Source organism: Phocoena phocoena, chromosome 8, assembly GCF_963924675.1.
Source record: "Phocoena phocoena chromosome 8, mPhoPho1.1, whole genome shotgun sequence".
Lineage (NCBI taxonomy): Eukaryota > Metazoa > Chordata > Mammalia > Artiodactyla > Phocoenidae > Phocoena > Phocoena phocoena.
The window spans coordinates 72,258,138-72,329,234 of NC_089226.1; the positions used below are offsets into that span (position 1 = coordinate 72,258,138).

A 71,097-nucleotide genomic window follows, 5' to 3' on the forward strand; every position below is an offset into this window, starting at 1 on the left:
TAAGGATATCACCAAAGACATACAAATACACGTAAAGTAAACCTACCAATTAGAGTTTAATCGGTACGATTTTAATTTTATAGTTCAATTCTTTTCAGCAGGGATACTTTCAAAAAAATCAAATTAAAAAATCAAATTAAGAGTTACAAAGAAAATCCTCACCAACCCCTCAAATATTCAAAAAAGAACCTCAATGATAAGCTTGTATTTTGTCTTCTTTACCTGAAGAAGACAAAACACTGCACAACCAATACAAAAAAGAAGCGGGGTGGGGGGAGATGATGTTTGATGGTAGTGAAACTAGATTCCAATGCCAAACAAAAATGCTGGAGGAGAAGGGCATGAGTATAATACCGAACAATTATGGTCTAATATTTCCTGTTTGTCAATTTCAACTGTCAGCAAGGAAAATAGAGTTCATTTCTTCAGCAGAGGAATTCCAATAGTTTTTAAGTCTGAACCTTCAAACTTGGGAAGCTTTCCTCCAGGTTGCCAGCAAGGGTCTTATCAACTTCACGTAGGATTTTGAGGAAGTCTTCTACCTGTGAGTCAAACAAAAGAACCAAATAAACATAAGTAGAGGAAAAGATGTTTTAAGATACTGACTATTGTCTGTAAAAATGCTCTACCTATGTTTTCTAAACAGTCCAATGGAAAAGAAATGTGGACAGCTTGTCAGATGACAATAATAGTACTTCCTGGATGGTCTCTGAAACCTCAAGGAAATGACTAGCCCTTTCCACTTGTTTTCTTTTAAACTAGTATTTATCCTCCTACTGATTCCCCTTGAGGGTCCATTACCCGAGTTGTATTATCATCCTCCTTGGTGACCCACCCCCTCACTCCCACATTCCATACTTCATTTCCCTAAGAAAAGTTATTTTGAAATTGCCTCTAATGGTAGCAAATGCAATGTAATTTGAAGGACCATAAAAACCTACTGACTATACCTACCTAAGAATCTTATTTTTGGTTAATATATATGCTATAACACAAAGGGGTACTATAAATTCAGTGTTGATTCCTTTCTCTTAAAATTTAAACTGTTACTCAGGCTAGTGCCATGAATTATCCAACAGTCATCTGACAAAAGCATTAAGTCACGCGCATTATATACACTATCTCTTTTGACAAAGCCCTCAAAGATCAAGTGCTTACTTAAAACATTTTACTCAGTAATCTCCTGAAACTCAGCCACCTATACATTTACTCATACTCACCACAGGGCTATAGAGAGGAAGAAGGTTTTCAAATGCACAGGAACACTTCTGTTTGCTTAATTGGCCCTCCTTTAGTCCCTGAGCTACAGTCTCCTAAAACAAACAAACAAAAAGATCTGATGTCAAAAAAGGAAAATTTCTAAAGCTATATCTAGTGAGTAAATACAAACCAGTATTTACAATTCCCTACTGATCCTACATGAGTTTCAAATGTCCCAAACTAAACCCACCATCATTCCTCCTTGTGTAACTCCAACATGTGCTCCACTGCAGCCCTTATTTTGGTGAAGGCACCACCAGCCACCCAGCCTGCTGCACAAACCAAAAATGTGCGGTACAGCCAAGACTTCCTCCTCTGCTGCTAGCCGCTCCCCCTAAGTGTTTAATTCTACTCTACTAAATCTCTCTCATCCCACTGCTCCCCTCCATCCACTCTTCCACTGTCTAAGCTTTCATTCTTTTTCAGATTATTCTTGAAGATTACCAGCCACAAGAGCCGGTTGGTTGGTCTCCTGACTTCTAGCCTCAACTCGCTCTAATCCTCTCTCTCCATTGATTTTGGAGTAATCTTTCTAAACAGATCACATCACTTGATGCTTAAAAAAAATCTCTAGTAGCCCCTCAGTTTCCTCAAGATTAAGTCCAAATTCCATTAAGTGGCATATCAGAATTTTCAAGACATATCTCTGGTTTATTCTCAGCCCACTTTCCACCTATATTCCTACCACATAAATATTAAGAAACATCTACATCCCTCCCTCCAAAACAACAAAAGCAACAACAAGCAATGGGAAAAATACTTGCAACGAATATGCAAAAGATATAGATATAGAATTACCCAAGGAATTCATATAAACAATCAAAATGGGTAAGTTTATAAAGCAGGAAACACAAATAATATACAAATATATGGAAATATATTCAATCTCACTAATAATAAAAATGCAAATCAAAATAAGGCACAATATGGGGCTTCCCTGGTGGCACAGTGGCTAAGAATCCACCTGCCAATGCAGGGGACACGGGTTCAAGCCCTGGTCCAGGAAGGTCCCACATGCCGTGGAGCAACCAAGGTCGTGTGCCACAACTACTAAACCTGCACTCTAGAACCCATGAGCAACTACTGAGCCAACGTGCCACAACTACTGAAGCCCACACGCCTAGAGCCTGTGCTCCGCAACAAAAAAAGCCACCGCAGTGAGAAGCCCACGCACCTCAACAAAGAGTAGCCCCCACTTGCTGAAGCTAGAGAAAGCCCACACGCAGCAACGAAGACCCAACACAGCCAAAAATAAAACATTAAAAAATTAAATAAAAAAAACAAGGCACAATTTATCACCTGCTGAATTTTACTTGATATAAAAATTATATTATACAATAATAAGGATCAAGTAAAACCAATATTTTCACATGTCAAAAGCATTTTGGCAATATGTAGCCATTTATGCCTCAGTCAGCTTCACATTTATCATGTCGAAACCAGCAATCTAACTTCTGAAAACCTATGCTAAGGTAATAATCCCAAATCAGGAGAAGGGAAGCAAGATAATTCACCAAAAATACAAATCACCAGAATAACTGAAGCTTGTTTTAAGGAATATTCTTCTTAAAAAAGTCAATGAATATGAATATATTCTTCATAGTTATATTCATAAACATATTTTTCCTAAAATATATGGATAGAAAGAATATGCTCAAAGAAAGAATACGTTAATAATCCTGCACATATTCAGGAAGAATACTCCTTATAACAAGTTTACAGTAAACTTTGAAAATCGATTTTTTGGCAAATTGGGTATTAAACAAACTGGCTCTCAGTGAAAAATCTTTCAGTGTATTGATCAGGAGTCAGGAAAAGTGCTTGTAATGTTACGTGAAAAGAGCAGCCTCCAAAAATTGTATATACTGGTGATAAGTATGTGAAAAACACAAAAATAAATATACCAAACTACATCAGCTGTTAGTTTAAGAGTATAAACTTATGATAAGTTTTTTCTTTCTCTATTTTCCCAAATTTATGTAAAATTAAAAAATAAAAACACTAATAATAAAATTTGGAGCAGTAAGCAATCCATACTTTCTTTTACTGAAGAAAGCATTAGTACTTCTTTCCTACCTTTGTTAAAACTTGGAAAATATTAGACAGAAATTCACATGAAATATCCTTCAAGATTTTCAAGTGGAAGTCATCCTGGGTTAAATCAGACTTTTTAGTTTCTTCTGTGTTAGACTCTGCTGAGTTCTCTGGTTTCTTCTGACAATGTTTCATATTTTGTAAGACACGAATCAGGCTGTCAATTAGAGGAAGATCTACTGTACAAACAAATCAAGAGGCATGGCATCAGCCAGTTAAATTTGGTTACCATTCATTCGTTCATTCATTCCTGCACATGTACTGAACACCTACTATTGCTAGATACTGTATTTTAGGTATTGCAGATATGGTGGTAAACAAGATCATCAAGGCCTCAGAATTCAAGAGGCTTACATTCTTATACTCCCAAATAAGCAAATAAATAACAGATTGAAGAAGAAACCCAAAATGATGAAAAAGAATAGATATCTGAAAATATAATTCTGGAACAGCCCCTCATCCCCCAAGACTTAAATTTGAAAGTACCAGGGAAAATTGATAAGGAATAGTCAACACTGAGATATATGTTTTAAGTTATCAGATATTAAGGATTTAAAAAATGGGGGAGGGGCAGTTATAATTATATTTTGAGCCAGTTATAAAGGTAACCACTAGACCCAAAATACAACCCTTACTAAATGCCAGAAATACCCACAAAGCAAATAAATTATATATTGAGGTATTTCAATATAAATATACATAATGAAAAGTATAATACGACAGCATTCAGATCAAACATAACTATAACTACATTTAAATGAGTTTAACTCATCTATTAAAAAGAAATCAAAACACCTAAAACAAAGTATTTAGAAAGGTTGAAAAGAGTAAGATAGACAAAGGTATTAGGGGTAAATGCAAACAAAAGGAAAACAGGGGATGTGACCTTTGTATCTGATATAAAACGATTTAAGCCAAAAAAAAAAAAAGCATTATGGGCAAACTATAATGAATGTCCATATACCAAATAACATGCCATCAACATTCATTAAGAACTACAAATGATAAAAAGAAAAGGACAAAATATTGGCAGTAAAAAATATTAGTTTTCCTCTCTTCCCACATCAAATCAAATCGATAGAAATAACTAAGGTTATGGAAGAAGTAATCAGCATAACAACTGACACCTCCAACATTAATAGTCTAGCTCAGGCCTCTCTCCTCAGCTCCAGACTGACTGTAAACTCAACAGCTCCAGCTGAACACTGAGTAGACATCTCAAACTTATCATATTTAAAACACCACTTTCCTATCTTAGTAAATGGCAACTCTCCTGGACAAAAATGCCAGACATAGCTTGACTTTTCTCACCCTCCTCATCCTATCAGTCAGCAAATCCTGTTGGCACTACTTAAAAGTGATCAGAATCTGATTATTTTTCCCCACCACCGCCCCTGTTACCACCTTAATCCAAGTTATACCATCTCTTGCCTCAAGGTCACAGCAGCCTCCTAACTAGTCTCCCTTTTGTACCCTTGCCCTCCCCCTGCATTTCTCATCAACATGTCTGCCAAAGAGAGCCTATTAAAGTTGGCTCCTGTCTGTCCATCCTCTGCTTAAAACCCTCCACAGCTCCCTAACTCATTCCAAGTAAAAGGCAAAACCAGGCCCTCTACACTCTAGCCCCTGTTGCCTCTCTGGCCCCAGGTTACATTCCTCTTACCCAGGCTGAAACCGCCCCAGCCATACAGGGCTTCACTGCTCTTCCTCAAATATACCAGGCACACTTCTAATTCAAGGCTTTTACACTCGTCGTTCTCTCTGTCTGGAATGCTTTTCTCCCCAAGTATTCACATGACTCACTCCATTACTTCCCTCAGGTTTGTACTCAATGTCACCTTCTCAGTGAGGTAACATCCATAAATGCAGAGAAGACACTTGAAAACAGTCATCATTTTTTTTGATTAAAAAACTCTTTATAAAATAGAAATAGATTAATATATCCTCAAATGGTACAACATAAATAGCTTAAGCCCAAAATAGAATCATGACTAATGATGAACCTCTAGAATCATGGCCAGTAAAGTCAGGAAAAAGGCAAGGATCACCATTATTACTTAACCCCAGAGGTCCAAGGCAACCCATTAAATAAAAGAAAGAAGAGGTAGAAAAGTGATAAGACTTACCTAAGTTAAACCCAAAGTAGTATTAGATAAAGTCCAAGATTACCACTGGAACAACCATTAAAAACAGTAAGAGAATTCAGTAAGGTTGCTAGATGCAACATTAATCTTCACATATTCCAACAAGAATAATCAATGGAAGAAAAGATACCATAGACAACAGCAATCCATAAGATAAAATATCTAGCAATAAACCTAACAAGAAATATGTAAGATCTGTATGAAGAAAACCATAAAACATTGCTGAGAGACATAAAATAAGACTTGAACAAATGGAAAAGCATATGTTCTTGGATACTCTACAAATTTAACATGATGTCAATAAAAAAAATCAGGAAGATTTTTTGGTTTTGTTTTTGGAAACTGTCAATCTAATTCAGCGTTAAAAAAAAGAATAGTAACAGTCAAAAACATTCTGAAAAAGTAGAATGCAGGAGTACTAACCCTACTAGGTATCAAAATATAAAGCTTTAATAATTAAAACACTGTGGCTACTGATACATGAATAGAGCAATGGAACTAAATAAAATATATAGGGAAATATAAAACACAGTAATGATGAAAATTCAAATCTGTGTCGGTAAACTGGTTTACTTACTCAGTAATGTTGAGACAGCTGGGTATCTGGAAAAAACTTGAAACCATACCTCACATGTAACACCAGAATAAATTCTAGATGGTTCACGCATTTAACTAGTCATATTATTAGTATTAGTCATAAAAATCATTGTGAAAGACCATTTGTTTACATAGGAAAATATTCATTTATACTTATAAATGAAAAAAGTTGCCTAAAAAACAGGCAAAAAAATACGTACGGATGTGAGTGTATAGTAGTTATCTCTGAATGATCAGATTACAAGCACTAGGCTTCCTTTTATAATTTTTTTTGTATTGGGCATGTGATGTTTTTGTATTCAAGGGGCTAAAAGCACTAAAAAAATGGGAGAAAGAAATAAAATGAACAGCAAACACATGTGATAGACTAAAATTTAATTTAGTGAACTAAAATTATACTTGCCTTTTCCTATCTTTAGATACTCCTGTTCAGCCTGTGAGGCATAGATGGCCGACAACACTGAAAAAACAGAGGCTAGCACTGTTTTCTGTTCTTGAAGTATGATGGGTGGATCATCAGACTGGCAGAATTCATGGCACACCAGGTCAAAAAGTAAATTCCAAGTGTCTTTTCCAGTATCAGGACACCGTACTTAATAAAAATGATGAAGGAAGTAGTAATTCAAAAACAGAAAACAATTAAATGAGTAACTATCATGCTTCCCCATATAACATCTTACCAATTGCTTGAATTCCATCATCCACTGTAGTCAGCAGCTGTAAGATACGCATGTAAACATCGAGCCCTTCTGGATTTTCAGAACTAAATACAAAAAGCAAAAATTCAATCAACTTTACTGTCTATGGGACTGTAATCAATCATTTATTCAACAAATATTTATCACTCTGTACCAGGCACTGCCCTATATGCTAAGGATAAAACAGGGAACAGAACAAAGTCTCTGTGTTCACCAGAGCTTACATTCTGATGGGGAAATCAGTCAAAACACAAATATTATGTAGTACAATCAACACACACAGGACAAGAAGTAAAAATTCTTTTTGGCCCTGTCCCATGAAAGCAACAATGCAGAAACCTATCAAGTGATACTTCACCATGCTGGCTTACTTGCATAATCAGGACAAAAAATGACTGAGACTTTTATAGAATGAATGTAAGGCCCACTGCACCAAGCACTGACAATAATGATGTTCTTAAAACTTCATAGCATCATCTTAGCTCCCAAGTTGAGAATACTAAAACCAGATAAGTATAATTTTTGTGATCAACAGTTCGGATTTTAGAAACTCACAATCTTAGTTCTTCAACCACACAATTAAGTGAAAAAGACAGTGAACAATTAAAAGATGGTTCAGCAAATATTTAAGTGCCTATAGTTTGCAGGCACTATGTTAGGGACTGGGAAAACAGAGATGTACAAAACGTCCATACCTTCATGAAATTTACTGTCTAAAATGAAAAACAATAATTAAAGGGGTAATAACAATAAAGTAATATGAATGTAGCACTAGCAGAAGTCCAAGGTGCTAGAGGACCACAAAGCAAGCAGATTTAACTTAGTTTGGAGAAACAGGGAATGTATCGTAAGAGAAATGGTTACACAGAAACCCAAAAGGGCAAAGAAATGCTGGAGGCAGAGACAACATGGTGTGCAATGGCTTGGTTTTGAGAGAGCTTGGTTCAGTTGAAGAAATGAAGGAAATTTCATACAGAAGACAAGGAATAAGGATGGAGAATCACAGTACAGGGCCTTATAAGCCACAAAAATCTGGACCTCATCCTAAGGAAGGCAACTGAAGGGTCTGAAGCATGAAAGTGAGATGACCAGCGTACATTCTAGAAAAACAGCTCTACAGTCTAGGCTTGGAAGCAGCTAGTCTTGAGGCTGGGAACTCAGAGAATGTTGTAGCCGTCCAGGTAAGAGACAGTGGCCTGGTGGTGGCACAGATGGAGTCCCAGAAAAAGTCAGGAAGAAGGATTGGCGGTTGACTAGCCATGGGAAAAGACTGGGATGGGGAAGTATCGGTAATGGCTTCCATGTTTCTCCCACATTATCCAAATGGAATAATGATTACATCATTCACTGAGATTGAGAATACGGAAGAAGCAGGTTTGGGGGAAAGATGATGAGTTTAATGCTCACTTGGATAAAGGACATAAAATTAAAAGGTTTTAATATGAGTTACAGGGAATTCTCTGGTGGTCCAGTGGTTAGGACTCCATGCTTCCACTGCTGAGGGCCCAGGTTCAATCCGTGGTTGGGGAACTAAGATGCCACAAGCCGCGCAGCACAGCCCCCCAAAAAAAAAAAAATGTGGATTATAAAGCACTAAGAATGCACAGTTGACCAATAAGCAGATCAATTCATAAATTAATGTTCTAGTGACTAGCAATAAACAGCTTCAATGACCTACAACACCTAGTAATCACTCTTGGGAAGACATCAGAGCCCAAAAGCCAGTCACTTATCCAAGACTGGCACATACACACAAGGAGCAAGAAAACAAGTGATGCCTGACATTAACTGAAGAAGTTGTCACATGACCAGTGGAAAATAAAGCACAAAGAAAATCTTTTCCATTTGATATAAATCATACGAAACTGCAGAAGATTTTAAAACAGTAACCATAATTAATGCTGAACAATAGCCTACTGCTAAGTAATATTAGAACAAGTATTTTGCAACCATTATGATTCTTGCAAAGAGCAAATATATTGTTACCAATATCAGTAGTGAATCAAACCTGACACAGATCAGCTATGTGCTACTCAGCCTATTGAAAGGAAACTAAAAAGACATATCTGGGCTTCCCTGGTGGCGCAGTGGTTGAGAGTCCACCTGCCGATGCAGGGGACGCGGGTTCGTGCCCCGGTCCGGGAAGATCCCACATGCCGCAGAGCGGCTAGGCCCGTGAGCCATGGCCGCTGAGCCTGCCCGTCCGGAGCTTGTGCTCCGCAATGGGAGAGGCCACAACAGTGAGAGGCCCGCGTACCGCAAAAAAAAAAAAAAAAAAAAAGACATATCTAAGGATACTTCTAGCAACTGGATTTTCCCAGAACATTTTGCACAAAAGAGCTCACCTACCGTACTTGTTTGGCAGCTTCAAGTACACAGGGCACAATTTGAAACACTGGCTGCTGTTCAGAATCTTCCTGGGGTTGGTCCAGAGGCTGAAGAGCCCCATTTCTAATCCATTCCAACATTAGCTTCTCATCCAAATCAAAGAGCTTGTCCACAACCTCCCCGACCTTCACCAGCAAGTCAACTGCAGAGAATAAAAGAGATATTGAAATAAGAAACAAAATTTTTAAAGTAGTAAGTCTAATCGAAATTCTTAAAACTATTCCAAGAAAGCCAAATCTTGCCAAAGCATTACTTATTCCAAGGGCAATTTGCTTACCTCCTTTGTTTAAATTTGCTTGGCTTCCGTCATCTTTACGTGGGGGATTTTATCAGTATCCTGAGAGTTTGAGAAACTTCATATCCTGAATTGAAATACCTTCTCACCTAACACTTAGTCTTTAATTGACCTCCAGAAATAGTTACCTGGTTTCCTAACAATTAAATATAATTTAAAAAATATTTTTTTCTACATTACATGGTGACTTACCATTTGTTGAACTTGACATGATGAAGCAAATGCTATCATAAATAGCTGGATGTTCTCGGATTCTTTCAACCCAGACAACGGCCACTTCTGTCTGGGAAAGGCAAGTAAGCAACAACCTACGTGATAAATGTGAGCTTAGTATCTACCTTTCTAAAACAGTAAAGGAAATTCAAGAGTGAAAGAGCAACTCTATTTTCCTAGTTTCCCTTAGGGGTAGGTATATAGAATCCATAAAAAGAAGAAAGCATACCTGCTTGTTTCCAGCAGAGTAGGAGGGTCTGAATCACACAAACAGTACAATAGTACTTGGCTACAAAAACAAAAAAGTTAACCCAATATGCCTCACTTCTCTCATTTCAAATATCAAAGCCAAAAAATCTGGACCTCAACCTTAACTTTTATTTATAAAAACTTAAATAAATTTTTATTTAACTTTTTAAACATTTTAATTGTGAAATATAGCATATATACATAAAAACCTGTAAGATACAAATCTATACTTAGTGAATAATTATAAAGCAAGAAAAAGAACAGAGCTGCATCTCTGTAGCCCTTGTGTGTCCCTTACAAATCACAATTCTCTTTCCCACCTAGAAATGACTACTATCCAGCAATCATTTTCTTGGCTTACTCTATAGTTCATTTTATATATCTTGGTTTTGAACTTTGTATGAAAGAAATTATATTGTATGTATTCTTTTGAGTCTGAGTTCTTTGGCCCAACACCATGTCTTTAAGATCTACCCATCTTGTTCCAGTAGCTGCAGATTCATTGCTGCAGAACATTTCATTGTATGAATATAACACCATTTATTTTTCCAGCTTACTACTGATGAACATTTGGGTTGATTCCAATTTGGGGGTTTCAAGCAATAGTCTTATAATACTTTTCATATGAGTATACTGATATATGTGTGCACGGTTTCTCTTACCATATACCTATGAGTGACATCACTGGGTCACAGCATATGTGTACCTTCTGATATGACTAGGTAATGCCCAACTGTTCCAAAGTGGTTGAGCAAATTTATATCTCATCAGCAATGTATACTGTTTCATATTAATTTTAAGATATGCATTTAATTAAGTTCATAAAATTTGTCAATATTACTTATTCACAGATTTTTAATAGGGATCACTAGAGACCAAACATAATCCTGAGTCACTTATTGCATGAATGATTGTACGTTATGGAAGAATAAATACTTTAAACTAGGATCTTAAAGTCCTTTCACACCTAGAAGAGGTAATAACCTCTATTTTGGAGCCCCAGGTACTTGAATCCTGTGTTAAACCCTACAGCCCTTGTTGAAAATAACCGCCTAGAAGAGTTTTCTTAACCTATTGTGAACACAAATTTCTTTGAGATTCTGATTAACAGCCATAAACCCTCTGCCTAGAAAATGAATATACTCATAAAATGTAGCATATAATTCCAGGGTGTTCTCAGACCTCTTAAAATAACCACCGGGGTTTCCACCTTAGAAATCCTCTGCCCAAAACTTCCTACATGTAGAAGAGAACTGGCCTCCAAGCAGAAGTATGAGAGCGTTTGAATCACAGGGGCCACGCTGTACCCTCTAGTCTCTTGGCAAGTCCCCCATCACCATCATCTAAGTCAGAACTGACTTGTTGACCAGTGTCAGGGTGACACTGGTCAACAAGTCTAGTTTTTCCAGACTCTCGCTCTGAGACTTTGGATTCCCTGAGCCTAAACTGTTTTGGACTCTGGTCAGGTGCCTCCATCTCCAAGCTCTGCCCCACTGGTTCTTATCCCATGTGGTTTACCACCTGCTGACGATTCAGGCCCCTTTGCAACCAACACAGAAAACAGGCCTAAATCCTGAATCATGTCCATAAATAGCACGCAAGTCCCCAGCCATCATCAACACAAAATGAAGCTCCTGGAGACTGCTCATCAGGAGAAAGGAAGTACTACATTTCATAATGTTTCCCTATCTGTCCTATGTATTAGGATTTCCTTAGGGATATAAAATATGAACCTATTTTTTTAAAACATAATTATTATGTAATAAAACTTACCCAAGATTTTTCTCACTGCTGATGGACACACATATCTCCTGGAAACAGGCCATATTACCTAAAATTCCCACACAGATTTCCTGCCAAATCAAATTTCACAGGTCACAGTCGCTCTGAGGTAAAAGACACATATACAAAAATAACAACTTGAAAAAAAAAAAACTTTCACTGAGCCAAGTTTGGGGAGAGAAAAGAAGGAGAGGCAGCATACAGAAGTATACTGTCTGCACCCTAATTTGACAAGTTTCCAGTAGTATTTGAGAGGAGATGAAAGACATAAGAAAAAGAAAGATCCAAGGCAGGCAGGAGTTATGGAATAAGAAATCTTACGGATGAACTGAGTCATAAATGATTGGTAGGATTTAGATATACAAACAAGAAGACAGACATTCAAACACGGGGGAAAGTATCAGCAAAGGCAGGAAGAGACTAATGTAGAGTGGACAAAGGCTAATACAGAAAGCTGCCCATATCAGTACACAGTTATTAGTAGCACACAGTGGGAGGAGAGCATGAGATAAAGACAGCAGGTAAAAAGGATCAGGATTAAAGGCCCTAAATGCCTACTTAATTTAGTAGGTTATTTGGAGACATGAAGGTCCTCAAGGAAGGGGTCAACATACTGCAATGTTATTTTAGGTAGATTATTCTGGAAGCAAAATGATAGTGAAAAAACTTTAAAAGAAGTTCATAACCTCAGTAGTAACAGCTAATGTTTATTTAGCACTTACTACACCCAGGCACTACCCTAAGCACTTTCCACATAACATTTCATACAATAATTTATGAGGTATGTACCATTATTATCCCCATTTTTCAGATGAGGAAACCAAATCACAGAGAAGTTAAACAACTTGCTGAAGATCTCCAACTAGGAAATAACACAGCTCCAGAGCCTGAGCATTTCACCGTATCACACTGCATCTCTGAAATCAAGTAAAGGAAGATGAGGGTGGTGATGGCAGGCATGGAAAGGAATGACGCTGAGAAAGACTCAAGGTGAAAGCAGAATAATTTGATGGGAGTAAACGGAGATAGCAGTTGAACATAACTCCTAGGTTTCCAGTTGTTTCATTTCTCCAGTAGGAGAGATTGGTTCCATTGACAAAAAAATTGGAAAAGAAAGCATAGGAAAGAACACAATGAGTTCAGTTAGGATAGTGTTTCCAAACTTGCTTGAACACAAATATCACTCAGGGAGTGTGTTAAAAATACCAATTTCCAAGTCCCATCTCAGAGCTACTGAATCAGAATCTCCAGGGTACAGTCCGGGAAGTTGTTTACCAAGCACATCATATGATTTATATGATTGGATAAGTGCGACAAACACTGAGTTAGGACATACGGACTTTTGGATTGGAAAATGCCACATGCAAATAAAGAATGCCTCAAGAAAGTTAGAGATATAGCACCTGAAATCAGAAAGGAGGTCGTAGCTTTGATCCCACAGGGAAGATTTACCCCCAAAGGTGTAAAGAGTGGATGAACTCACCAAGGAAGTGAATATAAAGAGGACAAGGGATCTGAGTCTACACCTTAAAAGGAGTCCACACTCAGCATAGGAAGAAAGTATCAATAAAAAGTCAAAAAAAGTAACAGAGAAGTGACTGGACAGGTTAGAGACCAGGAGAGTGAGGTGGCACCAAAGCTATAGGAGTAAAGAGTTTCAATAAAATGTGGGTGGTCAAGTGTTGGGAAAAGAGTAAAAGAGAATAGGGCCAGAAGAGATACACATACATTTCCCCTAAAAACTAAAGAGGGGATAATTGAACTTCCAATCAAAGATCAAGTTTTTCAGTCTCGGCTACTCACTGAAATAACCTGGGGGGACTTTAAAAGCTGTCTGGAGTCCCACACTTGGAGAGACTATTTTAATTGATCTGAGAATGGCCTGACTTGGGATTTATAAAAGTTCCCTAGGGCAAAGCTTCTCAAAGTTTGGGCCTTGGTGCTGGTCAAAACCTGACTAACATCACTGCAAACTTGTTAGAACTCCTCAATCCTACCCCAAAACTACCGGATCAGAAACTCTGGGGGTGGACTCAGTAATCAGTGATTCTGGGACATACTGAAGTTGGAAAGCCCACATCCTAGGTGATTCTAACTTGTGGCCACGGCTGAGAATTGCTGTCATAGACAGGCTATGGTTCACAGACATATATAATAATAGGACTAACTCCTGAAAGGAGCAATTCTTATTTTCTTAAAATTAGCTTATTTTTTTTAAGTACTAATCGTGAGTCAGTGTACCTAAGTTAGAAAACTCCAGGAGAAAATCATATAACTGTCAAATCTTTATATTAACGTAACAACTCAAGGAAAAAGTGGTTCATTGGTTCATGAGGCCCCAACTCAGGTGAAGCATTGTACTTAAATAAAATTTTAATTCAACATTCAATTTGTAAAAATATACTACAGAATTCTTCACTTTATAATTTCAAACAAAGAGAGACACTACAGTACAGTGGCTACACTGAAGTAAGGCAGGCTAGGCTCAAATCCCAGCTCCATTCTTTCCTAGTTGTATGACCCTGGACAAATTTCTTAACCTGAGACTTAGTTTGTTTACTTACAAAGTAGAGATAAATGCTTACCTCATAGAGTAGTAAAATGAAATACTAAGTAAATAGCAGTTATTCATGATTATAATTACTTAATAAGTATTTGCTAATCACTCACAATATACCTAGCAGATGTCAACCTAAATGGCACTAAAGCATAGAAGACTTAATGAGAAGTACAGAATTGTTTTGGTGCATTCACTATCATCACTGGCCACTGAGAGCTTACTTATTTGGGAAGGCTTGGAAGTAAAGTACCATCTTGGGAAAACCGATGTGAATATTGAGAGGGGATGGAAGGCATACAAAGGAAGGCACAGAGATGGCAACGATCATAGTAAGCTCCTGAGGTGAGGAGTAGACAGGCCATGCTAAATTAGAAGACTATCTGGAGGGTACATTTTATGCTAGAAAGACGAACTGGATTCAGATTGCGGAGAGTCTTGAGCAATAGGCTGAGTCTAAGCAATAGAGGATTTTATGACTTTAAAAAAAAAAAAGCAATAAACTGAGAAATGGGTGGTCCGGGCACTGTTCCCTGTTCAGCCACATATTAGTGGCATAATGATGATTAGGACTATCTAGTGTCCACAGCTGTTAAATTAAAGTATTGATCTCCCTGGTCCAGCCCAAATCTAAAATTCTATGACTGTAATAATTTTAAATAGTATATTACTCAGTACCTGGTGATGTTCAATAAACATCTGCAGACTCATTTGTAGCCATGAAGAACATTAAAGTGAGAAAAACGAAAGCCTATCCAGCACTATCTGCTGTTACTGCTCCAAAGAGGCAGCTTTAGAAATGCACTTACTTACTCTTAATCGAGGACATTTGGATTTGGCCAATATTCCCATAAATATGTCAGGAACGTTAAATTCGTGGAGAAACAAAGCCACATCCTGAAAATAGAAATGATTATTAACTTGGATGCTGAATATTCCTCCTTAAACACCATAGCTCAGGCAACCATAAAAAAAAATAATAATTCCATATATACCTCCTTTCAAGCACAAGGAAAAAAACCCCACAAGGTTAGGAATTGTGTCAATAGACAAAAGTAATGTTAGTGCTGAGGTATCTGGTCTCAAGGCAATGGAACAATCCCATAAACAAATCTGAACTAACTGTGATATTCCAAAGGACTGTCCTCCTTTTACTGCCTTGTATGTATTTATCTTAATGATCTTTCTACCCACCAGGAATTCTCTTTAACTCATTCAAGCACATTTGCTGATTACCAGGTATCATGCTAGAAGATAGGATAAGGGAAAAAAGTAAAAGTCATAATTTCTGTCTTCTAAGAGCTTAAAACTTGATAGAGAAAACAGATTAAAAACCCCTATTGGGTTATGTCCAAAACCAGAACTTTTGTTTTCAAAGTCCTCAACAGAAAAAAATTCTGATCACAATGTAACTGTGACAGCTTCACATCTTCCTAGAGAGTTTTCCCGGTCCCCAGTGCCTAAAGGGACACACCACACAGGTGAATGAACCTGGAGTGGACATGTGGCCCAATCTCGCTAGAAATGTGGGCTCCAAAGCTAAATCAATTAGCTGCGGAGATTTGCATTGTAAAATGTTTAGATAAAATTAAGTTTCTGGCTGTCTACTGCCTCGTATTTTCACCAAACTTGAGGTGTGTATTCGCAACACCTTAACTTAGAACACAGGCTATATGTCTCATGTGAAAAATGCCCTTCGAAGGGCTCTCAAAGAGAGAGGGAGCAATCCTTCAGAGCAGCTGAAATTGGGGTAACCTGCATGACTGCTGACTGGAAGAGATACACTGCACTTATTAAGAGATCATGGTCAGAGAGAATATTTCAAAGACATACTCCAAATTAAAAGTCAAAGCAGCAGGTGCTCTCCACTCTAAGTGATCAAGCTGTCTGTCATGTGGGCAACTCTTTGTAGCATGCAGCGATTTATTTATTTAATGACCGTTAATAATTCCTGGAGTAGCAGGAATAATATCAATAATTAGGTAGCCTAATAATACCAATGCCAATAATAACAATAATGGCAATTAACATTTATTGAACAAGTATTAAATGCCAGGGCCAGTGAAGTGGTTTGCAAGCTATCTCACTTAATTCTCAAACAACCCTATGAAGTAATTATTATTAACCCCATTACACTGCAGTTTTAAAAGGTTAAGCAACCTGCCCAAGACTGTACAATCAGTAGGAGAACAGAGCCAGAATTTGAACCCAGATGAGTCTGATCAAATCCACACTCTTAACCAGCACACCATAGTAACTGTCAGGTATTCATCCATTGATTACCTCTTCATAAAACATGTACTGAAAAACCTGAGTAATAAGCACTGTTGCAGGCTCTGGGGACACATCAGTGAATAAGATAGATAAAGTCTCAGTGGAGTTTTCATTCTAGAGGGATGAACAAACAAACATATAAACAACTAAACTACATAAATCCTAAGTGCTACAAAGAAGATAAACAAGATGGTGTGTGCTAGAAATGAAGACTAGGGGAGGCTACTCTAGATATATCAGAGAAAGTATCTCTGAAGACGTGACATTAAGCTTTTAAGAGGAGGAACTTAAATCCATCAGAGGACACAGGCTCAAAACAATCACTGAATAACAGGATAAGTGTTATGTAATAGAATGAACAGGTTCCATGAGAGCACAGAAAAGAGAGGAATCCTGCCTGGAGTGTCTGGGGAGGCATCACAGGGGAGGTGACATTTGAGGTGGGCCATAAAAGGTGGGAAAGATCTTGCAGGTGGAGGACATTCCATGCAGAGTGGCATGAACAGAGCATGAGTACATGAAAATGCAGGAAGCACCTGGAAGCCTCTGGTCCTGCTGAAGCACTGAGTGGCAGGTGATGTGTGAGATGTAGTCTCATTGGAGGGAATTTATGCCAGTGAATCAGTGGGCAGCTCAGTTCTCTAGAGGTGCTTCAAGAGCTACCATAAGAGGACAAAGAGGAAGCCAAGAGCATGACCCTGCCTCCACAGACAATCTCATTCAAACAGCAGCTCCAGTTTACCTATTTGATATTTGAGGATTTCACACTAAGACTTCATTTGAAAATCAGGTTGTTTCTTTTAAAAAATGTTTTAAAACCACAGCTTCTTAATAACTGTAGAAAAAGTAGAGAGAAGATGAACAATACTCTCAACCAACTTGATCAAATGGACATTTACTGGACACTCCCACCAGCAGCAGGAGCACACACGTTCTTTTTAAGTGAACACGGAACATTTACCAAGACAGACCAAGGTATATAAAATCAACTGTATACTATATACTACCTGTTTACTACCAATGTATATCTATATACTGAAATTTTTTAAAAATACTATTTACAATAGCTCCCCAAAATTTGAAATACTGACAAAAGATGTGAAAGACCTAAATACTAAAAACTACATAACTTTGCTGAAGAAATTAGAGAAGACCTAAACAAATGGAGCGACAGAACTTGTTCATGGGTCAAAAGACTCATTACTGTTAATTTATCAATTCTTTTCCTAAATGATCAATAAATTGAACTCAATCTCAGTCAAAATCCTAGAAGGCTTTTTGTAGAAATTGACAAATTGATTCTAAAATTAATTTGGAAATACAAAGGACATAGGACAACCAAAACAACTTTGAAAAAGAACAGAGTTGGAGATTAACACTACCTAATTTCAAGATTACAAAGCTACAGTAATCAAAACAATGTGGTATTGGCAAAAAGATACAAATAGATCAATAGAACAGAACAGAGTCCAGAAATAGACTCATGTGTATATGTACGGATAACTGATTTTTGACAAAGGTGCAAAGGTAATTCAGTGGAGAAAGAATAGTCTTTTAAACACACTAACTAGAACTGGTTATCCGTAGGCAAAAAAAAGTGAAATTCAGTTCATACCTTGCATCAAACACAAAAATTAAGTCAAAATGGATCACAGACCTATAAGTAAAACCTAAAATCATAAAACTTACAGGAAAAAAACACACAACGCAATTAAAAAGTGGGCAAAAGATTTAAACAGCCCCTTGCACTAAAGAAAATACACAGATTGCAAATAAGAACAGGAAAATATGGTCACTGTTATTAGTAATTAGGGAGATCTAAATCATAATTACAGTGAGAATCACAACACTCTTATTAGAATGGCTGAAATTAAAAAGACTAACCTTACCAAGTGTTGCTAAGGGTGAGAAGAAATTGGAACTGGACTGTATCTCATACACCGCTGGTGGCAACGTGATGTGTAAAAAACACTTTGGAAAATAATTTGATCTTTTCTTTATAAGTTAAACATACACCTACCATATAATCCAGCCACACTAATCTAAGTACTCACCCAAGAGAAAGGAAAACATCTATCCATACATACTTATACACAGACATTCACAGAAGCTTTATTTGTAATAAACTGTAAACAACTCAAATATCCATCAAAGAATCAATCATGGTATACACATATAATGGAATACCATTCAGCAATAAAAAATAATAAACTATAAATATACACAACAACATGGATGAATCTAATATACTGATGCTGAGTGAAAGAGCCAGACTCATCCGAAAAAAGAATGCAATCCCATTTATACAAAACTAGAAAATGCAAACTACTCTGAAGTGACAGAAAGCCCATCAGTAGTTGCCTGGAGAGGGTAGAAGCAGGGAGGGGTAAGATACTGGGATTACCCTTAAGGGGCATAAAGAAACTTTTGGGGGCTGACAGACATGCTCTGTCTTAATTATGGTGATGGTTTCATGTGCAAATACATACATTAAAATTGTTCTAATTGTACACTTTAAAGATGTGCAGTTTTTATACTTCAATTATACCTCAAAATATATGCAGGTTTTTTGTGTCAATAATATCTCATAAAGCTGCTTTAAAAAATGGTTGAAGACAATGAGTAGCCATTGACAAATTTTAAGAGAGAATTTTAATATGAGTAAATCTGTGTTTTAGGAAAAAGATACCTTGGGTAGCAATGTAGAGGACAGAGGGAGGTGAAAGAGACTAACACAAGGATTTTCATCAGAAATCTACTGCAAAAGTCCAAGTAATAAAATGAGAGATTATGTAAGTCAACCTCTTTTTTTGCCCCTTTTCTTACCTGTAAAATAAGGATACTACCTATATCACAGGGTTACTGTGAAGAGCAGGTAGAATGCTTTCAAGCTACAGAGTCCCTTTCTTCTAGTTTAATTGTGGTACCTCAGTGGTCTCCTAACTCCTAACCTGCTCTCAAATATAAGGCCAGTGTTCTTTTTAGGTAGATAAGTATCAGAACTTTCCTGGGCTACAAGCATTCCAGCATTCATAAGAACTATCTACATAGCCCAAATCTAATGACACTCAGATTTTCTGCCTTCAAAGACAAAAGTTGAGCATTTACAGCTCCTGGGACCTCATCCCTGTACCATAAATAGGAGTGACTACAGACATTAAAGTTTTTCCCCAGAGACTTAAGGACTGAACCTAAAAAAAAAAAAAAAAAATCCATTCACTACCTCCTTACCCAACAGTCTCTTCACTTCCATTTCCAACCCCATACCTCATCCATTGACATATCCCACACTCTGCAAATTTCATTCTCCATTTCTTCATCAAGCTCCATCTGCTGCTCCTCGTGATCTGAGCTGGATTTCGAGTTTTCAGGGCTAACAATCTTCAGAAACACAAAGGAAGGAGATGAATAAAGGCTGTCCACAGTTCTCCTCAAGTAATATTACCCCGTAATCATTTAGAGGTCACAACAAAAAAATGGGGGAATTCCCTGGTGGTCCAGTGGTTAGGACTCCGAGTTTCCACTGCAGCAGGCACGGGTTCATTCCCTGGTCGGGGAACTAAGACCCCGCATGCCACCCGGTGCCGCCAAAAAAAAAAAAAAAAAAAGGAAATTAGTACCTTGGGTAAACACTATCGCTAGGCACTGGGTAGAAATACAAAGATAAACAAGATTTAATCCCTTACTTCCAAGCAGTTTAGGATCCAGTGGGGAAAAGACATATAAACTGATAACCACAACAGAAAAAGCTAAGTGATCCAACTGAATTGTGGACAAAGAGCCGTGAGAACAAAAATGATGGACCCATGACCTACGTCTGGGAGAAGTTTTCCCAAACTTCTCTTAGGAGGTGATACTGAAGCTAAATCTTTGAGAAGTAATCGAAGTTTGTCATGTGAAGAAGGGAGAAGAGCATACAGAAGAAAATACAAGAGTTCAGAGTTAAGAAAGGGCCTAGCATGTGTGCGGAATGGTAAGCAGTTTAGCGTGTCATGGGCAGATGAAGCTGGAAAAGTTGCAAAGAGTCCTGGATTCCAAGCTAAGAAATACGTATTTTTCTCCTGTAGGCAAAGGTGACTCTGAGGCGTTCCCATAGACGGCTTTTTTTTTTTTTTGTTAAGATTATTCTCGCAGCTGTGTAGAAGGTGGAGTGGAGAGGACAGTGATTGGAAGTAGTAAAAAATTTAGGGAAACATAAGAACGTTCATATTTACTGAGAGGCTCCTATGAGGCAAACACTATAGTAAGCACTCTATGGTTATTATAATCTTATACAATCTACGCAATAACTCTATATACAATAATATAAATATTATCCCACTTTATAGAAACTGAGAAAGAAATCGGTTAGGCGATTTGCCCAAAGTCACGCTGGGCAAGCCGCGCTGTTGACAACAGGGCTGTTTGACTGCAAAATCACCATTTATTCTACTACAACGAAAGTCCTCGAAACAGATCAATTAGGACCTGGGCTTCAGAAACGAAAGTGGGAATGAGGGGCAGAAACTGGTCACGTATTTTTGGAAATTTTTCAAAAGTAAAACATTTTAATTAGAAGCATTCCAGCATCCCTGCCATTACACTTCCCTCTGTGTTGAGGGGCACAGGGAGCGGCGCACGGCAGTTTTAGGGTCCGGGAGACAGCAAGGACGCAAAGGGTGAGACCCGGCCGCCGGGGCCTGGGGAGGTGGTTGCCGTGGGGACGGCGGCTCCCCCGGCAGTAGAGGGCTGCCAGAGGCGGGGTGGGGGTCTGGGGGAACGTGCAGGGAGCCCACGCGAGGCGCGAGTTTCCACACCTGCATGAGCCCGGTGAGGACGCCGAAGAGCCAGTGCTTGCTGTAGACCGTGCTGCCTATGCAGTCCCCCACGGCCACCTCCTCCTCCTCCTCCTCGTCCCGACTCCGCAGCGGCGGAGAGGGATTGCGGTCCATGACTTGGCCTCCTCCGGCGCGCGAGAGCAGCTCCGGAAGCCGCCGGAGGAGGAGAGAGGCCTCCAGGCGCCAAGAGGGCAAGGCGCGGCTCCCGCCACAGCGCCCCCTGCTGCCCGGAGCCCTGCCAGTCCGAGCGCCCGAGCAATATGCCCATCAGACTAGGGAGCCCAGTTGTCTTGACTTACCCGACGCTCTACCCAGGACCGCAGCGCGGTTATATTCATAATTGTTATTTGTCACCCTCACTGGACCAGATATTCCATCTCTCCAAGAGCCCTTAGTCTGATTGGAAGGGACGAGGGGTGCGGGCATGGAACAGGACAATGTCTCTAGTACAGACGTGAAGCTATCGGACCTCTGACCTCTGGGCACACTTGCCATTCTTAAAGACATCATTTTTCTCCCAGGTGTGGTCGGAATCCTGGAAAAGACGAAAGTCACCAGGAAGAACGTCAGTATTACAACTCCCTGTGTTTTCAGTTCCTGCTTCTATTTAGTTTGATGGCACTCAACATCAGACCCAACGCTCCACCAAACCCTACAGCAAAAATTTTAGAACACCACTTTAATGAAATGAAATTTATAGATGATATAACTTACCTCAACATGTAATTCCGATAATACCAATATGATTCCCTTACAGAAAGGAAAAATAAAATTAATTTTAAATAAAATATGTATTTTAATGTTTTAAATGCTCCGGCACAACTGTACTAGAAGATATAACAAAGATCTCCGATTTTGGCACATACACATCAAATTACTGTGAGCCCCACATTTACAAATGCAGAATGACATAGGTGTGGTTCCTCAGGGACCTTGCTTCTCAAAATCATGAACAGATGATGGTAAAATTTCTAACAAAATAAAGTTCCAATTGACACAGCAATTGCACTTATGGAAAATTTTAAGGTATATTAAAACAGGACAAAAAATACTGTGTGTTAACACATAAAATACAACTAGACCCTAGGCTCAAATAATTATAAACATCTTTTCACCTTTTGTGCAGGGGCAGACCCAGGTTTTGTGGGGCCTGAATTATGCAATTTCAGAAGCCCCTTTTAGGGGAAACAGTACAAAATTACAAATATTAAATTTGTTACAATAGGAAATATTTATTTAGAATGGGAAAAAAGAAATCACAGTAAATCACCAATTTTAAGAAACCAACAAATACCTTAAAATGAAATCCAGAAAAATATGCAACTCACTTTTATTAGTAAGTAGCCTGACACACTTCTACAATCCTTTTTCCTTTTTTAGTAGACTTTATTTTTGGAGCAGTTTTAGCCACAGCAGTATTAAGCAGAAGGTACAGAGATTTCCCTTAGAACCCTTGCCCCCATTCATACATAGCCTCTACCATTATCAACATTCCCCACCAGATACAATGTACAACATTTGATGAAACTGACAAACCTACATTGGTGCATCATTATCACCCAGAGTCCATAGCTTACATTAGGATTACTCTTGGTGTTGTACATTCTATGGCTCTGGAAATTTATAATGGCAGATATCTACCATTATAGTATCATATAGAGTAGTTAGTTTCACTGCCCTAAAAAATCCTCTGTGCTCTGCCTATTTACAACCCTTTTTTAATATACTTCTTGCTGGGGTTTCTTTGATCATTTTTTTATATAACAGTGACCTTGTAAGAACATTTTCTGTAACAAAAAATAAGTAATTCTGTCTTTAGCATAGTTTAAATTTTTAAAAATTATAATTGGTAGTTTAAGAAATTATCGGTGGCTGAAAGTTTCTTTCAGCTTCACAACTTGTTATTGGTAATATTCTGTAAAGTTATTGTTTTTTTTAGCTACCTAGTTTTTAAAATTTATTTATTTATTTATTTTTGGCTGTGTTGGGTCTTCGTTGCTGTGCATGGGCTTTCTCTAGTTGTGGCGAGTGGGGGCTACTCTTTGTTGCAGTGCGTGGGCTTCTCATTGCAGTGGCTTCTCTTGTTGCAGAGCATGGGCTCTAGGCGCGCGGGCTTCAGTAGTTCTGGCGTGTGGGCTCAGTAGTTGTGGCTCACAGGCTCCAGAGCACGGCTCAGTAGTTGTGGCACATGGGCTTAGTTGCTCCGGGGCATGTGAGATCTTCCCAGACCAGGGCTTGAACCCATGTCCCCTGCATTGGCAGGCAGATTCTTAACCACTGTACCACCAGGCAAGTCTTGTAAAGTTCTGACTGCTTGAATTTTCCTTCGATTTTCATGGTGTCAAATTTTCCTACCCTCACAGAAAGGATGGGAATATTTTCTACTGGGCAGAATTGTTTGTATAAAAAAACAATCATTTGTTTTCTTGAAGGGTTAAATTGTCTATAGAACCATCTGGGACTGTTGTTTTCTCTGGGGGAAGATTTGATCTTTTACAATAATTATAGAATAATCCAAGTTTTCATTTCTTCTTGAGTCAGTTTTTGTAAGTTGTATTTTTCTAAGAATTTGTTGATTTTTATCAAGTTTTAAGCTTTATTGCCAAAGTTGTTCATGGTATTCTTATTATCTTTTCCATGATTTGGAACAGGGAGTTATGGATGGATAATTGGTCCATATAATAGTCCATATACGGTTTATACAGTATAGTCTGTGTTCTGGACATACAGCTGGCCTGCTCTCCACATGGGTGGGTTCCACTCAGCGGATGTGGAGAGTCAACTATACTATGGCATTTTATATGAGGCACTTAGTACTTGTGGATTTTGGTATCTGCAGGCGTCCTGAAACCAATTCCCAGCAGATACCAGTGGATGACTGTGAAGTTTTACCCCAAATTATTACTATTGTTTATTAGTGCATTATCTCCTTTTTAAAAACTATGATGTTTATTGATCATCCCCATGGTATTAAATAGGCTCATGTGTCCAAGAAGACTGTCATATGCTGTTTCCAAATGCCAAGGACAAATTGGATTTCACAAGCATTTGTTCAACATTTTTATGTGCTCTTTATCAACTATCAAGAACTACAGATACAGAATACAGCAACCTAGCTCAGCACTGTCTCCACTCGCTTGAGCCCTGTCTCCTGAGCAGAGTGAGAGGCAGCTCAGTACTTGCGGGGCAGGCCAGCAGGTCTGAAGTAATTGGGGTCTTTGCCGCTCCGGCCCCATTCATTGGCAAACTGGTCGGCCTTTGAGTCCTCCACTCCGTGGCCACTGTCTCCATGCTTGAAAAAGTCTGTAATTCTCGGAATACTCTCTCTGGCATCGCTGGAATGGAAAAGGGCAGGTAGGGGATTACTCCAGGGCTGACGAGCAACAGCCCACCCTCCCCATCTCTCCTCTTCCAAGGAATCAAGGACTCTGACAGGAGCTAGGAAAGAGGGAATGAAGGCTGAGGCTGCCTGGGCTCAGCCCACCTCAGCCCTGCAGGTCCCCTTATGCTGGGTGAACAGCACCCATGGGGGAGGCTTGGGAATCATCTGTCCCACCAGCCTTGCTCTGCTCTTCAGCCACTCAGACCCCACACAGGACACAGAGGGTGAGGGTGGATAAGAGGAGGAGAGGCCACAGCCCTACAGGAAGTTCTCCAGGGCTTGGCCCCTCCTGGCTGTCCGAGGCTCTCACACCCATCCCTGCATCCTCAGGGCCCCTGGTACCTGATCACTTTAGCAGCCCAGGCGCCCCCAGGTCCCCTTCGGGCAGCCTCATAGTTGCCCCGGGCGTGGAAGTACTTGTCGGAATTTTTGTAATTGGCTTCTCTCATGTCAGAGTAGGCTCTCCACATGTCTTTAGCCCCTGGCAGGAAAAGAAAGTAATGATATGAACATGATCACGTCTCAGCAAAATAGAGAAAGAAAACGTTTTCCTCCCACTGGGTCCAGATTTCAGCCTTTGACTAAGCCCTTGGAGATTATTATATTGGCTTGAAATGAATATTCCTTTACTTTTCACTTCCCTGGGTTAATGTTATGAGAATCATACGTGGTGCAAGTTTTACTCTGTTTGATTCCACCCTAAGTCTGTTGGTTCTTCGTTTTTGGTTGTGTGTGATGCGTGTGAAGAGGAGGTCGGATGCTCTTTAAGGGATGTTTGGTTGTACAATGGACCTCTACCTGGAAAGATACAGGAAACCCTCTGACCAGAGGTTGAGAACAAAGGCGATTCTGAGGGAGGTTGCAGACATAGGATGCTCCCAACCTAGTCAAGGGGAGAAATCCATCCCTGTGGACAAAGTGAGGACAACTCAGTCCTGAGTACATCTGAATGTCCGGGGCATATTTGGACCTGACCAACTGTCAAAATTCAATCAGCAGGTGATAAATGTGAGTTCCTTAAGAGAGCTTTGAAGAAACAGGGTAATCAGATGCAGAAAAAGGGCAACTGACACACCAGCTCTAAATAAAGTTCAGTGTCCTCTCCAATAAAATAGAGGAGTGTTGCCTCCCTCAGAGTGGTTACACAGAAGAACTGAGGAAATACAGGTTTAACGGCTAAAACTTTGTAGGTGCTCAGTATACTATGACCTCTCTACTCCTTAGGAAGAGTGGGACAAAAAAAGAAAAAGAATGAAGATGTGGAGCAGGGAGTTATGGACAGGACTCTGATCAGCTAGAATTAAATGGCAAAGTTAAAAAAAAAACTTATCAGGACAAAGAGAAAAATCCAATGTAGAGTTATAATCAGGGTTTATATGATGACTCTATGAGAAAACTTATCTTCATATTATATATTTGTCATGTTTGGCATTTGGAAAGATAGTTTTGTTGAGAGTTATGACATTCCTACTATACTTATTCCCACTGAGTTACTGATTTAAATAGATCCTTGAAGTCCAGACTTTCTTAAAAAGTATTTCGAAAATGCCTGGCATATCTTCTCACCTAAGGTCAGAAAAACCAGAGGTACTGTGCACACTTCAGTGTGCATAAAAATCAACTGGGGTGCTTAATAAAGGCCAGATTTCCAGTCTCAACCCCTGGGATTGTGATTCAAGGGAAGGGTTGTGTGTGGCCCCAGGCGCCTGCATTCCACAAAGCACCCCAGACCACCGGTGATTCTCATGCATGTGGCCCTAGAACAGCCCTTTGAAAAACACTGACCTAAGAGATGAAAAAATATTTTTAGCTGGGTCTGTGAGAATTTAGATAGAACGGCCAGCAAACTCTTAAAACAATTATTCAGTAACTATCACAGAAAAATAATAACACAAAATAATTTTGTGAAATAAACAAATTTTTGCTACTTCACTGTGGCTAGTGAGGTACATATCTCTTGCTATCAGTTTCTGGCCAGGTCTCAGCCTCAGTAGAACCATTGTCAAGGTAATTCATTGTGCCATTTGTGGTGGGGAGAGGAGCTCTATCAAGTTGCCTTCTAATGGCACCACATCCCCACTATTTGCCATTTGCTCAGATACAGAGCAGGACATGTGTTCACAAATCCCTCACTCTCCCACGTCTACTCTTGTCTAGGAGGCATATAATACCTCGGTTAATAGCAAGGTCTGGGGGAGCTCAATGTCTTGGGTTAAATCCCGCTCTGCTGGAGGACTTTGTTAGGTGTCTTAATTTCTTGGTGCCTCAGTTTCTCTGGTAAGGGATAATGGTACCAACATTGCAGGACTAAAGGATTAAAACCTGAGGATGACAAGGAGTTCACTCATGCATGCGAAGCTCTTAGAACAGTGCCTAGCAGGTATTAAAAGCTCAGGTATTTTAGTTATAATTATTAAGTGGATGGGGAGGGTGAACATTCCCCACCCATGTAATGCACCCACTTCATGGTACCTGAGACTTGGAAATGAGCCATCCCTAGTTGCCCACGAGGGGGCAGCAGAGCCCCACTTGTATTTAGGGAACATGCACCTCCTGAATCCAGACCTCTTCCTCACTCCTGCTGAAAGTTGGGGCCCAAATTCTATGTGACCTCGGGCTTGGGAATCCCAAGGGTGCAAAGCTGGTCAGAAAAACCTGGGGAAGTGCTACCACGGAAACCAAGCTCCTTTTTTTCCCTCTTATGGTCTTTGCCCTGTGGGGCTGTGACCTCTGCTCAGGTGAATCCTGGGAGCTGCAGATGCATCCTTCCCCTGACCCATCCTTTGATCCTTACCTTGACCAGCTTCCTTGACGAATGTAGCCCATCTCTGGCTGCTGACGCCCAGGATCAGGAAGCAGAAAATGATGCCCGTGGAAAGCTTCATCCTGCTGCAGGGAGATGAGCAGACACAAACAAGGATGACAGGTCTGGGTTTTTGTTCTTGTTTTCGTTTTGTAATGTGGATACACCCTTGCATTCCAAAAATAAATTCCACTGAATTTTATCTCAATATATAGCCGATAGATAGATAGCATTACAGAGGATCCAGTTCTCATTTCCGTGTGTCTCATTGGAATCCCAATGATTTCCTGTGTGAGGGATTGCAACGGGCTTTTAGTATAAACCATTTCCAGTCCAGTCATCCCCTATCAGCCCTGAAACCCACCTGCACAGCAAGTTTCCCAAAGGCATTAGGAGTTTGGGCACTATACCTCTCTGTAATATGAGATGAGGTAAACAATGCACAAGCACTTACAAATGCTTGCTCTACCTATCACTGACTTCACACAGAAGAAGCATATGGAACCCCTACCCTGCAAAGTATTCACAGCTGGTGAATTCTGATTGTCAGAATAGTAGATTCAGGAAGGAAGCAGAGGGCTGGGCTGCAGCACAAGAATGCTGGTGAAGAAAGAGAATCTCCAAAGAGGGAAAGTTTGGAAAGTTCTAGCACCTCACCGTTGGCTGTGCCTTCCTGCTGAGGCTCCTGGCAAAGCTGAGCTGCCTGTGCTGCCTGCCTGGGAGATGGAGCTGGTGCTTTATATATTGACACTTGGCTAGTGGAGCAAATGAGAAGACAGGTTTGAACCAAAAGAAAAAAAACCAAACAAACAGGAAACAAAGAAATTTGGGAAATTCCTCTTGACAGCATTTCAAAACAGCAGCGTTATTTTTCACACATATCTAATTCTCCTGGATTGTGCAATCTGGCAGTTTTCAAGAGTGTAGCAAGTTGGGCTGCTTCTGTCTGTTTCCAGTCTCACTCCTGGTGGGGAAGGGTGTTTTTCCCCACACAATAATGTACTGACATTTGCTGTGAAGGGTAATCAATATTAGAAAAAGAGAGTTGATTGCCTAAAGAATGTGAGGATACAGGGCAAAAGGAAGAGCAGTAAGGGGCCATTGCAAGGGACAGCTCAGGATGAAGCTGGGACCCCAGGGCACAGGAGTCAGAAAGGAAGGAGATAGAAGCCCAGGAAACCTGCGGGTGTAAGTCATCAGGAGGCAGAGCGCATCGGGGGCGGGAAGGTGGTAGAACGCGCATCGAGCTCGGTTTGCCAGTCTTTAAGTGGTCGCGCCCCCTTGGAGAACGCGACCAGAAGGCAAGGCGGTCCCGGGCTCTCTAGCTTCGCGGTGATTGTAAAGTGCAGACCACTTGCCACGGAACATAGTTGAAATAGAAAATAGGAAGATGGCAGCAAACCCTTCAGGACAAGAGCATTAAAAATTAACCCTAGAGATAGCCTCATCTACCAGAGGGCAGACAGCAGAAGCAAGAAGAACTACAATCCTGCAGCCTGTGGAACAAAAACCACATTCACAGAAAGATAGACAAGATGAAAAGGCAGAGGGCTATGTACCAGATGAAGGAACAAGATAAAACCCCAGATAAACAACTAAATGAAGTGGAGACAGGCAACCTTCCAGAAAAAGAATTCAGAATAATGATAGTGAAGATGATCCAGGCCCTCGGAAAAAGAATGGAGGCAAAGATTGAGAAGATGCAAGAAATGTTTAACAAAGGCCTAGAAGAATTAAAGAACAAAGAAACAGAGATGAACAATACAGTAACTGAAATGAAAACTACACTAGAAGGAATCAATAGCAGAATAACTGAGGCAGAAGAACGGATAAGTGACCTGGAAGACAGAATGGTGAAATTCACTGCTGTGGAACAGAATAAAGAAAAAAGAATGAAAAGAAATGAAGGCAGCCTAAGAGACCTCTGGGACAACATTAAACAGAACAACATTTGCATTATAGGGGTCCCAGAAGGAGAAGAGAGAGAGAAAGGACCTGAGAAAATATTTGAAGAGATTATAGTCAAAAACTTCCCTCACATGGGAAAGGAAATATCCACCTAAGTCCAGGAAGCACAGTGAGTCCCATACAGGATAAACACAAGGAGAAACATGCCAAGACACATAGTAATCAAATTGGCAAAAATTAAAGACAAAGAAAAATTATTGAAAGCAGCAAGGGAAAAATGACAAATAACATACAAGGGAACTCCCATAAGGTTAACAGCTGATTTCTCAGTAGAAACTCTACAAGCCAGAAGGGAGTGGCATGATATACTTAAAGTGATGAAAGGGAAGAACCTACAACCAAGATTACTCTACCCAGCAAGGATCTCATTCAGATTGGAAGGAGAAATCAAAAGCTTTACAGACAAGCAAAAGCTAAGAGAATTCAGCACCACCAAACCAGCTCTACAACAAATGCTAAAGGAACTTCTCTAAGTGGGAAAGACAAGAGAAGAAAAGGATCTACAAAAACAAACCCAAAACAATTAATAAAATGGTCATAGGAACATACATATCCATAATTACCTTAAACATGAATGGATTAAATGCTCCAACCAAAAGACACAGGCTTGCTGAATGGATATAAAAACAAGACCCATATATATGCTGTCTACAAGAGACCCACTTCAGACCTAGGGACACATACAGACTGAAAGTGAGGGGATGGAAAAAGATATTCCATGCAACTGGAAATCAAAAGAAAGCTGGAGTAGCAATACTCATATCAGATAAAATAGACTTTAAATTAAAGAATGTTACAAGAGACAAGGAAGGACACTACATAATGATCAAGGGGTCAATCCAAGAAGAAGATATAACAATTATAAATATATACTCACGCAACATAGGAGCACGTCAATACATAAGGCAACTGCTGACAGCTGTAAAAGAGGAAATCAACAGTAACACAATATAGTTGGGGACTTTAACACCTTCCTTACACCAATGGACAGCTCATCCAAAATGAAAATAAATAAGGACACAATAGACCAGATAGATTTAATTGATATTTATAGGACATTCCATCCCAAAACAGCAGATTACACTTTCTTCTCAAGTGCACATGGAACATTCTCCAGGATAGATCACATCTTGGGTCACAAACCAAGCCTCAGTAAACTTAAGAAAATTGAAAAAACAAATACCACATGATCTCACTTATATGCTGAATCTAAAAAAAATCAAAAGCTGAACTCATGGATACAGAGAACAGATTAATGGTTGCCAGAGGCAGGGAGTGGGAGATGAGTAAAAGGAGTGAAGGGCGTCAAAAGGTACAGACTTCCAGTTATAAAATAATTAAGTCCTGGGCATGTAATGTACAGCATGGCAACTATAGTTAATAATACTGTATTGTGTATTTGAAAGTTGCTAAGAGAATAAATCTTAAAAGTTCTCACCACAAGAAAAAAATTGTAACTATGTGTGGTGATGGATGTTCTCTATACTTCTTGTGGTGGTCATTTCACAATACAGTTGTCCCACAGTATCTGCAGAGGATCCATTCCAAGACCCCTGTGGATACCAAAATGCTCAGATGCTGAAGTCCCTTATATAAAATGGCATAGTATTCGCACACAACCTAAGCGCTTCCTCCCATGTACTTTAAATCATCTCTAGTTTACTTATAATACCTAATACAATGTAAATGCTATGTAAATAGTTGCCAGAGCACAACAAATTCAAGTTCTGCTTTTTGGAACTTTCTGGAAATTTTGCTTTTCAAATATTTTAGATCCAAGTTTGGTTAAGTCCTCCGATATGAAACTCATGGATATGGAGGACCGACTCTATATACAAATATCGAATCATTATGTTGTACACATGAAACTAATGTTCTATGTCAATTATATCCCAGCATTAATTAATTGAACATGTTACCTTACAGGGTACAGAAAGAATTCGGCACCATGGACCCTTTCTTTCTCCACTTATTGAGACTACACATCATACAACAACTTCAATGTGATGGGTAAGTACTGAAGAGTACACTGCTACCCCATGTCAAGTCACGGCACAGAAAGGGCACCACTTGACTAGTCTCAGCTGTGTCAGACAATACACACACTAACGAAAAAATCAACAAATTATTTGGAAGTTCCTAGAATGATTTAGGAAACAATGTGTGTATAACCAATTCACTTTGCTGTACACCTGAAACTAAACTAACACCACATTATAAATCAACTATACTTCAATAAAAATTTTTAAAAAAGAAACAATGTGTGCTATGACCATATGTTTTTTTGAGCAGTTTTAGAATTTATGTAATTTTGTTCATTTGAAGGATCAGTGGCAGAATAATTAAACATATTACTTTACCATCTAAAACTTTTAAAGTATCCCCCCTCTGGAAGCCCCCCGCAAGCAACCCAGGAAACAGGATATTACTAACACCGCAGAAGCCCCTGTGTCCCACTCTCTGCTGCATGCTTCCCCCGCCCTTTCTCCAAAGGTAAACCCCTTCCCAAACTTCGTGTTATCATTCCCTTGCTTTTTTAAAATTGTTTTTTTAATCACATACGCATATCCATAAACAATATATTTTTAAGGTTTTTCCGGGTTTTGAACTTTCTGTAAATAGATTTCTATTGTATGGATTCACTAGTCATTTGCTTATTTTGGTCAACAATATGTTCTGTAGACATAGGCATGTTGATGACTGTTGCAGTAGTTCTTCCATTTTCAATGCTGAAGACTATTGCCAAGCATGAATGTAACACAGCTTATTTCAACATTTGGGTTTTTTCTGTTTTGCTATTACAGCTGCTTCTGGCAATCTTGTGCAAATATTCCAGTACAAGAGTTCAAATGGTAGAGACCTAGAAGTGAAATAGAATATGATTATGTTGAACCTTAGCTGGTAATACCAAATTATCTTGCCAAAATGGTTATACATATATTTACAATACATATTTCTATATTTTATATATTTATATTCCCACAAGTAGTGGATACATGGCCCCCTTGCTCCACATCCTAGGCCATATTTGTTTTTTATGTCAAGTTGGTGAGTGATAAATAGTATCACATTGTAGTTTAAATTTGTGTTTTTCTGATTGTCAATGAGAGGCCCCATTTTTACATATTGATGAGCCATTTGTACTTTCTCTTCTGTGAAATTTATATTTATTTCTTTTTCCTTTTTTATTGATTAGTAGGAGCTCTTTCTATACTTCATATAAAGCCTTTTTGATTATGTATGTTACAAATATCTTCCCCCAGCTCGTGGCTTTTATTTTCATGTTTTCAGTCCTTTTCATGGGAGTAATGTATTTGGTTTTATATTTAACAAACTTACGATTCAACAAAATTATAATGTACAGCTATGCACTAATTCTTTAAAATGCTTTCTTTCCCTTTATTTATCAATGTTTAGAGTAATAAGTTTAATCCCAGCAACTGCAAAGTTGTCTAATAAATTTGCTTTTTTAAAACGTTTCTTTATGGTATCTTTTGATGAACACTAATGCTTACCTTTGTTGTAGCTTTTTTTCGATTAAGAACCATCTTTTAAAGTGGAAAATTATCTTATTCATTCTCTGACAACCAACTTCTGTAACTTATTAATGTATTTGCTCAAGGTACAGAATATATATAACCTATGACGTAGCTATCTTTGCAAGCACTGTGGGAAGTAAACTTTAATTTTTCTCTCAAGAGAGTTTCCTTTAAAAGCCAGTACTTTTTATTTTTTATTTATTTATTTATTTTTAGGCCATGCTGTGCGTCATGCAGGATCCTAGTTCCCCAACCAGGGATCAGACCCGTGCCCCCTGCATTGGGAGCTGAGAATCTTAACCACTGGACTGCCAGGGAAGTCCCAAGACAGTGCTTTTTAAAAGAGTTTGGTTTGCTTCCTATTTTCACCTGGGAAATCTTTGAAACTTTCCACTTAGTTTCAAAGGTATAGCTGGTAGTCTCTACCCTTTGGAAGTGGATTACCTTCTGGTGTGCTGGAATCAGCTCATACTAGCTCAGGAGAGCTAACTGTTACATTTTCAGGGATTTTGCAAGCCAACTGTTAAGTCTTTGTCTTTTGAAATTAGCCGTGGTGGCAGTATTTACACCATGGAAATTGACAAACACTTAAGTCAGGGTTTTTTGTTGTTTTTTTTTTTTTTGCAGTACGCGGGCCTCTCACTCTTGTGGCCTCTCCTGTTGCGGAGCACAGGCTCCGGACGCGCAGGCTCAGTGGCCATGGCTCACGGGCCTAGCCGCTCTGCGGCATGTGGGATCTTCCCAGACCGGGGCACGAACCCGTGTCCCCTGAATCGGCAGGCGGACTCTCAACCACTGCGCCACTAGGGAAGCCCAAGTCAGGGTTTTTGGGTTTTTTTGTTTTTTGTTTTTTCTTCCAGAGAGCCATCTCTTAATTCCCAGCACACGCCTGGGACTACTTCTAATTCCAAGTTCCACAGGTCCTTTCCTTTGTTCTTCTAGGCACTGACAAACCAATCCTTGAGGCAAGGGCAGCTTCTGCAAATACACAGCTTCAGCACCAGAAAGGCTGGATTCCCCATTCCCTATCCTTCAGTTCACTCAGGGAGATTAAAAGAGATATTACATTCAAACAACTTAAGAAGTATTAAATTCTTGTGTACACTCTTGATTATATGACTGCATTTTCTCCCCAAGAAAACAAACATGGGGGGCAGATGCATACATCAGAAAAGGAAACGTTTTTTACACAGCTGCTCTGAGCTTCCTGAGACCAGGAGCTACACTTGCCTATATGTTTATCTGGTAGAGGGCAGCAGCTCCCTAATACTGAGGCGAGGCAACCTGCTAGGAGGTGGGTGGTTTCTGCTCTGGGGGGCTTCTCACTCTTCCCATGCTCCAAGTGTCATAAAGAAATGACCGACTTCCTAGAATCACACACAAGTCTAACACAACTCACTATCAAACCTACAAACAGCCATTTAAGAGAACAGATCTACCGCGTTTCTCCTCTCAGTCAACCACTGGTGGCTCACACGTAAGACTGCACCTGCATTCTTCTGGCAGAAGCCACAAGACAGCCATCAACAACAACAATGACTGGACTTCCCTGGTGGTCCAGTGGTTAAGACTCCATTTTTCCAATGTGGGGGACGTGGGTTTGATCCCTGGTGGGGGAATTGGGATCCTACATGCCGCATGGCGCGGCAAACAAAACCCAACAACAATAACTGCAACACAACCAAACCCAATAATCATCCTACCTTTAAACGACTATAGCATTTCTCAGCATAAAAGCTCTTCAGCAGCATTATTCTGAGCTGGTTAGAACCAGTTGACAGAGACAGAGATTCCCTATATAGACCCAAATGAGATTAATCTGAGTTCCCCTTTCCTTGTTCAAATTTGGGCTTAATACAGAGTCACTGTTCTCAGGTATTCATATAATCAACTTACTGGTGACACACCGTTTGTTAATTTAGATGAACTAACACCCTCAAGGTTATTTGTTTAAGTAAGCATCCTTTTGATGCAAAGAGACATAGACATCTTTAGGAAAACAAATAAGTATTAGATAAGTAGAAGTGGTTGTCAAAGATCTCTCCTCCCAGTATCCTCCACTAAAGCCAGATGGTTTTTCAAGACAGTCTGCTAAAATCTCAGGGGACAGTTAATTCTAAGTTACACAGATTGTTGTAGAAAACCGAAAAAGAATGAAGTTGGACAGCCATTTTAAAGAAGCTAGAGTAACTTGGTTCTAAAACAAGAGTGGACAGTACAAGAAAACAATAGTCCCATTTCAATTCCAAAGGTGCAAAAAATTCAAAACACAGCATAGTGTTACCAAACCAAATATGAGTATTAAAGGTGCCTCATAATTGAGTGCGGTTTATTCTTGGAATGCCAACATTACAGAATCAATGTAATTCACCACAATGATAGCTTAAAGGAGAAAATTATATTATCTCAACTGATTTTTAAAAAGCATTTGATAAAGCTGAAGGCATATTTATGGTTTCTTTTTAAAAATCCTTTAGAAAACTACGTATCAAAGTGAAATTTCTTAATTTTATAAGGTTATTTGCCAAAAAGCTACAGCACATATTTTATTTAATGGAAAAACCTTTAATTCATTGCCGTTCAGGATCTGGAATGAGAAAAGGAATGCTACTATCACCACTGTTGTGTAACACAGCTCTGGAAGCCCTGGCCAATGCCACAGAAAATTTCAAAAGTAAGAGATACAAGGATTGGAAAGGCAGAGATGAAACTGTCATATTTGCAGTTAGTATAATCTTCAACCTCAAAAAGCACACCAAATCAACAAACTATAGAATTACTAAGGAAATTTAATAAGGTTGCCCAATACTTGATCCAAAAGCCAGATCATTTCTCCATAGCAGAAATAACAAAATGGAAAATATGATTAATAATAATAAACAATTCATGGTAACAACATAACTATAAAATTCCTAAGGACTGGTTTCACCAGTAATACACAGCAGCACAATGGAGATTTCAAACCTCTAATAAACACCTTAAAAGATGATTCAAACAAATGGAGAGAAGTTCCTGGCTCACTGATGGGATGACTTAATATTGTAGACATGTTGATTCTACCACAAATTAATCCACAAATTTAATGCAATTCTAATGAAAATTCCAGTTGAATTTTCCCAGAACTGAAGAAAATTACTCCAAAATTCATATCAAGAAGTAAAGGTTCATGCATACAAAAGTCAATCCTAAAAAAGGAGAATATTAAGAAGAGGCACTTACCATACGAGGCGTTAAGATGTACAGAAGAGCACAATAAAAAACAGTAGTATTTGCTCAACAAAAGATATATTGACCAATGGGATAGAATAGAGAGTACAGAGCTAGGGTCACACATATAGGACATTAGTGTACGATCAAGGAGACATCACAAATCATTGAAGACAGGATGGGTTACTTAATAGTTTTGGAAAGAGAAAAATAAAACTGGATCCTTACCTAATACGTATACAAATGTTCACTCCAGAAGTATTAAATACATAAACATGAAGGTAAAACTATAAAGTTAGTAGAAAAGAATATCAAATAATATATTTGTGATGTAGAGATGAGGAAAAAATTCTTAAACAAAACTTCAAAAGTGGGCTTCCCTGGTGGCGCAGTGGTTGAGAGTCCGCCTGCCAATGCAGGGGACACGGGTTCGTGCCCTGGTCTGGGAAGATCCCACATGCGCAGAGCGGCTGGGCCCGTGAGCGGCTGGGCCCGTGAGCCATGTCCGCTGAGCCTGCGCGTCTGGAGCCTGTGCTCTGCAACGGGAGAGGCCACAACAGTGAGAGGCCCGCGTACCACAAAAAAAAAAAAAAAGAAAGAAAAAGAAAACTTCAAAAGCACAAGACATAAAATGGTATTTCATTACATGAAAATTAAGAATTTATTTTCAGATAGAGAATGGGAAAAGACAACGTCTAAATTACGGCAAGGGATTAATATTTCAAATATACAAGGAACTTCTGTGAATCATTAAGAAAAAGACGGCAACCCCAATAGAAAAATGGGTGAAAGGTACACAAAAAATAGTTTACAGACAACACACAAGAAGTAATAAGCTCACAGAGGGATGCAGAAATCATTAGTAACCAGAAAAATGCAAATGAAACGATCAGACGTTACATGCATTAGACCAGAAAAAAGATGACATCCGCAATGTGCCATGTATATCAAAAGAGTGATATTGCTGGCGTGCACATCCTTGTTTTCACTGTGAAGTGTCACTCTGCTGTCCAGGAGGGCAGCCCTGCCCACATGCCCTCCAACAGTTTTGAGGGTTTCTATAGCTCAGTGCCGTTGCCTTGGCATGACCCAGCTATCCACTTTTCCAGTCTAAAAGCTTCCATCAAAAAAGAATTTTGCTTCAAATACACAGATTAGTGTCTAAATAATAAATAAAGTATTACAGGGTTGCTCTCACGGGACACAGTGACAATCTCTGATGTCTCTTTTGTTGTTGTTTTTTTAAGAAACTCCTCTGTTAGAAATAACTTTTCTGGATACAGTTTTTGTGATCCTATCTGCTATTCTTGCAGCTCCAGGAGAGAGGGAACATTTTCTATTTCTTAACTTGAGGAGACTTCTTTTGCCAGAGACGAGTAGGGCCTATAGTTTTCAAGGTCAAGCGCTGGAAACACATTGTTTAACACTGAAAGAAATGCAGTCCTGAGAGAAAAAGAAATCATATGGAAAAGAAAGTCAGAATAGGATTATTAACAGATGGAATATGGTACCTAAAGATTAGGGACATCTGGGCTACCCTGGTGGCGCAGTCGTTGACAGTCCGCCTGCCGATGCAGGGGACATGGGTTCGTGTCCCGGTCCGGGAGGATCCCACGTGCCGCGGAGCGGCTGGGCCCGTGAGCCATGGCCGCTGGGCCTGCGCGTCCAGAGCCTGTGCTCGGCAACGGGAGAGGCCGCAGCAGAAAAAAGATTAGGGACATCTTTTTTCCTCTTATCTTCCATTATAAATTTTTTATGTGACTCTGACAGGTTTATCGATTCTTATTTTATAATCATTATTAATTTGGGTGCGTTATTTATGTGTACGTATGTGTTTGCACATTTAGTGTTGTTGTGGGGAGGTGTGTGTGTAAAGAGAGAGAGGCATATACAAGTCAACTATATTATAAATGGACGTTTGCTGTTTTTCCTTATCTCATCCTTGGAATCCCGATCGGGACAGGAACTGGGTTGTTGGTTTTCTTCGCCATCGTACTCAGTACCTAGGAAAATGCCTAGACACAGGCAGACTTAATGACTCTTATTGGACAAACATGTTCACTGAAGAAAATCAAAAAGTTTAAACTAAGTATAAAAATGAAAATAAAAGCAATACGAATTTCATCAGCCTAGACGGGGCGGGCGCGGTGGTGGGGGTGGGGGACCGGTGTGTAGGAAGAACCTCTGTAGAAACGTCATGTTTCCAATCTATTGTCTCAGTGCATGTAGACATATGAACCCATAAACAAAAACAGGGTGATATAATACTATCGTTTTCTGTTCTGCTTTTTCACTCCACAGCTTATCATAATCATTTTTGCATGTTACTACCCTTACCTACCACAGTCAGTGGCAAAGCCGAAATTCAAATCCAGCCTGTGAAGACTGGGCGTTTGGATTCTTAGCCATAGGTTATAGAGTTGACACCTGAACTTGGCAGCCGTTATTAGCACATAAACAAATAACTAGACAATATATTTTAATTCAATTTCATTAAATACTGATTAGCTTAATAATACCTCTCCAGTGGAATGTTACCCGCATGAGAGCACTGATCTTGTCTATCTCAGGTTCCCAGCGCCCAGAAGCGTTCCTGCCACATACTGGGGGGATCATTAAACGGGTGTTGAATAGTGAAAAAAAGGACGAATGAGTTCTGTAGGCATCTTTACTGGAAGGATAAATTGAGGTTTTTAGAGACTCTTTGTTAGACTATTTTGGACAGTCCCAAGTCCACCCTGCAGAGAATAAAGGATGATCTCAGTGCACTGGCTCCCTCCCAGGTCAGGTCGTTCGGGAACTAGGCACGCTGGCCAGCCTGAGTTATTGCCCATTTGTCCAACTCTTTCAGGAAACGTATCAGTGGGTCATTGACGGGCGATTTTGCAACTATGGTTTAAACAGAGTGGTTTGACAGGACTCCACAGGTAATAAATGCGTGTGTAAACCAAGCACACTATCCTCAGAGAGGACCTGGGTCTTCTTTCCCATAATTACAGATTTCAAAAAGCAAACCTGGGAAACTAGAGAATGGTCAAAGGGCTCCCTATGCACCTGAGAGTGAAAAACAGGCTGTCGAGTGATGCTTCTTTTCTCTCACCCACAGCTGAGGACACAGCGGCTCCAAGTACCCCACATCCTAGAGAAGGCATCCAGGAAGCAGGGCCAGACCTCAGTAAACTCCCAAGGCTGACAAAGAGGCAGCAGTGCTGGCCTCTGCAATCAACACCTCTCCAACCCATTCCACCTCTGGTCCACTTAGGAAAGGCCAGAGGAAAGGGAGGGAGAGACGGCAGTGTCGTCAGTCTTGTCGGGAGTGCAGTATTTGTGGAGATAGGTGATTTCCTCAAATTGGTTCAGGGTGCCAAGAAGAATAGAAGAATGCCTGTCCGGTTCTCAGCTGGGTGCGTGCTCACTGCAAACACTCCCAGCTCATTCTGGTGCCCCTATCAAAGCAGACAGGAGTGCGGTGAGGGAGTTCTTGAGAGAGTTGACATGTGTAGGAGCCGGTGACTGTTCTGGGGATTTCTAAAAGGTTGGAGCACCCATGCCAGCAGAGTTTAAAGAGGCAGTGGTGGAGTGTGACTAGGAAGGAGATGGGGTGAGCTCTTTCCCATCTGCCACCTCTGCAGGAAGAGAAGAGGCCCTCAGTCATTCTGGGGTTAGAATAAAGGCAGTGCTCCGCCAGGTGAGGTGACACCTCAGCTAAGGAGGGAGCTTGGAACGTGGACCATCATCAGGACCAGTTGTGGATAACCTGCTCCTCTCTGGGGAGGTCCTCCATAGCTGAGGGGCTGGTATGAAGCTGAACCTCACCTCAGGAGCACCCCCATCACACCTGATGGTTAATAATAGCTCAAAGCTTATTATTATTTCTTCTCAGAAAATATAGTGAGAGAGAGAGAACTTGCATAGGTTTACATTTAAATCTCATATTTCATCATTTCTAGGACACACATTTCTTGATTATACTTTTCTGAAATTAGGATGTGTCTTACATTCACTAATGACCAGGCAGCACTCATGAAATTGTTGTCATTGCTTTAGGATTAATTTTGTGTATGCTTTCCTTTTTGTTTATACACAGGAGTGATGTAAGATTAAAATCTATGTCTAAGTTTAAAAGAACTCTCTCAGTAAGTGTAAAATAAAAATTCAGAGTGATAAGAAAACATTATGTCTGAAGCTAAATGGTAGCATCTTTTTTTCTTGGTGGTGTATAAATAGTAACACATCTTTCAGTCTAGGGGTCTTAGACTCAGCGAAATACAGTGTGTCCTTTTCCCCTCCTCTAGTCTCACAGAGTGTTCTCTGCTAACTTGCCCCTCTGATAGTCAGCACAGTACTTTGGAAATTCAAAATATTCATTTATTTCTCCCAAGGCGTCTCATCAGCTACCACAACGACTAACAGTTTATTTGCACGTGGCGTTCCTCATTTTCATTTCTATGAGGGAGTGTGCACAGTATCGTTGGAGAAAACTGAATATTTTCTATGATGAAGTAAAATTATATCATTTTGGCTGGTGTGAGTATGATATTTGTACAGATTTAGTAGTCACCTCAGAGTGACTCATTTCCACGTTCTGCAGGTCCAAACCACATCCATACTTTCTACAACTCCCAGACCCTCCCCCCAGTTCTGTCCACTTCCGAACAATACTCTTCTCAGACTTTATTCATTCATTTCAACAAATATTTATAAAGCAGCTACTATTTGTGAGGCCCTATGACAGGCACTGTGGATACAATGACAACACACAGTAAAAGAGACAGGCCTTTGCCCTTGGGTCCCCTACCTACTGGCTCTAAAGACAGACAAGAAAACGGGCAAACGCACTGGAGTGTGACGAGTCCCGGGGACACTCACCTACAGCAAGGGCAGGTACAACCAGATTCCCGCAGGTCCCTGTCGTCCATCTCAAATGTGCTGCATCCCCTGACCCCACTCTCTTCACCCTCGTTCCTTTCTCAGAGCCAGAGAAGTTTCTGCTCCCCTTGGGCTTAAGCATCCTTTGTGGGCTTGATCCCTCTGCCTCTTGCTTCCCCTTGACTCTGCTCTTATTCCTTCTTCTTTACCTTTCTTGTCTCCCTCTTCCTTAGCTCCTTCCTCTTCCTTATAACTAGTCTGACCTTCTTTGAAAGAAAACCTTTCTTGTATTAGTAAAATAAAAGATTAGGTCAATTATTCATTTTCAATAAGCATTTGTTGAGATGCCATTATATGCCAGGTACTGGATATTAGGGGTGAACAAGAGAGAAATGGTCACTTCTCTCACTGATTTTATAATACAAGGGAGGAAGATGGACCAAAAGAAAATCCAAACAAAAATTAGAAGAATAAACCAAAAATTGAGTAAAAGAATCCCACATGTTAAAAATTGGTAAACTGTAAAGAATAACCAGAGTGGGTCAGCCAGGATGACCAGGAAGGCCTCTCTCAAGAAAGAGTGAATTCGGGAGAGCCCCACAGGTGAGACATTCCCATCCTTGTGAAAAGCGAGCAGAGGAGTATGTGGGCAGAGAAAATGTCACCTGCAAACGTCCTGTGCCAAAGAAAATCTTGGTTTGTTGGTGATACTGGAGAGTGGGGAGCTTGGGAAGGGGTGGCATGAGATGCTGCTGGAGGGTGGCCAGGGACAGATCACACTGGGCTTTGTAAGCCATGTTAAGCACCTGGATTATATTTTAAGGGACATGGGAATCCATTGAAGGATTTTAAGGAGGGGAGAGACATGATCTGAGTATAGTTTGTATGCTAGACTGAGAGGTAGGGTAACTACATGCTCTCTTTTGCCCAGGACAGTTCCAGCTTCTTCCTGTCATCCAGGTATAATTATCAATAATGTCCCTTTCACAATGGAAAGTGACTTGGCTTAGATGATAAACTCTACAGACACACTTAAGCAGAGGCGGAAGCCATGAAGATGGGGAGACTACTGAGACAGCTGTTGCAGGAACCCAGGTGAGAACAGGTGTGGCCAGGAGCGTGGAGGTGCACGTGAGACCAAGCTGATGGGCTAGAGATGAATTTTGGAAGTAGAATCACAGGGCTTGCTAGTGGATTGGATGTGGAGGTAAAGGCAAGGGAAGCATCAAGCACATTTCCCAATATCTGGGGTGAGCCACACAGGGAAGAGTCGTGTCATTTGCTGAATCGGAGTGGCCTGGGGGTGAAGAGTTCTGGACGGAGATGCGCGTTTCCTTTGGACAAGCAGAGTGTGAGATCTCTGGAAGCCATCCAATCAGAGGTTTCAGGAGGCCAATCAGATAAACAAGCATGGAGGTTGGAAACCAGGTTCTGAGGGGGAGATATAAGTTTCAGAGCCGTCAGCATGTAGATACTATTTGCTGCGCTTGTTGGGGAGAATACAGAGAAATAAAAAGTGCGAGCCCAGAACCAAGTCTGAGGGACACTTAGAGTTTGGGGAGATGAAAAGACCCAGCTAAGGAGATAAAGGAAAACTGAAGGGAAGCAAAAGGAGAGTGTGGTACTATGAAGCCAAGAGAGAACCTTCCAGGAAGGAGGGAGAGGACAACTGTGCTGAGCATGGCTCAGAGGAGAGAAACATGTCCATTGTTTTGGCAGCATGGAGGTCAGTGGTGACCAGAGCTGTTTTGCTGAGTGGTGGGGACAGAGGACAGGCTGGTGTGGGTTCAAGTGTGAGTCAGAAGCGAGGAATCAGAAAGTGCAGATGGGCAGGTTTTCAACAAGTCTGACTATACAGAGGAAGAGGAAAACGTGCAAGAGTGAAGAGTGATGTGGATTGAACTCAGGGTTTTCAATGTGGTGCTTTATTGGGAAAGCTGTTACTGACTGTCTGGACTCTGCAAGGTTTTGCCCATGTGAGGAACAAGCACATTTTCCTCCCTGGTGTGAGTGTCACTGGGTGTCCTGTGCAAGAGAAGAGCACCACAGGAGCTGGGCGGAAGGAAAGCACAAACCAGGAAGTGTTTGTGTCCTACAACGTCCCTCCTGAGCCCTGAAAGGACAGAGGTTAACACCGTGCCCAGCTGGCACAGGAGAAATGTTTACCAGTTCCAGTATCACAAGCGGGGCAAAGAAGGGTGGACGTGGAGTTCAGAGTAAATAAACTGATAACCGGCACACACTTCTACCCTGAAAGTGGGATTCAGGAGCACTCCTAAGGGGAGACGATTCATGATGAAATGATCTCTGTAGGGGAAAGACAAGTTTAATTTCCTTGTCAAGGAGGAAGAATAACTGTGTCTATAAGGTCGTTAGTCACAGGAGAACTTTCTCATACAGTTCCCATCAGAAGGCACTGTCAGAGGTGTACGTAGAGGCTGTGTCTCAGAAAAGCGAGTCTGACAAAATAAAGCAGGAGCAGGGTAACTGGGGTTAGGGAGAGCGTGGTGGCAGATTGGCTGGCAAGAACAGGCTCAAAGCACTGCTGAGTTTAGGGCTCTAGTGGTAAAGTCTCAACAGACCCCAGGTTGTAAGGAGACTCCTGTTATGAGAATGTTCACTATTAGATTTCTATCCCAGGTACTGAAGGTATAGAATTTGCAAAATGAGGGGAAAGAAAGGAAAAGTAGGAGAAAGGATGACTTGAATGTTTGGATAAAGCAAGTTCTCCAAATTATTGTAAATAGGAAAAATTTAATACTCAGCCTTTTTATTACTTAAAATAAAAGTTGGATACAGAAGTCTATTCACCATTTTTTGTTTTTTTTTTGGCTGCATTGGGTCTTCGTTGCTACATGTGGGCTTTCTCTAGTTGCGGCGAGCGGGGGCTACTCTTCGTTGCGGTGCGTGGGCTTCTCATTGCGGTGGCTTCTCTTGCTGCGGAGCACGGGCTCTAGCCGCGCGGGCTTCTGTAGTTGTGGCGTGTGGGATCAGTAGTTGTGGCTCGCGGGCTCTAGAGCGCAGGCTCGGTAGTTGTGGTGCACAGGCTTAGTTGCTTTGTGGCATGTGGGATCTTCCCGGACTACGGCTCGAACCCGTGTCCCCTGCATTGGCAGGTGGATCCTTAACCACTGTGCCACCACAGAAGCCCCTGTTCCCCACTCTTTAAAGTGTTAGATCATTTTACTTCTTGGAATCTGTAATCTGAAAAAACCAAACACCAAAACCAAATTTTTATCCAAGGAAGAAGGTTATTGGTTTATCTAGGAATTTGTGATTTATAGAGTCACACGTAATTCCTGTGCTCTAACAGGCCCAAACCCCTTTTATTAGACACTGTTTTCCTCAGTAAGAAGTAGAATGCTGGGACTTCCGGGGCAGTCCAGTGGTTAAGACTTGGCGCTCTCACTGCCGTGGGCCTGGGTTCAAGCCCTGGGGGGAGAACTAAGATCCCACAAGCCATGCGGCATGACTGGAAAAAGAGTAACATGCTGCTGGCTTTCCTCTGTTGGGAAGGGTCCAGGGAGGGAAAAGGACTTCTTCTCAAGGACCTGATACATATCCAATGCAATACAAAACCTCCTGATACCTAATCTCGATGTTGTCCCTATGCCTCCGTTTGTGGACATGTTTATTCCTGGACACTTGCATAAGGCAAGGAATATAGAGTGAAGGGAAACAGCGTTGGAGGCACTTCTGGATGGCACAGACAGAAATTGGTTCATAGATGGATTTGTAGGTGTTGCTGAGAAATGAAGAGAAGATCAAGGTGCAGCTGCTGGAGCAGGATTCCGCGATCCAGTCGTCCCGAGGCTGTGTCCCCTGCCCGCACACAGACACCACTGAGGACGAACTAAGGGCACTAGACCCCAGGGCAGAGAAGCTGACAGGACACAACTGCCAGGGAGTGAAGAGGCCTGAATGCAGAAGGGCCTAGAAAGAGCACCACTGTAACCAGAGGGGCCTGGAGGGGAGCGGGTCTGATTAGGGGAAGGGGTGGAGCAGGGTGTCTGCCCTGTCTGATGCTGAGACTGTGGCCCCGACACCCAAGACACAGGCACAGACTCGGCCTTCACGTGGGTGCCCAGCCATCACCCCTTGGGAACAAACAGGCTGTCCTTATATCAAAGAATAACACACGGTTTTCAACATTCAATCTCTTAAGCATTTATTAGATCTGCTGGCTTCTGTGGACAGAGGACTCACTAGCTCAGCGTCCCTGCCCTTGGGGGCTCACAGCCCCGTCGTCTCCTGAGCAGAGTGAGAGGCAGCTCAGTACTTGCTGGGCAGGCCTGCAGGTCTGAAGTAATTGGGGTCTTTGCCGCTCCGGCCCCATTCATTGGCAAACTGGTCGGCCTTTGAGTCCTCCACTCCGTGGCCACTGTCTCCATGCTGAAAAAGGTCTGTGACTCTCTGAAGATTCTCTCTGGCATCGCTGGAATGAAGGAGGGCAGGTAGGGGATTACTCCAGGGCTGACGAGCAACAAGCCACCCTCCCCATTTCTCCTCTTTCCAAGGAATCAAGGACTCTGACAGGAGCTAGGAAAGAGGGGATGAAGCCTGAGGCTGCCGGGGCTCAGCCCACCTCAGCCCTGCGGGTCCCCTTATGCTGGGTGAACAGCACCCATGGGGGAGGCTTGGGAATCGTCTGTCCCACCAGCCTTGCTCGGCTCTTCAGCCACTCAGACCCCACACAGGACACAGAGGGTGAGGGTGGATAAGAGGAGGAGAGGCCAGGGCTTCCCTGGTGGTGCAGTGGTTGAGACTCCGCCTGCCGATGCAGGGGACACGGGTTCGTGCCCAGGTCTGAGAAGATCCCACATGCCGCAGAGCGGCTCGGCCCGTGAGCCATGGCCGCTGAGCCTGCACGTCCGTGCCTGTGCTTCGCAACGGGAGAGGCCACAACAGTGAGAGGCCCGCGTTCCGAAAAAAAAAAAAATTACACAGAGAGGAGGAGAGGCCACAGCCCTACAGGAAGTTCTCCAGGGCTTGGCCCCTCCTGGCTGTCCGAGGCTCTCACACCCATCCCTGCATCCTCAGGGCCCCTGGTACCTGATCACTTCAGCAGCCCAGACGCCCCCAGGTCCCCTTTGGGCAGCGTCATAGTTGCCCCGGGCGTGAAAGTACTTGTCTGAATTTTTGTAATTGGCTTCTTTCATGTCAGAGTAGGCTCTCCACATGTCTTTAGCCCCTGGGAGGAAAGCACATAGAGAAAGGATTATCAGGTGGACAGAAAACTGTGACACACCTTAGGGAAGAATCAAGGAATGAAAAATCTTCCTCGGACTCGGTTTCATCCTGTGGCTATAGCACCATGAGTGCCATAGATTGAGAAGAGCATTCTTTGTGCCTAGTTTCCTGCTCCTGGTAACTGGAATGAGAGTCGTTATGGGGGGAGGGGCACAGCTGTGTTGGACCTGGTTGTCGGGCCCCTATGATGCTGTCTCTGGACTGCATCTCACTTAGGGCTCTATGTGATATGTTTAAAGGAGAGAAGGGAGCTATCCTTATAGGGCAGGATTCCTCGGCTTCATACTATTGAAATTTTAAGCCAGATAATTCTTGGTTGTTCAGGGCTGTCCTGGGTATTGTAACACGTTTAACAGCATCCCTCACTTCTACCCACTAATGGGCAGCCTATTCCCCAAGCGTGACAACCAGAAGTGTTTCCAAACATTGCCAGATATCTCCAGGACACAGAATTGCCCTTGGCCCCGAACCACTGTTATAAAAGGAAGCTGCATAGGATAAGATCCAGGGGATTTGGGTGAGTGAGGAGGTGACATGGAGGACAGATTCTGAGAAGGGGGCAGACATGCAGCACCTCTGCCCTGACGCCTAAGAAATGGATTCCTGCTGCGCGAATGCGCTAAATGTGACTTGATTCCCCTGCCTGTTAGGCACGCGAATGGCATCCTGAGAACTTTCCAGTGGACGGTATTGATGATGTGGGCTGCCTGAGGAAGCAAGCCCTCGAGCAGTGGGTCTTCGCCTCAGCCTGGTTACACCTTCCAATCAGCTGGGGAGGTACTGAAAGTCCCATGAGACCTACCTCACAGCCCAGGCCAATTACCTCACACTCTCTGGGGTGGGTCTCAGGCTCAATAGTTTTCATTGCTCCCCAGGTGAATCCAACATGCAGCTGAGATTGATAAGCCCCCAGCTTGAGGGAGTGGCACTGGGACAAGTCTGCCCAGCAAGAGCTGTGGCCTCGTGCACAGCTGGGTTCAAACTTCTGTCCTGCCACCTGCTGACTGGCACTTAGTCCCTGGGCAACGGACTCGGCTGCTCCCAGCCTCGGTTTTCTCCCCTTCAGATGGGGGGAGATGCCTCCCTCACGGAGGTATTCTGCACGTAAGTAGGTGACCAACTGCCCCAGCCCAACCAGAACTGCACCTGTTTTCCTGGAACTGCCCCAGTTAGCGTTGAAAGTGTCCTGGAAAAGTCCTCAGACCTGGGCAAAGCGGGAGAGTTGGTCACCCTGAAGTGCATGTAAGGGCCGAGTTCCCACTGGAAGCTTGAGATATGTTATTAGGTTCCCCACCCCGGTCGCACACGGGTTTTTTTGTCAGTTAAAAGGCTATAAAAGGGTAGGAAACAGACTGAACCAGGGACAGTGTCACTGAGTATAGGAAGCAGGAGCAAGAGCTAAGCTGAAGGTCCCTGAATTATCCAATTAGGAAGTGGAAGGTAAGAAGGAAGAGAAGAAGAGAGGAAGGAAGGAAGGAAGAGGGAAAGGGAGGGAGGAAGGGAGGAATGAGTGGAGGGAGAGAAGAAGAGAGGGGAAATAGATGGATAGCTTTCATCCTCCTTCATGCAGTTGGTCTGAGGGAAATGCTGTACCATTTCAAGACTTATTTTGTGTCTTCCATTCAACTTCCATTTCAGCTGGGAATGATGACTGTTCTTTCTCTAGTGACTGATTGACATAAATCCTGTGGTTTTCAATCTGTCTGAAAAAGAGCTCCCCAAACACCTGGCACATTCTACCACATAGGGCAGCACCGCCTAAGACAGTAGCTCCAACCCTTAAGAGCGCTCATGGTGAATCCCAGAGGCCCATGGGTGTCACCCCCCTCCACCAGCCTTACCTTCATAAGCCTCACCAAGGAAGGAAAACCATCGGCTGTGGACTCCCAGCACCAAGGAGCAGAGAATGAGGCCTGTGAAAAGCTTCATTGTGCTGAAATGGAAGGAGAGGGTCAGGGAGACACGGACAAGCCTTGTACACCCACTTTGGGATTTGTATGTCGAGGAGAGCCCGGCTGTTCTTTCCACTTGTTCTCATTAGACTCTCAGTGGTCCACCTAGGGAATATTGCAGTAGGACCTCACTCGGAGCCACTAGCCCTCAGCTCTGAACCCACCAACCCTGAACCCAAGCCTGTCTAAGAAGTCACCAAGGTGTCTATGGTGGAAGAAGAGAACAGCTGGGACGTAGCTGTGTCTTGCTAAAGCAGCCTGTAATAAACCAAAAAGCATTTCCCATGCACCACGCTGCCAGCACTGACCTCATTCAGGACAAATACAAAAGAGAAGAATTAAAGTAAGTGTTTTCAAAGAAATCACTCCTTGGAGAAGTTCCTCACCTGAACCCGGTGGAACAGACGTGTTAGGGACAGGTGGCTGTATTTATACTGAGCCATCCCTGCTGGGGTCATGGGGTGAGAAGGAAAGCTGGGCCGGTGCCTGGGGGAGAGTCCCTGCAGGTCATTTCTCCTACAGAATTGCAAAGGGTAACTTACTGGAGACCAGTGGCTGTCCTCATGCACAGGTCATATTCCTCATTGTGCAACCCTGAGAAAATAGGAAGGCCTGTTCTGCCTGGTGGCCACTGTCAGGGGTGGAGGGGCTGAGGCCCGGGCCACCTGGGCTGTGGAGAAGAGGGTGTGGAGCTTCAGGAAGGAGGCCCCCAGGCTGCTGGCAGGTGTGTGGTTAGAGGATACTCCTCCAGCCTGGACCTTGCTTTCCTGGTCTTTTCCTCAGGAAGGTCCCTTCTGGACCAGACAGCAAATGTGTCAGAAATTAAATCCTTTGAACTCACGTGTAAAGCCCTTGAGCTTCAAAACTGACAGGCCACCACAATGAATGTCGTGGGTGCCCCGAGCACTTTCCACCACTCTGTGTACCTGTGCTGAGCTCTTAGCTCCAGGGCAGTGAAAGCCCTCTCAGCCTCTCAGCCATGCATTTCATAAAGGTCAACAACTATTATGACAACAAAAAAGAGAGGTATTATAAAATAATGAGAGGCTTTTTGACTTGATAAAAGTTAAATACCAATAGTCTATAGCAGCTGTTCTCACAGTGTGTTCTAGGGAAACCTGAGGGTCTCTTAAGACCCTTTCAGGGGAGTCTGTGGGATCAAAACTATTTTCACAGTAGCACTAAGATATTCTTTTCCTTTTTCATTCTCATTTTTTTCATGAGTGTACTGGGTATGGAATGTTCATTGGTATTCTTTAAGATTTCTACATTGCAACTGACCTTTAAGAAACTACCACTTGTCAAGTTTTGGTATCATATCAAAGAATTGCCTGAATTATCATAAAATGCTATTAAAATGCTCTCCTGTTTTCTACCTATATGTTATATCTGTGTGATGTTGAATTTTCTTGTATACTTCAACCCAAATAATGTACTGTGACAGATTGAGTGCAGGATCAGACATGAGAATCCAGCTATTTTCTATTAAGCTAGATATTTAAAATTTGAGAGAAATGTAAGGCTACTATTTTTGTTATTAATTTTTTTGTTTTGGAAAAAGATTATTTTCATTAAAATATATTATTTATGTTAACATAATGGATTTATTATTGTGTTTTTTTTATTCATTTATTTATTTGACCACTTTTTTTTTTTTTTTATAAATTTTATTTATTTATTTTTGGCTGCGTTGGGTCTTGGTTGCTGCGCACGGGCTCTCTCTAATTGCGGCGAGCGGGGGCTATGCTTCGTTGCGGTGCACGGGCTTCCAATTGCGGCGGCTTCTCTTGTTGTGGAGCACGGGCTCTAGGCGCGCGGGCTTCAGTAGTTGTGGCACGTGGGCTCAGTAGTTGTAGCTCGTGGGCTCTAGAGCGCAGGCTCAGTAGTTGTGGTGCACGGGCCCAGTTGCTCTGCGGCATGTGGGATCTTCCCGGACCAGGGATCGAACCCGTGTCCCCTGCACTGGCAGGCAGACTCCCAACCACTGCGCCACCAGGGAAGCCCCTATTTGACCACTTTTTAGATACTCTGCCAAGGGTTTTTCATAAATTAACTCAATCCTCATAAAACTTCATAACAGCACAATATAGTATTGTGTTTTTAAATGCTTAAACATTTTTTCTTTCCAGTGTGTTAAATCCTGACAGAGTCGGGATAAATAAAATTTCTTTGAGGTCCTCAATAATTTTTCAGAGTATAATGGGACCCTGAGACACAAAAGCTTGAGAATCATTGCTCTACAGCAAATCTTATGTGTAAAGAAGAAACTTTAGGTGCATTCTCAAAAAGGCCAAGAAGGAGAAATGGATGTCCTCTTCTGATCACCTCAGTTTCACATTCTCCTGGAGGACCTGCGCATTGCTAAGACAAGAAACATGAGGAGGATAAGAAATGGAAGAGAAGAAATGAAACTATCATTATTTCTAAATGATGCAAGCTTTTACGTGGAAAACCCATCAGAATCAAATGGCACACTAATGAAGCCATTAAGAGAATTCAGTGAGATTGCCATGTTTCACATAAAAAATCAATTGTGTTTCTCTACACCAATTTTTTTTGTGTTCTTTTTTTGGCTGCGTTGGGTCTTCGTTGCTGCCCTCGGGCTTTCTCTAGTTGCAGCGAACCAGGGCTACTCTTCAATGCGGTGCACAGGCTTCTCTCTGCGGTGGCTTCTCTTGTTGTGGATCACAGGCACTAGGTGTGCAGGCTTCAGTAGCTGTGGCTCGCGGGGTCAGTAGTTGTAGCTCGCGGGCTCTAGAGCACAGGCTCAGTAGTTGTGGCACACGGGCTTAGTTGCTCCACAGCATGTGGGATCTTCCCGGACCAAGGCTCAAACCCGTGTCTCCTGCATTGGCAGGCGGATTACTGACCACTGGGCCACCAGGGAAGTCCCATCACCAATTCTTAACACTTAAAAAAATGCAATACAAAACAGTACCAAAAACATTAACTATCTAGGGAAGACTTTAAAAATACACAAATATTTACAGAGAAAATTTAAGTTTGTTAAAGGATAAAGAGTGGGGGATGTATGTCATGTTCATGGAGACGATGTTTTGACTTAGTAAAGATATCAGTTCTCCTTGGATTAATTTATAAATTCAGTGCAATGCTAATCAAAAATTCCCCGTGGAATTTTTTTTGGGACACAACAGATTTATTTTTTATGGATGAATAAAGGTCCATGAATAAGTAAGTTAAAAAAAAAAGGGCCTAGGGGAGACATAAGCTGGTCTCCAAGATGCGTGATCTTGGGATTCACCCCAAGGGGGGAGACAACTGTGATGGTAAGGCCAACAGATCAGGAGACAACTGCCATGAAAAAGACAGTTACTCACAGATCACCAAAGAAGGGGGCACATCACACCAAGGAGGGCGGGGTGGCCACACGAGGAAGCACGCAGGGTGGGCCAGGGGACAGAGAGAGGGAGAGAAAACGTGACAAACGTCTTTATTGTGGTTTCTGTGGGAGGACCAGTGAGGCACGGTGAGCGGGTTTAGGACTGGCTCATTTGAATACTTTCAGCTCTCGATCGGCATAGGGGCTGGTTGCTAGTTGTCTGGTACCTGGCTCTGGTGTGATCAGGGCAGGTGGTTAGTGGCCTAGAGCGTGAGGGTGCAATAAAGGAGGTGGTTGAACTGTGAGCTCTGGATTGGTGGGTTTGTATTTGAAAGACTCACTCACAAGTTACTTTACTATCACAGGTTACTTTACTAATCTGTAAGAATTGGCTACCTCTGGGAGAAGCAGTCCCTCCAGGGGCAGGGAGGCCCCAGGATGTGAAAGCATCAAAAACACAGATAGAGAATGGAAAAACATGTTTAACACAACTTCTGAGGCATCCTTGGAGTGGCTCGGGCATCTCGCTGCTGTCAGATGAGCCAGGCTGCATGAGGCTCTTGTCAGTGGATGTTGGATCCTTGCCTGGCTTGCTTTATCTTGTTGTAAATCCCTGTAATCTCTACTCTTCTACCTAAATGTCTCCAGTCTCAATCCACACCCAGCGGTCCACTCTTCCTCCTCTGCAGAACGGTCAAGGACCTAGTGAACTCCTCAACGGCAGGTTCAACTATGTTCTAGAGTTCTTGTCAGTCAAAGTGCAAGTGCCTCCTCTTCTCGGCTTTTACACACATTTTTGTCCCCAGCCTGCCACTCCACAATCACAACCCAAAAAGTGCACTCTCTATGTCCTCCGCCACCTGCCTGCATCCATCCCATGGAAGCTTCCATTCCTACATCCCCAGTGTGTTCCATCCACTGTTCACACTCTTCTTTCCCCGGTCTGCACCACACCTCAAGTAACAATCCGGTCACCTTGATGCCACAGAGCACTGGCTGCACTACTTGTGCCTGTGCAGGGAGGATGAGATCAGGTGCCCATTGGGTCCTCACCATCTCTGCCACATCTCTCATGAACCGTTCCCAGTTGCAGTCCAACACCATTTTAACATTGCCTGTAGGATGGTGAGATGGAGCATGGTACACATGCTTCTCCATGGGTACCCATTGCTTGATGTGAAATTGTTTCATCCAGATCTGGGTTAAGGACAATCTTCAAAGCTGTGTGGCTCTACTTCTCTGGTGACTATTCTGGACATAACTGGTGCTGCAAACATCTCTCAGTTCTCTTGGTCCCTGGGGATGCCCTCTGGCCCAAAGACAGAGCCAGCAGTCACAGTTGTCTCCCCCCTTGGGGTAAATCCGAAGATCACGCATCTTAGAGACCAGTGCATGTCTCCTCATGGTCCTTATTTTTTTTAATTTACTTATTCATGGACCTTTATTCATCCATAAGAAACAAATCTCTTGTGTCCCTAAAAAAATTCCACTGGGAATTTTTGATTAGCATTGCACTGAATTTATAAATTAATCCAAGGAGAACTGATATCTTTACTAAGTCAAAACATCGTCTCCATGAACATGACATACATCCCCCACTTTTTATCCTTTAACAAACTTAAATTTTCTCTGTAAATATTTGTGTATTTTTAAAGTTTTCCCTAGATAGTTAATGTTTCTGGTACTATTTTGTATTGTATTTTTTTAACTGTTAAGAATTGGTGATGGGACTTCCCTGGTGGTGCAGTGGTCAGTAATCCGCCTGCCAATGCAGGAGACACGGGTTTGAGCCCTGGTCCAGGAAGATCCCACATGCTGTGGAGCAACTAAGCCCGTGTGCCACAACTACTGAGCCTGTGCTCTAGAGCCTGCGAGCTACAACTACTGAGCCCACGAAAAACAGCTACTGAAGCCGGCACACCTAGAGCCTGTGCTCTGCAACAAGAGAAGCCACCGCAGTGAGAAGCCTGTGCACCGCATTGAAGAGTAGCCCCCATTCGTTGCAATTACAGAAAGCCCATGGGCAGCAACGAAGACCCAACGCAGCCAAAAAAAGAACACAAAAAAAATTGGTGTAGAGAAACACAATTGATTTTTTATGTGAAACATGACAATCTCACTGAATTCTCTTAATGGCTTCTTTAGTGTGCCATTAGATTCTGATGGGTTTTCTACATAAAAGCTTGCATCATTTAGAAATAATGATAGTTTCATTTCTTCTCTTCCATTTCTTATCCTCCTCATGTTTCTTGTCTTAGCAATGTGCAGGTCCTCCAGGAGAATGTGAAACTGAGGTGATCAGAAGAGGACATCCATGTCTCCTTCTTGGCCTTCTTGAGAATGCACCTAAAGTTTCTTCTTTACACATAAGATTTGCTGTAGAGCAATGATTCTCAAGCTTTTGTGTCTCAGGGTCCCATTATACTCTGAAAAATTATTGAGGACCTCAAAGAAATTTTATTTATCCCGACTCTGTCAGGATTTAACACACTGGAAAGAAAAAATGTTTAAGCATTTAAAAACACAATACTATATTGTGCTGTTATGAAGTTTTATGAGGATTGAGTTAATTTATGAAAAACCCTTTGCAGAGTATCTAAAAAGTGGTCAAATAAATAAATGAATAAATAAAAACACAATAATAAATCCATTATGTTAACATAAATAATATATTTTAATGAAAATAATCTTTTTCCAAAACAAAAAAATTAATAACAAAAATAGTAGCCTTACATTTTTGGCAAATTTTAAATATCTAGCTTAATAGAAGATAGCTGGATTCTCATGTCTGATCCTGCACTCAATCTGTCACAGTACATATTTTGGGTTGAAGTATACAAAAAACTTCAACATCACACAGATATAACATATAGGTAGAAAACAGGAGAGCATTTTAATAGCATTTTATGATAATTCAGGCAATTCTTTGATATGATACCAAAACTTGACAAGTGGTAGTTTCTTAAAGGTCAGTTGCAATGTAGAAATCTTAAAGAATACCAATGAACATTCCATACCCAGTACACTCATGAAAAAAATGAGAATGAAAAAGGAAAAGAATATCTTAGTGCTACTGTGAAAATAGTTTTGATCCCACAGACTCCCCTGAAAGGGTCTTAAGAGACCCTCAGGTTTCCCTAGAACACACTGTGAGAACAGCTGCTATAGACTATTGGTATTTAACCTTTATCAAGTCAAAAAGCCTCTCATTATTTTATAATAACTCTCTTTTTTGTTGTCATAATAGGTGTTGACCTTTATGAAATGCATGGCTGAGAGGCTGAGAGGGCTTTCACTGCCCTGGAGCTAAGAGCTCAGCACAGGTACACAGAGTGGTGGAAAGTGCTCGGGGCACCCACGACATTCATTGTGGTGGCCTGCCAGTTTTGAAGCTCAAGGGCTTTACACGTGAGTTCAAAGGATTTAATTTCTGACACATTTGCTGTCTGGTCCAGAAGGGACCTTCCTGAGGAAACGACCAGGAAAGCAAGGTCCAGGCTGGAGGAGTATCCTCTAACCACACACCTGCCAGCAGCCTGGGGGCCTCCTTCCTGAAGCTCCACACCCTCTTCTCCACAACCCAGGTGGCCCAGGCCTCAGCCCCTCCACCCCTGACAGTGGCCACCAGGCAGAACAGGCCTTCCTATTTTCTCAGGGTTGCACAATGAGGAATATGACCTGTGGATGAGGACAGCCACTGGTCTCCAGTAAGTTACCCTTTGCAGTTTTGTAGGAGAAATGACCTGGAGGGACTCTCCCCCAGGCACCAGTCCAGCTTTCCTTCTCACCCAATGACCCCAGCAGGGATGGCTCAGTATAAATACAGCCACGTGTCCCCAGCAGGTCTGCTCCACCGGGTTTTATGTGAAACATTGCCATGTTTCACATAAAAAATCAATTGTGTTTCTCTACACCAATTCTTTTTGTGTTCTTTTTTTGGCTGCGTTGGGTCTTCGTTGCTGCCCTCGGGCTTTCTCTAGTTGCAGCGAACGGGGGCTACTCTTCAATGCGGTGCACAGGCTTCTCTCTGCGGTGGCTTCTCTTGTTGCGGATCACAGGCTCTAGGTGTGCAGGTTTCAGTAGCTGTTTTTCGCGGGCTCAGTAGTTGTAGCTCGCGGGCTCTAGAGCACAGGCTCAGTAGTTGTGGCACACGGGCTTAGTTGCTCCACAGCATGTGGGATCTTCCCGGACCAGGGCTCAAACCCGTGTCTCCTGCGTTGGCAGGCGGATCACTGACCACTGCACCACCAGGGAAGTCCCATCACCAATTCTTAACAGTTAAAAAAATACAATACAAAATAGTACCAGAAACATTAACTATCTAGGGAAAACTTTAAAAATACACAAATATTTACAGAGAAAATTTAAGTTTGTTAAAGGATAAAAAGTGGGGGATGTATGTCATGTTCATGGAGACGATGTTTTGACTTAGTAAAGATATCAGTTCTCCTTGGATTAATTTATAAATTCAGTGCAATGCTAATCAAAAATTCCCAGTGGAATTTTTTTAGGGATACAACAGATTTGTTTCTTATGGATGAATATAAGTCCATGAATAAGTAAATTAAAAAAAATAAGGACCAAGAGGAGACATGCACTGGTCTCTAAGATGCGTGATCTTGGGATTTACCCCAAGCGGGGAGACAACTGTGACTGCTGGCTCTGTCTTTGGGCCAGAGGGCATCCCCAGGGACCAAGAGAACTGAGAGATGTTTGCAGCACCAGTTATGTCCAGAATAGTCACCAGAGAAGTAGAGCCACACAGCTTTGAAGATTGTCCTTAACCCAGATCTGGATGAAACAATTTCACATCAAGCAATGGGTACCCATGGAGAAGCATGTGTACCATCCTCCATCTCACCATCCTACAGGCAATGTTAAAATGATGTTAGACTGCACCTGGGAACGGTTCATGAGAGATGTGGCAGAGATGGTGAGGACCCAATGGGCACCCGATCTCATCCTCCCTGCACAGGCACAAGTAGTGCAGCCAGTGCTCTGTGGCATCAAGGTGACCGGATTGTTACTTGAGGTGTGGTGCAGACCGGGGAAAGAAGAGTGTGAACAGTGGATGGAACACACTGGGGATGTAGGAATGGAAGCTTCCGTGGGATGGATGCAGGCAGGTGGCGGAGGACATAGAGAGTGCACTTTTTGGGTTGTGATTGTGGAGTGGCAGGCTGGGGACAAAAATGTGTGTAAAAGCCGAGAAGAGGAGGCACTTGCACTTTGACTGACAAGAACTCTAGAACATAGTTGAACCTGCCGTTGAGGAGTTCACTAGGTCCTTGACCGTTCTGCAGAGGAGGAAGAGTGGACCGCTGGGTGTGGATTGAGACTGGAGACATTTAGGTAGAAGAGTAGAGATTACAGGGATTTACAACAAGATAAAGCAAGCCAGGCAAGGATCCAACATCCACTGACAAGAGCCTCATGCAGCCTGGCTCATCTGACAGCAGCGAGATGCCCGAGCCACTCCAAGGATGCCTCAGAAGTTGTGTTAAACATGTTTTTCCATTCTCTATCTGTGTTTTTGATGCTTTCACATCCTGGGGCCTCCCTGCCCCTGGAGGGACTGCTTCTCCCAGAGGTAGCCAATTCTTACAGATTAGTAAAGTAACCTGTGATAGTAAAGTAACTTGTGAGTGAGCCTTTCAAATACAAACCAACCAATCCAGAGCTCACACTTCAACCACCTCCCTTATTGCACCCTCACGCTCTAGGCCACTATCCACCTGCCCTGATCACACCAGAGCCAGGTACCAGACAACTAGCAACCAGCCCCTATGCCGAGCGACAGCTGAAAGTATTCAAATGAGCCAGTCCTAAACCCGCTCACCGTGCCTCACTGGTCTTGCCACAGAAACCACAATAAAGGCGTTTGTCACATTTTCTCCCCCTCTCTCTGTCCCCTGGCCCACCCTGCGTGCTTCCTCGTGTGGCCACCCCTTGGTGTGATGTGCCCCCTTCTTTGGGGATCTGTGAGTAAGAAACTGTCTTTTTCATGGCAGTTGTCTCCTGATCTGTTGGCCTTACCATCACAGTTGTCTCCCCCCTTGGGGTGAATCCCAAGATCACGCATCTTAGAGACCAGCATATGTCCTAGGCCCTTTTTTTTTTAACTTACTTATTCATGGACCTTTATTCATCCATAAAAAATAAATCTGTTGTGTCCCAAAAAAAATTCCACGGGGAATTTTTGATTAGCATTGCACTGAATTTATAAATTAATCCAAGGAGAACTGATATCTTTACTAAGTCAAAACATCGTCTCCATGAACATGACATACATCCCCCACTTTTTATCCTTTAACAAACTTAAATTTTCTCTGTAAATATTTGTGTATTTTTAAAGTTTTCCCTAGATAGTTAATGTTTTTGGTATTATTTTGTATTGCATTTTTTTAACTGTTAAGAATTGGTGATGGGACTTCCCTGGTGGTGCAGTGGTCAGTGATCCGCCTGCCAATGCAGGAGACACGGGTTTGAACCCTAGTCCAGGAAGATCCCACATGCTGTGGAGCATCTAAGCCCATGTGCCACAACTACTGAGCCTGTGCTCTAGAGCCCGCGAGCTACAACTACTGAGCCCGCGAAAAACAGCTACTGAAGCCTGCACACCTAGTGCCTGTGATCCACAACAAGAGAAGCCACCGCAGAGAGAAGCCTGTGCACCGCATTGAAGAGTAGCCCCCATTCGTTGCAATTACAGAAAGCCCATGGGCAGCAACGAAGACCCAACGCAGCCAAAAAAAGAACACAAAAAAAATTGGTGTAGAGAAACACAATTGATTTTTTATGTGAAACATGGCAATCTCACTGAATTCTCTTAATGGCTTCTTTAGTGTGCCATTTGATTCTGATGGGTTTTCTACATAAAAGCTTGCATCATTTAGAAATAATGATAGTTTCATTTCTTCTCTTCCATTTCTTATCCTCCTCATGTTTCTTGTCTTAGCAATGTGCAGGTCCTCCAGGAGAATGTGAAACTGAGGTGATCAGAAGAGGACATCCATGTCTCCTTCTTGGCCTTCTTGAGAATGCACCTAAAGTTTCTTCTTTACACATAAGATTTGCTGTAGAGCAATGATTCTCAAGCTTTTGTGTCTCAGGGTCCCATTATACTCTGAAAAATTATTGAGGACCTCAAAGAAATTTTATTTATCCCGACTCTGTCAGGATTTAACACACTGGAAAGAAAAAATGTTTAAGCATTTAAAAACACAATACTATATTGTGCTGTTATGAAGTTTTATGAGGATTGAGTTAATTTATGAAAAACCCTTTGCAGAGTATCTAAAAAGTGGTCAAATAAATAAATGAATAAATAAAAACACAATAATAAATCCATTATGTTAACATAAATAATATATTTTAATGAAAATAATCTTTTTCCAAAACAAAAAAATTAATAACAAAAATAGTAGCCTTACATTTTTGGCAAATTTTAAATATCTAGCTTAATAGAAGATAGCTGGATTCTCATGTCTGATCCTGCACTCAATCTGTCACAGTACATATTTTGGGTTGAAGTATACAAAAAACTTCAACATCACACAGATATAACATATAGGTAGAAAACAGGAGAGCATTTTAATAGCATTTTATGATAATTCAGGCAATTCTTTGATATGATACCAAAACTTGACAAGTGGTAGTTTCTTAAAGGTCAGTTGCAATGTAGAAATCTTAAAGAATACCAATGAACATTCCATACCCAGTACACTCATGAAAAAAATGAGAATGAAAAAGGAAAAGAATATCTTAGTGCTACTGTGAAAATAGTTTTGATCCCACAGACTCCCCTGAAAGGGTCTTAAGAGACCCTCAGGTTTCCCTAGAACACACTGTGAGAACAGCTGCTATAGACTATTGGTATTTAACCTTTATCAAGTCAAAAAGCCTCTCATTATTTTATAATAACTCTCTTTTTTGTTGTCATAATAGGTGTTGACCTTTATGAAATGCATGGCTGAGAGGCTGAGAGGGCTTTCACTGCCCTGGAGCTAAGAGCTCAGCACAGGTACACAGAGTGGTGGAAAGTGCTCGGGGCACCCACGACATTCATTGTGGTGGCCTGCCAGTTTTGAAGCTCAAGGGCTTTACACGTGAGTTCAAAGGATTTAATTTCTGACACATTTGCTGTCTGGTCCAGAAGGGACCTTCCTGAGGAAACGACCAGGAAAGCAAGGTCCAGGCTGGAGGAGTATCCTCTAACCACACACCTGCCAGCAGCCTGGGGGCCTCCTTCCTGAAGCTCCACACCCTCTTCTCCACAACCCAGGTGGCCCAGGCCTCAGCCCCTCCACCCCTGACAGTGGCCACCAGGCAGAACAGGCCTTCCTATTTTCTCAGGGTTGCACAATGAGGAATATGACCTGTGGATGAGGACAGCCACTGGTCTCCAGTAAGTTACCCTTTGCAGTTTTGTAGGAGAAATGACCTGGAGGGACTCTCCCCCAGGCACCAGTCCAGCTTTCCTTCTCACCCAATGACCCCAGCAGGGATGGCTCAGTATAAATACAGCCACGTGTCCCCAGCAGGTCTGCTCCACCGGGTTTTATGTGAAACATTGCCATGTTTCACATAAAAAATCAATTGTGTTTCTCTACACCAATTCTTTTTGTGTTCTTTTTTTGGCTGCGTTGGGTCTTCGTTGCTGCCCTCGGGCTTTCTCTAGTTGCAGCGAACGGGGGCTACTCTTCAATGCGGTGCACAGGCTTCTCTCTGCGGTGGCTTCTCTTGTTGCGGATCACAGGCTCTAGGTGTGCAGGTTTCAGTAGCTGTTTTTCGCGGGCTCAGTAGTTGTAGCTCGCGGGCTCTAGAGCACAGGCTCAGTAGTTGTGGCACACGGGCTTAGTTGCTCCACAGCATGTGGGATCTTCCCGGACCAGGGCTCAAACCCGTGTCTCCTGCGTTGGCAGGCGGATCACTGACCACTGCACCACCAGGGAAGTCCCATCACCAATTCTTAACAGTTAAAAAAATACAATACAAAATAGTACCAGAAACATTAACTATCTAGGGAAAACTTTAAAAATACACAAATATTTACAGAGAAAATTTAAGTTTGTTAAAGGATAAAAAGTGGGGGATGTATGTCATGTTCATGGAGACGATGTTTTGACTTAGTAAAGATATCAGTTCTCCTTGGATTAATTTATAAATTCAGTGCAATGCTAATCAAAAATTCCCAGTGGAATTTTTTTAGGGATACAACAGATTTGTTTCTTATGGATGAATATAAGTCCATGAATAAGTAAATTAAAAAAAATAAGGACCAAGAGGAGACATGCACTGGTCTCTAAGATGCGTGATCTTGGGATTTACCCCAAGCGGGGAGACAACTGTGACTGCTGGCTCTGTCTTTGGGCCAGAGGGCATCCCCAGGGACCAAGAGAACTGAGAGATGTTTGCAGCACCAGTTATGTCCAGAATAGTCACCAGAGAAGTAGAGCCACACAGCTTTGAAGATTGTCCTTAACCCAGATCTGGATGAAACAATTTCACATCAAGCAATGGGTACCCATGGAGAAGCATGTGTACCATCCTCCATCTCACCATCCTACAGGCAATGTTAAAATGATGTTAGACTGCACCTGGGAACGGTTCATGAGAGATGTGGCAGAGATGGTGAGGACCCAATGGGCACCCGATCTCATCCTCCCTGCACAGGCACAAGTAGTGCAGCCAGTGCTCTGTGGCATCAAGGTGACCGGATTGTTACTTGAGGTGTGGTGCAGACCGGGGAAAGAAGAGTGTGAACAGTGGATGGAACACACTGGGGATGTAGGAATGGAAGCTTCCGTGGGATGGATGCAGGCAGGTGGCGGAGGACATAGAGAGTGCACTTTTTGGGTTGTGATTGTGGAGTGGCAGGCTGGGGACAAAAATGTGTGTAAAAGCCGAGAAGAGGAGGCACTTGCACTTTGACTGACAAGAACTCTAGAACATAGTTGAACCTGCCGTTGAGGAGTTCACTAGGTCCTTGACCGTTCTGCAGAGGAGGAAGAGTGGACCGCTGGGTGTGGATTGAGACTGGAGACATTTAGGTAGAAGAGTAGAGATTACAGGGATTTACAACAAGATAAAGCAAGCCAGGCAAGGATCGAACATCCACTGACAAGAGCCTCATACAGCCTGGCTCATCTGACAGCAGCGAGATGCCCGAGCCACTCCAAGGATGCCTCAGAAGTTGTGTTAAACATGTTTTTCCATTCTCTATCTGTGTTTTTGATGCTTTCACATCCTGGGGCCTCCCTGCCCCTGGAGGGACTGCTTCTCCCAGAGGTAGCCAATTCTTACAGATTAGTAAAGTAACCTGTGATAGTAAAGTAACTTGTGAGTGAGCCTTTCAAATACAAACCAACCAATCCAGAGCTCACACTTCAACCACCTCCCTTATTGCACCCTCACGCTCTAGGCCACTATCCACCTGCCCTGATCACACCAGAGCCAGGTACCAGACAACTAGCAACCAGCCCCTATGCCGAGCGACAGCTGAAAGTATTCAAATGAGCCAGTCCTAAACCCGCTCACCGTGCCTCACTGGTCTTGCCACAGAAACCACAATAAAGGCGTTTGTCACATTTTCTCCCCCTCTCTCTGTCCCCTGGCCCACCCTGCGTGCTTCCTCGTGTGGCCACCCCTTGGTGTGATGTGCCCCCTTCTTTGGGGATCTGTGAGTAAGAAACTGTCTTTTTCATGGCAGTTGTCTCCTGATCTGTTGGCCTTACCATCACAGTTGTCTCCCCCCTTGGGGTGAATCCCAAGATCACGCATCTTAGAGACCAGCATATGTCCTAGGCCCTTTTTTTTTTTAACTTACTTATTCATGGACCTTTATTCATCCATAAAAAATAAATCTGTTGTGTCCCAAAAAAAATTCCACGGGGAATTTTTGATTAGCATTGCACTGAATTTATAAATTAATCCAAGGAGAACTGATATCTTTACTAAGTCAAAACATCGTCTCCATGAACATGACATACATCCCCCACTTTTTATCCTTTAACAAACTTAAATTTTCTCTGTAAATATTTGTGTATTTTTAAAGTTTTCCCTAGATAGTTAATGTTTTTGGTATTATTTTGTATTGCATTTTTTTAACTGTTAAGAATTGGTGATGGGACTTCCCTGATGGTGCAGTGGTCAGTGATCCGCCTGCCAATGCAGGAGACACGGGTTTGAACCCTAGTCCAGGAAGATCCCACATGCTGTGGAGCAACTAAGCCCATGTGCCACAACTACTGAGCCTGTGCTCTAGAGCCTGCGAGCTACAACTACTGAGCCCGCGAAAAACAGCTACTGAAGCCTGCACACCTAGTGCCTGTGATCCACAACAAGAGAAGCCACCGCAGAGAGAAGCCTGTGCACCGCATTGAAGAGTAGCCCCCATTCGTTGCAATTACAGAAAGCCCATGGGCAGCAACGAAGACCCAACGCAGCCAAAAAAAGAACACAAAAAAAATTGGTGTAGAGAAACACAATTGATTTTTTATGTGAAACATGGCAATCTCACTGAATTCTCTTAATGGCTTCTTTAGTGTGCCATTTGATTCTGATGGGTTTTCTACATAAAAGCTTGCATCATTTAGAAATAATGATAGTTTCATTTCTTCTCTTCCATTTCTTATCCTCCTCATGTTTCTTGTCTTAGCAATGTGCAGGTCCTCCAGGAGAATGTGAAACTGAGGTGATCAGAAGAGGACATCCATGTCTCCTTCTTGGCCTTCTTGAGAATGCACCTAAAGTTTCTTCTTTACACATAAGATTTGCTGTAGAGCAATGATTCTCAAGCTTTTGTGTCTCAGGGTCCCATTATACTCTGAAAAATTATTGAGGACCTCAAAGAAATTTTATTTATCCCGACTCTGTCAGGATTTAACACACTGGAAAGAAAAAATGTTTAAGCATTTAAAAACACAATACTATATTGTGCTGTTATGAAGTTTTATGAGGATTGAGTTAATTTATGAAAAACCCTTTGCAGAGTATCTAAAAAGTGGTCAAATAAATAAATGAATAAATAAAAACACAATAATAAATCCATTATGTTAACATAAATAATATATTTTAATGAAAATAATCTTTTTCCAAAACAAAAAAATTAATAACAAAAATAGTAGCCTTACATTTTTGGCAAATTTTAAATATCTAGCTTAATAGAAGATAGCTGGATTCTCATGTCTGATCCTGCACTCAATCTGTCACAGTACATATTTTGGGTTGAAGTATACAAAAAACTTCAACATCACACAGATATAACATATAGGTAGAAAACAGGAGAGCATTTTAATAGCATTTTATGATAATTCAGGCAATTCTTTGATATGATACCAAAACTTGACAAGTGGTAGTTTCTTAAAGGTCAGTTGCAATGTAGAAATCTTAAAGAATACCAATGAACATTCCATACCCAGTACACTCATGAAAAAAATGAGAATGAAAAAGGAAAAGAATATCTTAGTGCTACTGTGAAAATAGTTTTGATCCCACAGACTCCCCTGAAAGGGTCTTAAGAGACCCTCAGGTTTCCCTAGAACACACTGTGAGAACAGCTGCTATAGACTATTGGTATTTAACCTTTATCAAGTCAAAAAGCCTCTCATTATTTTATAATAACTCTCTTTTTTGTTGTCATAATAGGTGTTGACCTTTATGAAATGCATGGCTGAGAGGCTGAGAGGGCTTTCACTGCCCTGGAGCTAAGAGCTCAGCACAGGTACACAGAGTGGTGGAAAGTGCTCGGGGCACCCACGACATTCATTGTGGTGGCCTGTCAGTTTTGAAGCTCAAGGGCTTTACACGTGAGTTCAAAGGATTTAATTTCTGACACATTTGCTGTCTGGTCCAGAAGGGACCTTCCTGAGGAAAAGACCAGGAAAGCAAGGTCCAGGCTGGAGGAGTATCCTCTAACCACACACCTGCCAGCAGCCTGGGGGCCTCCTTCCTGAAGCTCCACACCCTCTTCTCCACAACCCAGGTGGCCCAGGCCTCAGCCCCTCCACCCCTGACAGTGGCCACCAGGCAGAACAGGCCTTCCTATTTTCTCAGGGTTGCACAATGAGGAATATGACCTGTGGATGAGGACAGCCACTGGTCTCCAGTAAGTTACCCTTTGCAGTTTTGTAGGAGAAATGACCTGGAGGGACTCTCCCCCAGGCACCAGTCCAGCTTTCCTTCTCACCCAATGACCCCAGCAGGGATGGCTCAGTATAAATACAGCCACGTGTCCCCAGCAGGTCTGCTCCACCGGGTTTTATGTGAAACATTGCCATGTTTCACATAAAAAATCAATTGTGTTTCTCTACACCAATTCTTTTTGTGTTCTTTTTTTGGCTGCGTTGGGTCTTCGTTGCTGCCCTCGGGCTTTCTCTAGTTGCAGCGAACGGGGGCTACTCTTCAATGCGGTGCACAGGCTTCTCTCTGCGGTGGCTTCTCTTGTTGCGGATCACAGGCTCTAGGTGTGCAGGTTTCAGTAGCTGTTTTTCGCGGGCTCAGTAGTTGTAGCTCGCGGGCTCTAGAGCACAGGCTCAGTAGTTGTGGCACACGGGCTTAGTTGCTCCACAGCATGTGGGATCTTCCCGGACCAGGGCTCAAACCCGTGTCTCCTGCGTTGGCAGGCGGATCACTGACCACTGCACCACCAGGGAAGTCCCATCACCAATTCTTAACAGTTAAAAAAATGCAATACAAAATAATACCAAAAACATTAACTATCTAGGGAAAACTTTAAAAATACACAAATATTTACAGAGAAAATTTAAGTTTGTTAAAGGATAAAAAGTGGGGGATGTATGTCATGTTCATGGAGACGATGTTTTGACTTAGTAAAGATATCAGTTCTCCTTGGATTAATTTATAAATTCAGTGCAATGCTAATCAAAAATTCCCAGTGGAATTTTTTTAGGGATACAACAGATTTGTTTCTTATGGATGAATATAAGTCCATGAATAAGTAAATTAAAAAAAATAAGGACCAAGAGGAGACATGCACTGGTCTCTAAGATGCGTGATCTTGGGATTTACCCCAAGCGGGGAGACAACTGTGACTGCTGGCTCTGTCTTTGGGCCAGAGGGCATCCCCAGGGACCAAGAGAACTGAGAGATGTTTGCAGCACCAGTTATGTCCAGAATAGTCACCAGAGAAGTAGAGCCACACAGCTTTGAAGATTGTCCTTAACCCAGATCTGGATGAAACAATTTCACATCAAGCAATGGGTACCCATGGAGAAGCATGTGTACCATCCTCCATCTCACCATCCTACAGGCAATGTTAAAATGATGTTAGACTGCACCTGGGAACGGTTCATGAGAGATGTGGCAGAGATGGTGAGGACCCAATGGGCACCCGATCTCATCCTCCCTGCACAGGCACAAGTAGTGCAGCCAGTGCTCTGTGGCATCAAGGTGACCGGATTGTTACTTGAGGTGTGGTGCAGACCGGGGAAAGAAGAGTGTGAACAGTGGATGGAACACACTGGGGATGTAGGAATGGAAGCTTCCGTGGGATGGATGCAGGCAGGTGGCGGAGGACATAGAGAGTGCACTTTTTGGGTTGTGATTGTGGAGTGGCAGGCTGGGGACAAAAATGTGTGTAAAAGCCGAGAAGAGGAGGCACTTGCACTTTGACTGACAAGAACTCTAGAACATAGTTGAACCTGCCGTTGAGGAGTTCACTAGGCCCTTGACCGTTCTGCAGAGGAGGAAGAGTGGACCGCTGGGTGTGGATTGAGACTGGAGACATTTAGGTAGAAGAGTAGAGATTACAGGGATTTACAACAAGATAAAGCAAGCCAGGCAAGGATCCAACATCCACTGACAAGAGCCTCATGCAGCCTGGCTCATCTGACAGCAGCGAGATGCCCGAGCCACTCCAAGGATGCCTCAGAAGTTGTGTTAAACATGTTTTTCCATTCTCTATCTGTGTTTTTGATGCTTTCACATCCTGGGGCCTCCCTGCCCCTGGAGGGACTGCTTCTCCCAGAGGTAGCCAATTCTTACAGATTAGTAAAGTAACCTGTGATAGTAAAGTAACTTGTGAGTGAGCCTTTCAAATACAAACCAACCAATCCAGAGCTCACACTTCAACCACCTCCCTTATTGCACCCTCACGCTCTAGGCCACTATCCACCTGCCCTGATCACACCAGAGCCAGGTACCAGACAACTAGCAACCAGCCCCTATGCCGAGCGACAGCTGAAAGTATTCAAATGAGCCAGTCCTAAACCCGCTCACCGTGCCTCACTGGTCTTGCCACAGAAACCACAATAAAGGCGTTTGTCACATTTTCTCCCCCTCTCTCTGTCCCCTGGCCCACCCTGCGTGCTTCCTCGTGTGGCCACCCCTTGGTGTGATGTGCCCCCTTCTTTGGGGATCTGTGAGTAAGAAACTGTCTTTTTCATGGCAGTTGTCTCCTGATCTGTTGGCCTTACCATCACAGTTGTCTCCCCCCTTGGGGTGAATCCCAAGATCACGCATCTTAGAGACCAGCATATGTCCTAGGCCCTTTTTTTTTTTAACTTACTTATTCATGGACCTTTATTCATCCATAAAAAATAAATCTGTTGTGTCCCAAAAAAAATTCCACGGGGAATTTTTGATTAGCATTGCACTGAATTTATAAATTAATCCAAGGAGAACTGATATCTTTACTAAGTCAAAACATCGTCTCCATGAACATGACATACATCCCCCACTTTTTATCCTTTAACAAACTTAAATTTTCTCTGTAAATATTTGTGTATTTTTAAAGTTTTCCCTAGATAGTTAATGTTTTTGGTACTATTTTGTATTGCATTTTTTTAACTGTTAAGAATTGGTGATGGGACTTCCCTGGTGGTGCAGTGGTCAGTAATCCGCCTGCCAATGCAGGAGACACGGGTTTGAGCCCTAGTCCGGGAAGATCCCACATGCTGTGGAGCAACTAAGCCCGTGTGCCACAACTACTGAGCCTGTGCTCTAGAGCCTGCGAGCTACAACTACTGAGCCCGCGAGCCACAGCTACTGAAGCCTGCACACCTAGTGCCTGTGATCCGCAACAAGAGAAGCCACCGCAGAGAGAAGCCTGTGCACTGCATTGAAGAGTAGCCTCCATTCGTTGCAATTACAGAAAGCCCATGGGCAGCAACGAAGACCCAACGCAGCCAAAAAAAGAACACAAAAAAAATTGGTGTAGAGAAACACAACTGATTTTTTATGTGAAACATGGCAATCTCACTGAATTCTCTTAATGGCTTCTTTAGTGTGCCATTTGATTCTGATGGGTTTTCTACATAAAAGCTTGCATCATTTAGAAATAATGATAGTTTCATTTCTTTTCCATTTCTTATCCTCCTCATGTTTCTTGTCTTAGCAATGCGCAGGTCCTCCAGGAGAATGTGAAACTGAGGTGATCAGAAGAGGACATCCATGTCTCCTTCTTGGCCTTCTTGAGAATGCACCTAAAGTTTCTTCTTTACACATAAGATTCGCTGTAGAGCAATGATTCTCAAGCTTTTGTGTCTCAGGGTCCCATTATACTCTGAAAAATTATTGAGGACCTCAAAGAAATTTTATTTATCCCGACTCTATCAGGATTTAACACACTGGAAAGAAAAAATGTTTAAGCATTTAAAAACACAATAATATATTGTGCTGTTATGAAGTTTTATGAGGATTGAGTTAATTTATGAAAAACCCTTGGCAGAGTATCTAAAAAGTGGTCAAATAAATAAATGAATAAATAAAAACACAATAATAAATCCATTATGTTAACATAAATAATATATTTTAATGAAAATAATCATTTTCCAAAACAAAAAAATTAATAACAAAAATAGTAGCCTTACATTTTTGGCAAATTTTAAATATCTAAGCTTAATAGAAAATAGCTGGATTCTCATGTCTGATCCTGCACTCAATCTGTTACAATACATTATTTGGGTTGAAGTATACAAGAAAATTCAACATCACACAGATATAACATATAGGTAGAAAACAGGAGAGCATTTTAATAGCATTTTATGATAATTCAGGCAATTCTTTGATATGATACCAAAACTTGACAAGTGGTAGTTTCTTAAAGGTCAGTTGCAATGTAGAAATCTTAAAGAATACCAATGAACATTCCATACCCAGTACACTCATGAAAAAAATGAGAATGAAAAAGGAAAAGAATATCTTAGTGCTACTGTGAAAATAGTTTTGATCCCACAGACTCCCCTGAAAGGGTCTTAAGAGACCCTCAGGTTTCCCTAGAACACACTGTGAGAACAGCTGCTATAGACTATTGGTATTTAACCTTTATCAAGTCAAAAAGCCTCTCATTATTTTATAATAACTCTCTTTTTTGTTGTCATAATAGGTGTTGACCTTTATGAAATGCATGGCTGAGAGGCTGAGAGGGCTTTCACTGCCCTGGAGCTAAGAGCTCAGCACAGGTACACAGAGTGGTGGAAAGTGCTCGGGGCACCCACGACATTCATTGTGGTGGCCTGTCAGTTTTGAAGCTCAAGGGCTTTACACGTGAGTTCAAAGGATTTAATTTCTGACACATTTGCTGTCTGGTCCAGAAGGGACCTTCCTGAGGAAACGACCAGGAAAGCAAGGTCCAGGCTGGAGGAGTATCCTCTAACCACACACCTGCCAGCAGCCTGGGGGCCTCCTTCCTGAAGCTCCACACCCTCTTCTCCACAACCCAGGTGGCCCGGGCCTCAGCCCCTCCACCCCTGACAGTGGACATCAGGCAGAACATGCCTTCCTATTTTCTCAGGGTTGCACAATGAGGAATATGACCTGTGCATGAGGACAGCCACTGGTCTCCAGTAAGTTACCCTTTGCAATTCTGTAGGAGAAATGACCTGCAGGGACTCTCCCCCAGGCACCGGCCCAGCTTTCCTTCTCACCCCATGACCCCAGCAGGGATGGCTCAGTATAAATACAGCCACCTGTCCCTAGCAGGTCTGTTCCACCGGGTTCAGGTGAGGAACTTCTCCAAGGAGTGATTTCTTTGAAAACACTTACTTTAATTCTTCTCTTTTGTATTTGTCCTGAATGAGGTCAGTGCTGGCAGCGTGGTGCATGGGAAATGCTTTTTGGTTTATTACAGGCTGCTTTAGCAAGACACAGCTACGTCCCAGCTGTTCTCTTCTTCCACCATAGACACCTTGGTGACTTCTTAGACAGGCTTGGGTTCAGGGTTGGTGGGTTCAGAGCTGAGGGCTAGTGGCTCCGAGTGAGGTCCTACTGCAATATTCCCTAGGTGGACCACTGAGAGTCTAATGAGAACAAGTGGAAAGAACAGCCGGGCTCTCCTCGACATACAAATCCCAAAGTGGGTGTACAAGGCTTGTCCGTGTCTCCCTGACCCTCTCCTTCCATTTCAGCACAATGAAGCTTTTCACAGGCCTCATTCTCTGCTCCTTGGTGCTGGGAGTCCACAGCCGATGGTTTTCCTTCCTTGGTGAGGCTTATGAAGGTAAGGCTGGTGGAGGGGGGTGACACCCATGGGCCTCTGGGATTCACCATGAGCGCTCTTAAGGGTTGGAGCTACTGTCTTAGGCGGTGCTGCCCTATGTGGTAGAATGTGCCAGGTGTTTGGGGAGCTCTTTTTCAGACAGATTGAAAACCACAGGATTTATGTCAATCAGTCACTAGAGAAAGAACAGTCATCATTCCCAGCTGAAATGGAAGTTGAATGGAAGACACAAAATAAGTCTTGAAATGGTACAGCATTTCCCTCAGACCAACTGCATGAAGGAGGATGAAAGCTATCCATCTATTTCCCCTCTCTTCTTCTCTCCCTCCACTCATTCCTCCCTTCCTCCCTCCCTTTCCCTCTTCCTTCCTTCCTTCCTCTCTTCTTCTCTTCCTTCTTACCTTCCACTTCCTAATTGGATAATTCAGGGACCTTCAGCTTAGCTCTTGCTCCTGCTTCCTATACTCAGTGACACTGTCCCTGGTTCAGTCTGTTTCCTACCCTTTTATAGCCTTTTAACTGACAAAAAAACCCGTGTGCGACCGGGGTGGGGAACCTAATAACATATCTCAAGCTTCCAGTGGGAACTCGGCCCTTACATGCACTTCAGGGTGACCAACTCTCCCGCTTTGCCCAGGTCTGAGGACTTTTCCAGGACACTTTCAACGCTAACTGGGGCAGTTCCAGGAAAACAGGTGCAGTTCTGGTTGGGCTGGGGCAGTTGGTCACCTACTTACGTGCAGAATACCTCCGTGAGGGAGGCATCTCCCCCCATCTGAAGGGGAGAAAACCGAGGCTGGGAGCAGCCGAGTCCGTTGCCCAGGGACTAAGTGCCAGTCAGCAGGTGGCAGGACAGAAGTTTGAACCCAGCTGTGCACGAGGCCACAGCTCTTGCTGGGCAGACTTGTCCCAGTGCCACTCCCTCAAGCTGGGGGCTTATCAATCTCAGCTGCATGTTG

The 71,097-nt window shown here is 42.2% G+C and overlaps 4 protein-coding genes across 10 annotated transcripts in view; 1 reads left to right on the forward strand and 3 right to left on the reverse strand.

Annotated features, from left to right (window-relative positions):
• Positions 1-402: 402 nt before the first annotated feature.
• On the reverse strand, positions 403-21,497 carry SAAL1 (serum amyloid A like 1). Its single transcript, XM_065882599.1, has 12 exons — positions 21,348-21,497; positions 19,819-19,932; positions 15,091-15,174; positions 11,712-11,791; positions 9,919-9,978; positions 9,669-9,784; positions 9,143-9,323; positions 6,776-6,858; positions 6,499-6,687; positions 3,337-3,533; positions 1,221-1,313; positions 403-542 (listed from the first exon to the last, which is right to left on the reverse strand). Exons 1-12 carry the CDS (start codon positions 21,480-21,482, stop codon positions 450-452), a joined length of 1,425 nt encoding a protein of 474 aa, XP_065738671.1. The 5' UTR covers positions 21,483-21,497; the 3' UTR covers positions 403-449.
• Positions 21,498-24,508: 3,011 nt separating this feature from the next.
• Positions 24,509-28,251, reverse strand: LOC136126557 (serum amyloid A-2 protein-like). Of its 3 annotated transcripts, XM_065881774.1 has the most exons (4): positions 28,211-28,251; positions 27,545-27,636; positions 25,093-25,231; positions 24,509-24,703 (listed from the first exon to the last, which is right to left on the reverse strand). In XM_065881774.1, the coding sequence occupies exons 2-4, from the start codon at positions 27,633-27,635 to the stop codon at positions 24,541-24,543; spliced, it is 393 nt and encodes a 130-aa protein (XP_065737846.1). In that variant the 5' UTR covers position 27,636; positions 28,211-28,251; the 3' UTR covers positions 24,509-24,540. The 3 variants fall into 3 exon arrangements, with proteins under 3 accessions (XP_065737846.1, XP_065737848.1, XP_065737847.1); XM_065881776.1 differs by lacking the exon at positions 28,211-28,251 and having other exon boundaries at positions 24,541-24,592; positions 27,545-27,635; XM_065881775.1 differs by lacking the exon at positions 28,211-28,251 and having other exon boundaries at positions 24,541-24,694; positions 27,545-27,635.
• A 17,157-nt stretch (positions 28,252-45,408) lies between these two features.
• LOC136126558 (serum amyloid A-2 protein) lies at positions 45,409-48,315 on the reverse strand. 3 transcript variants are annotated; one of them, XM_065881779.1, is made up of 3 exons: positions 48,228-48,315; positions 46,189-46,327; positions 45,409-45,460 (listed from the first exon to the last, which is right to left on the reverse strand). In XM_065881779.1, the coding sequence occupies exons 1-3, from the start codon at positions 48,313-48,315 to the stop codon at positions 45,409-45,411; spliced, it is 279 nt and encodes a 92-aa protein (XP_065737851.1). The 3 variants fall into 3 exon arrangements, with proteins under 3 accessions (XP_065737851.1, XP_065737850.1, XP_065737849.1); XM_065881778.1 differs by having other exon boundaries at positions 45,409-45,562; XM_065881777.1 differs by having other exon boundaries at positions 45,409-45,571.
• A 21,733-nt stretch (positions 48,316-70,048) lies between these two features.
• Positions 70,049-71,097, forward strand: part of LOC136126662 (serum amyloid A-2 protein-like) — a 3,039-nt gene continuing 1,990 nt past the window's right edge. For 2 of the 3 annotated variants that reach the window (XM_065881983.1, XM_065881984.1), the window contains exon 1: positions 70,051-70,138. In XM_065881983.1, coding sequence (XP_065738055.1) covers positions 70,051-70,138 — 88 coding nt within the window. Of the gene's footprint in view, positions 70,139-71,097 lie in introns of all 3 variants that reach the window. The other variant, XM_065881982.1, reaches the window with a different exon arrangement.

Bases quoted from the DNA above. Each gene is read 5' to 3' on its own strand.
- LOC136126557 (XM_065881774.1), bottom strand. From the start codon at position 27,635: ATGAAGCTTTCCACGGGCATCATTTTCTGCTTCCTGATCCTGGGCGTC. The intron at 25,232-27,544 runs GTAAGGATCAAA...TTTTCCTGCCAG, and splicing joins CGTCAAGGAAGCTGGTCAAG to GGGCTAAAGACATGTGGAGA. The intron at 24,704-25,092 runs GTACCAGGGGCC...TTTCCATTCCAG, and splicing joins TGGGCTGCTAAAGTGATCAG to CGATGCCAGAGAGAGTATTC.
- SAAL1 (XM_065882599.1), bottom strand. From the start codon at position 21,482: ATGGACCGCAATCCCTCTCCGCCGCTGCGGAGTCGGGACGAGGAGGAG. The intron at 9,324-9,668 runs GTAAGTCACCAT...TATTCTCTGCAG, and splicing joins CATGTCAAGTTCAACAAATG to TTGACTTGCTGGTGAAGGTC. The intron at 3,534-6,498 runs GCAAGTATAATT...TTGTTTGTACAG, and splicing joins GTATCTAAAGATAGGAAAAG to TAGATCTTCCTCTAATTGAC.
- LOC136126558 (XM_065881777.1), bottom strand. From the start codon at position 48,315: ATGAAGCTTTTCACAGGCCTCATTCTCTGCTCCTTGGTGCTGGGAGTC. The intron at 46,328-48,227 runs GTAAGGCTGGTG...CTTTCCTCCCAG, and splicing joins CCTTGGTGAGGCTTATGAAG to GGGCTAAAGACATGTGGAGA. The intron at 45,572-46,188 runs GTACCAGGGGCC...CCTTCATTCCAG, and splicing joins TGGGCTGCTGAAGTGATCAG to CGATGCCAGAGAGAATCTTC.